Source organism: Vidua chalybeata, chromosome 4, assembly GCF_026979565.1.
Source record: "Vidua chalybeata isolate OUT-0048 chromosome 4, bVidCha1 merged haplotype, whole genome shotgun sequence".
NCBI classification, from domain to species: Eukaryota; Metazoa; Chordata; class Aves; order Passeriformes; family Viduidae; genus Vidua; species Vidua chalybeata.
The window spans coordinates 42,969,441-43,041,529 of NC_071533.1; the positions used below are offsets into that span (position 1 = coordinate 42,969,441).

Genomic DNA, 72,089 nt, shown 5'->3' on the forward strand with positions numbered 1-72,089 from the left:
TGATAGCAATTAAATGCTTCGAAATCCATTAACTATATTGCCTAGTTTATCACTACAGTTAAACTAAGGTTGTAAGGAGAATATGTTTCTTATTTTTATAATACAGTGATTGCCTATTTGAAATATTTTAAATGTGTTAAATATTCATACATATTTATTCCACAATACAAAAGATTACAGAGAATGTTCCCCAAGGATTGGGTTTGTATTTGTATATTTTATGGTCATCTTACACAGCAAAGAATGGGTTGAGTTATTCAGGTATTTTTGAACATATGAAAAATATCCCTCTAAATCCAAGAAAACTGGTCAAGGGAAAAAATAATAAAAAACAAAAGCACATGTAATAAACAGAGCTATTTCAGCTCCTGAAAACTGACCAAGTTCCAAATTATAGATTTAGATTTCCTTTAATCCTATTTTCCATGTTTTTCTCAGACACATTTTTGCTCTTTTATTCAATCAATTCAAAAACACACTAAACAAGCTTTCATGAATATGTACATTCCGACTTTGCACAGGAACTTCTTCACTTCTAGTGCTCTGCAGACTCAGAGAAAGGTATCTTTCAGCAGTAAAACACCAACTTGATCCATTATCTCTCCTCTTGCACAGTTACTTGTTGACAGCATAGCAGGCTGCTCAACTGAAAGTTCAGGCACAAACATTTGGATGCAATGTCACAAGCTGATCACAGAGCTGATGTGAATGAGAAGAAAAAAAAAAAAAAAAAAACAAAAAACAAGACCACCCAAAAAAATACAACCAATACCCCTCACTATTTATTTTCAGAAGGGTATATTTAAGTCACATCAGTTACAAAACACAGTTGATAACACAGACAGATGGGAATGATCAGCACTGTGAGGAAATCCCTTAAGCTGCCAAAAACTTCAGCTTTGTGAAACTATTCTCAGCATTCATGGAAAGTATTCAAGGCTCTCTAACTCTTAATCCCAGTTCATATTTCAATATGCACTCAACATGCAGTGCAGCAACACCAGGTAAGAGAACAGACACGCAAGTGTGAAAGTTTATGAAGACCTTGCAGTATGTTTTAGAAATAAAATTTCACCTTTGATTAAAATACCCTGAGGCATAATATTCTCTGACATTGCTTATACTAAAAATTTATCATTATAAACCTATCATTGGAAAAATTATATTTCTGTTGATTTTGAGTCTATCATCAAGTGATTTTGCTCTACAGCATAAGTTTTCTTTAAAATAACTGCATAGGGAAAGGGGAGAGGAAAACCAACATACAATGTTGCATTAGAACATCAGTGCTCCACACTACTGCTAATTGTTGTGAACTTTTAACTAGATCAGTTTGCTCCTAGAGAATAAAAAGCTTCACCAATCAAGCATCTGCTCTAGATTGTCTAAAGAGAATGAGTTTTGCAATGACTGATACAGCATTTTTCTATCAGATAAGGTCACATTGCCTAAACAGCGATACTAACTTATCATCATTAAATAAGCCATAGGATGCTCCGGGGAAGGAATATCACAGTTTTGGAAAAACTTCTTTTCCCCATTTGGGTCACTCAAGTTAGAAGTGTTTTAACCACGATCCTTCTATTGACTGCTCATCTGGTATAGGTGACAAGAGTGCATCATCCCCAGTATCCTACAAAGACCACAACACAGCTCTCTACCACACAGAAATCTGCCTACAGATCACAGAAGCAAAATACATTATCATTGCATCATTTTTGCAGATATAATATTTTTCCTGAGGAAGCATAATTTGCTGTCTGAGGATTAGAAGTTATTTTCACTATACAGATTTTAAAAATATCTTAAAAAGAAAATCTGAACAGAAAATACATGTGGCAAAAAGTGTTTGCAAAGATAACGGCAAATAATTAGCAAATAAATAATTTTAAGGTAGAATATATTACAACTGCAACTGTTTGCAATGATGCTTAACTTGTCAAAACAAGTAGCTGATAGAAAAAGCTGTTTCAAGCCCTGTTCACTAGTGATTAGTAAAGAATTTTAAGCACATGTAATACAAAATAACTAAATAATTTCCACAATTAGTAGTTTCTAATATATTTTGATCATCGTACTTTCCCCTTTCTCCAGAAAAATTAACCTTTGCAAGACAATAATGCACTGCTCAAACTTCAGTTTGTCCATATCCTTAATTTTAGCTTTTTAGTACTATGGAAGTTGCTGGAAGAAGTATATTAATTGAACAACTTGGGATTTTCAATTTTATAGCACTAAATAGAGATGATATTGAATTGCACACACAGAGAAAGAGCTTCTTCTAACACTTGCTGCACTCCCCAGATGCATTCAATGATAAGTCTCTGTAACATGAATCAAGTATACTAGGACTTCTCATTTTTGCCATGACATCAATAAACAAGTCATTCCTCTTGTTCCTGCCACAAACTTTATCAAATATCACAGAGAATAAAGATCTTACTCAACATAAAAGCATCTTTGACTTCAAGGCAAAGAGGAAAAATAAGAGATAATTCAAAATATTTGATCACAGTGACTTAAAGCAGACAGAAATATTAATTTTTACTTCTTTGACAACGTTATAAAGATTTCCACAAGATGGTGCTGTAGTCCTACTTTAAGACTAATTGCTCAAACATTTAGAAGGAAACCTAATTTCATTTCGTTGTTAGAATAATGAACAGTGATTTGCAAGGCCTATTTTCAATTAAGGAGCAAAATACATTCCTACAATCCACTCTTCATAGGTTCTTTTATTTTTAAACAACTGAAAAAGTAAATCCATTCACAGAAGTCTAAAAAACCCAGAACTACTTAATATAACATATTACCATAAGCTCTTCTGTTTTTGTGTAAAATAAAGTCCATTTATATTCCATATGGTTATAGAAAAAAAATCATAGTTATTGTTAAAACATAGAAATTACTTTTTACAGCATGCCAAACATCTGCTTTTGCCTTCATCTGCAAACTCTGCCCCCCAGAAAATTCTGACTGGTCTATTAAACTCCAAAAATCTTTTAAAGTGAAGTATTAAAACACAAAGGAACCTTGATATGATAGACTACCAATTTACAAAAAGCAATAAACAATTAAATAAATCTAATCAAGCCTCACACATCTTTGGTTTGATCATATGTTTATGGAAGTCTTACATCTACTTATGTCTCTAAACAGAAATCTCAATATGGCTTCAAATAATGAAAATGTTGTGTTTCTTTGTATACTGACTGGTCTCCATCTGTGCTGCTGGTCTTAAAATGTGTTGGGTAAGAGCACTAAAACACTCAACACATCCCTTGCAGTCAAAGTCTGTGGACTTACTTGCACATTTTTGTGTTTAGGATCAAACTGACCCTCACTTTGTCAGTGTTAATGGAAGCCATAAAGTGTTGGTGCTCTCCAGCTCAGCATGAAAACTTATATTTAAAAATAAAAAACAGCAAAAAAGGTACATATTTGAAACTGTATGAAAGTTTTTTATTAAGACTTATTCAACAGTACAGATGGTAAGATGGTATGTAAGAATGCCTCTTGGGTGTAATATGCAAGTTCCAGCTGGAATGTTTCCAACAGGATGTAAACCACAGTCCTCAAGCCCACACTTTAAAAAACATATTACTTAGCACACTGCTAACAAATGTCAACACAAGAATACACTGCTGTAATGACTTCAATTTACAAAAGTGCAAGGAGAGGGGAAGAAGCTATTTGAACAGTCTTTAAAACCAAAAATTGTGGTCGTGGGGAGGGAAATCAATACAAAGATGCATGAGTAAAATATTTATTCAAAGCAATAAAAGCACTGGTGATCATTACAAATTTGATATATTAAAAATTTAACACTGTACAAAGATACAGATTATTTCTGGTATCCGTAAGTGTGCAGAGAACAGGTCTGAAGATCTGTGCTTGCAGGTATTCCCAGAGGTGGGCTTGGTGTTTTGAACAAGTTGAAGGTTTCTTCAATTCTGAAAATAAATTTTGTTTACATACATTCAATAAAATAAGGTACAAAATAACTGACTTGCTTTTGATTTCCTAATTATCCAAAATACTAATAAGCAGCATGACCCCATACATTTTCTCTCATCCCACACTTTTCCTCTGCAATTGGTTTATATTTTAAATGCCTACCATGTATCACTAAACCTCAAGTAGACAAAAAAGAAGTAACCCACACAATAAAATTAAAATCACAGAAAAGGCTAGAGCTTTTTATAGGCCACACACTTAGAGAAATCTCTTGCTAGAGAAATATTGTAAAACAGCACATTTCTCTTCAAGCATAATAAAAATATAACAGAAAAATTTATTATAGATCTCAGAACATTATAGATCGTAACATCTTAATACAGTTATTATAATGCTCAGGCTGAAATTAGTTTTACTTTTCCTTAAATAATAAAAAACAGTGAAGATAACAGGTATTTTTCAGGAAGAGAAATTGCAAGCTCCAGGGAATTTCAATCAGGAAATAAATAATATTCCTATTTCTTATCAAGCAAATTCTAAACACTCTTTAATCTCTAGTTAATACTATTAAGAGTGCTTTCTATTGCTTTTTAGAAACCAAAACAGTGACTCATCCCACAAATACAAAACTGTAAGTGGATTTACTATCCAGTAGAGCCATAAGGAAATGCCACACCTGACGTACAGACCTTTGAGGTTTGGAACACATATGTACATTCTCTGTGTGCCTTAGTCCAGTACAACTCCCTCCTGGGAAATAAATTCCTGCTGCCCTTTCCTATTACTTACATTTTACTTATCTTTTCCATTCTTTGTCTGATTGTCTCCTACAATTTAAAAGCAACATAGTTAGTGAACTCTTCAAAGCTTACATTCTTCAGATGGATTTTCAATTTAAATTCAGAGAAAATGTGACTTTAAGCACTGTTTACATATGAAAAGTGTTTTTATGAGACAGACCTAGATGTAGTTTTGCATAGTTTTCTTGTTTTTCTATCAGTATATACAACTAAAACCAATGCTTACTTGTTCTCTTGACCTCAAAGGAAATCAACTGAGCATTCACCAGCTTTACTTACCTTTGAAATGTCTGTCAGATCATGAGAATTAATGGTCATGTCTCTGGGAGATTGGTCTGTGGATAACAGTGAACTGCATCCAGACGACTGAAGATGACTCTCTGGCATCTCCTCATTCCTCTCTGTATCTATAGAGAAATGCTCAGTTTTATGTCACCTTTGCCTTTTTGCTCTCTTTGCAAGGTCAGCTATCAAATAACTTGATTTACAGTAGGCAATAACAGAAGAGAATGCATTGTTTAGAGAGGGAAAAGAAAAAGCCACTATGAGAGTCCAAAACAGGCTTCTCATTTTTTTAAAACAAGTGCAATATGACACTATGTATACTATAAAAAAGTATACAGTAAATTCCAAAGATTACTAATAAGATTATTTTCTCCTGATTAGAGTAAAACCAAAACTTATGAACATCTGATTACAGTGCCAAGCATTTAATAGTAATTTCATATAGTTTACATTATTTTTATTGTAAACTGCCTGTTCAGACATGTCTTTAATTTGTGCTAAGTAAGCTGTCTTATAAGTAGCAGAATTTTTTTTTTTTTTTTTTTTTTTCATTTGGAAGGCTGTGATATTCTTTGCAATTTTAGATTACTATTATCAGGGAAGAGAACTTAGTATCTTGGAAAAAACACATGTTCCCATACCCATTTTTTAGTAATGTCACCATGTATACATCATACCTTTGGAATATACTTAGCTACACTATTTTGTATCTAAAATTCATATTAAACTGTTTTTAAATACCTAAAATTAAAAATTGTTTATTTGGTACAGCTGTGATTTCTGAAGAGTGCAACCAAAAAGAGCCTGAAAGGATTCCAAGTACTATACTCTCAGATAGGAGTTAAGACTGTCCCCGTAACTTTTATGCCTAAAATTTCCTGAATTTTAGAAAAGCAGGAATAACAAATTCAGAAGAATTTGGGAAGTCTGAAAATATGAAAATTCAAAAACCATCATCCTGTTTACTTACTAGAAAGTCCTCAAGTGTCAGTAAGACACCACTAAATTTATCACAGGAAGTAAACATGTTGCAGGCTTTCTGTGTCCTGTAAAATGAAGGTCCCATTTCTGCGACTCCACAATAAAAACAAGCTTTGACATAACCAAGAACCGCCTTCCTAATTTCCATGGAAACTGGATTACTGAGACTGCCTTTTAATTACAATTCAAAAGCCCAACACTGGAGAAAAAAAGCCTAATATGTGAAAATGGAAAATAGAATATCCTCCTAAGCACTGGTGGTAGGAATAACAGCTGCCACAAGGGAAACAGGCCAAGTCAAGGAAGAGAACAGAGGGAGCTAATAGAGCTAAGGGCTAAAGAGCTAGCATTGAAGAAGACAGAAGAATTACTCATGGCCTCAGCAGTGCTTTTAACTTCTTTCCCACTCAAGTCTGCTTCGTTTACTTCTTGTATGTTATCAAAATTAAGCAGAAGTTGGAAAGGGAAGAAAAAGATTTTGACTTTCTCTTCAAAACAAGAAAGTTTATCAAAATGCCAGTTGGATAGCTGCTAACTGCTTCAGAGATGAAATACAGAAAACATTGAGTAGTTGAAAACCAACAAAGATTATGAATCATGATTTGTCTGAGCCCCATTAAAAAATAAGAAAACAGCAACCTAAAAGATATTAGTAGCAGCAAAAATAACTCCATTTGTGCTTGAGAACAGCGCATTTTTAAAACATGATGATAACTGCTTTAAAGTCCAAATGACAGTACTATTTTTCACAGCTTTAGTAACAGAACCTTAATTAAATTTGCATCTTTGATATTTTTAGTAGCTATTTTTAACTAGTACTAGCTATACTAGTACTTAACTATAGCAACTAAATAATCTGAAAAATAAGTTAGAAACATGAAATAATGAGGAGGTTAACTTCTCATCTGCAGTATGGTTTTAAATTCAGAGGTCACTAAATTGCACTTACCTACTTTAAAATTGCTTTATTTTTGTGAAGGTCAGCAAGAAGTGTTTAGCACATTTACATTAATTAAAAGGAAAATCATTAATACTCACCAAGAGAAACTGGAATGCTACTAGAAGTTCTTTTTTGATTTATATTGCTGAACTCTTTAGGTAAGTCTCTCTGAAATACAAGTTTACTGCATTTTAGCCACACACCCTGTTCCGACTGAACAAAACTATATTTAGGTACTAGGCATGTATGTATTTCCTTGCTACATCATCCAGATATGTTGGCACTGCACAAACATCTTCAAAGAACTAAAAGTTTAAGATTTCCATAAATGCACTTCATCAAAAAACTAGTCTATTTAATGGGTCTTTTTTTTTAATATCAATATTGCTGTTCAAGAAGAGGTTGAAACCAGGCCAAAATACAGTGCATATAACATAGTTATGAGTAGAATGGACAAGCTCTTAGCCTGCACGAATCATTTCGTCTCAACATTGGTTGCCATTAGCTTAAACTAAGTGTGCCTTCTTCTACTGCTGGTTGATATTCAAAAATACAGTCCTCAGTCCTAAAAAAAATAGCCTATAGGTTAACAGAAATTCATTCCACCTAAACGCTTAGAACCCAGAAGGCTATTTTAAGCTGGTTTCCCAGGCTCCTAAATGAGAGAGAGCTCTTTTAAGAAACATTCTCAGTTTAACTTGATCTAACTTTAAAAAGGTTGTTCATAAGCAAGGAAACAATAGTATTTTTGAGTTCAACTTTCTAATTTCAAAGTAAAAAATGCAACACTCAAACAACATTTAAGACTTTTTTTTACCAAGTTATCATTATGATTTGACATCTCAGCCTTTAAAATATGTCACTTTATATACTGGAGTAACTACATCAGCTAACAGGGGAATACTACACCCAAATAAATGAATGTAGGTATTGTATGGGAAAATGCTGGGAAAAACTGTAATAATGTCTGTCTCTTAAAAAAATACAAAAATAGAATCTGCACAGACTATGCCTGTTCAATTCCTTTCATTGAAATGGATTTGGTAGCTTTCAGACTTTCCCAGAGCTTAAATGCACAGCTGCTGCTACTTTGGCAACAGCAAAAGACAGTGTTCCTGCTATGTTGGCTAGATGCCAAAAATTCCCTGTAAAGTGCAAGAGTAAGAGAGGAGTAATTCTGAATTGTTTCTGTATGTGTGAAGCACGACTTGGATGCAATTTCTTTAAACAAAAAAGCAGCAATTCCGTGGCCCAAAGGATTATTTCTTAGCAGTTTTCAAATGCCTATTGCCAAACAGTTAGCTTTGAAGTCCTATATATCTGTATATACAGTGCCACACAGAAACTATAATTGAACTTGTTTCTGCAGGTGAATTCTTTCAGTAACATGCAGTACAGAAATATAATTTATCCCTGGAAATTTCTGAGGGATATTTTTTAGAGTATTTTCCAAATACTATTCCAACCATATGAACAACTGCAATAAACATGTTGCTGAAGCAGTAATAAACCAAATTTACAAAAACAAAAGAACAAGTTTAGCCTGAAACATGAGCCTTCCCATGTGCTATGGTAATTTCGTGAAAATAATACATTTGAAACAGGAGAAAAACTGTCTGTGGCTGTTCACCTGAAGTCCTCTTGAGACTGCTGCCAGAAAATAAAACCATTATCATTGGTGGTATTATTTGGACACGTGTCTACTAATCCATAAGAATCTGATTGGTAAGATGGTAAAATCACATGAGCTACTACTGACCTAAAACTTTTTTTTTAAAGTGATTGAGACTATCCATCCTTACTAATTGAGCTACAGCTTTTAGAAATAACCTAGTGATCAGTCTGAACACCTGTCTATTTCAAGACCTTGCATAAACACCACACTTGCAAGGCAGACAGTAAAACACATCTTGTATACAAGTATTAGCAATATTTTCAAATTTGTGGGGTCAGCAACATGCACAGAGCTCCTGGTTATGAATAAATTCAACAGTTTTACAACTGCAAAATAAAATGCAACACCGATCAACTATTTCCCACAAGGATTTTCAACTTCTGGAAAGCATCTGAGAGTATCTGAAGGACACATGAGATGCATGAGAGAATAAACTTTTTGGATCACATGATTAATTTCAAAGTGATGCTATGGTTCACTGCAACTCAAAATATTTACATGTGTACATATATCAAATTACATAATGTGCACACAAGGACCTTTCAACAGCATGAAAAATAACCCAGTCTTAATTCAACAAGAGGCTTTATTTGCTATGCCAAATGTAGCCACATCACAACTGTAGTGCTTTTACACATTCAAAAATATAATGAACTTCACTGATAAGATATAGGAAGTGGGGGAAGAGAGTGACAATTAGAAATTTCAAGGACCCATAAATTACATATAGGACTAAAATAAGAAATAACTTTTCGATTAACCCTTTATTTTCCACTGTGCATGCCATCCATTTTTGTCACTATCTGTTGTGGAAAATGAAGACTCCATGTTCAAAAACTTTCTTCTATAACTTTAGTAGTAAAAAAAAATGACACTATCATTACTATTGAGTAAATCATTACTATTAAGAACAGATGGAGAGCTTTGGTTCATAGAGTCTCAGAGAATAGAATTTAACAGCTAAGAAAAAAATACCATCAACTTCATAAACAGCACTTGCATTCAGATGGTACCTTTAAAACCACTGAAAAAAAAAACAAATCAGGAGGCAGGAAGGGCAGAAACAGACCAACAAGATTGTGTTTGGGCAATTTTTGTTATAGAATTAAAAGAGAAGTTAACACACCTTTCTGGATTGTAACAACAGTTCTGTTTCAAGAAGCAAAACTCGATTCAATAAGTTATTCCAGTCCTTCTCATCTATGATCACCTTTCCTTGCAGTTTCTCTTCTAAAACTTGTAGTTTGTCTTCCATCCAATCTAGCTTATGAAGCTTTTCCTGGAAATCTGCAAGCTGATTCTTTAAAAACTCAATTTGTGAATTTTCTTCTATGACCTGAAAATATGGATAAGAACTTGTCCTCTAATTTCAAAACAGAAACAATTCATCATTCGATCAAACTAATTAAGTGCAATCTGCAAGTTCAGTAACCACATCCTGTTACATTAGAAAATTATTTTTCTTCCAGAATTACCAAAATATGCCTAGTCAGGGAACACAGCTGTTAAAAGAAGTTGTTGACAGAACTGTATCTTGAAAGAGACAGTACAATTTAACTGACTTTTCCTTTTTCCAACTTTTTCAAAGTATTTATTAAATATCAGCTGCATGTGCCTGAAGTATAACTATAATGTAAAAACCTTTATCCCTTTAGAAAAATCCTGTAAAAAAATAAAGCAACTTAAAAGAGAAGTTCTTACTTGTTCACATTTAACTTCCACAATACCATGATCTGGGCACAATTCTTCCTCAGTCCCTCCCTGTGCTGGAAGGGGCAGTGGATGAAGATCACCACTAACTTCACTTCCTGAGTGCCGTTCGACTAGAGGCTTCTTTTGAGTATGTTAAAAAACAAACAAACAAACAAACCCAACAAACTGCTGGTGTTATTTGTTACAAGAATATTTCAATTCATTAGCCAAGTAATAACACCTAAGACTTACTATTTCAATGTTTATTTAAATCTAACTATCTTATTCCAACTGGTTACAAAATACAGAAAGCAACAGCAGGCAGTTTAATTTTTTAAAAAAATCACACAGAATTGAAGGAACTGTAAAACAAATATGCACACACTTTACCATATATACTATGCACCTTGCTTTCTTTCCATAAACAGTAATGAAGACGTGAATGTCCTCCCTTAATTTAAAGGTTGTTAGATTTCTAAGTGTGGACTGGAAAATACATTATTACATACAACAAAATTCGTATGTATAGACAGTTTCAACAGCAAAACCATGACTAAAACATTAAGAACAAAACAGGTTTAACTAAGAAGATTAGAATTCTTCCTTTTTTCTTGACAACTGTCAGCAAAATAGCCCTATGAGCTACACATTAGTTTCCTTTGAAGGCTTCCCTTAGAGAAAACAAAAAGAAATCTTGCAATTCTTTCTAGATTGATTAGAAAACAAAACAAAATACTTAATGATTAAGAATGCACAATTACTAGTTCTGTGCAGCATCTTAACATGTACAGATTCCTTGGTGTTTTAGTTAAGCTGAAACTCTCCTCTACTAGGAGAGTTACAGTGCTACTATTAAACAACTAGAAGAGACAGAGAAGCCATCCAAAAACTTTCTTTGCGAAATTTTCCTTGATAAAAGCAGTATTTTCCTTACAAGTAGAAACCACCAGCTATTAACAGGCAGTCATAGTCCTAAACGTTTTCTACAATTTTACTTTGCACCTTTTAGCAGAAAATATTAGGAAAGCAGCCTCCTTCACATGCCAAGAGTGGCATAATGTATAATCATTTTTACTCAATGCATAATCATTTGACCTTTGTAAAACCAAAACCAAAAGGAAAGCTACATTATGAAAACTTGCTGAACAGATTCAGACAAAAGACCAGTGTTTTGAAAGCTGTGTTGAAAACATGCTAGGCCAAGCACACTTCACTCTTCAAACACTATACAACTTCTTTGTCCCATTGTATCTTCTTCCATTGCTCTCCCTTACATTTGATATAATTCAAATATAGCACAAACAGCACTAGGTCATTACCAGCAAGACACTGAGATCAACTACTCAGTAAGAGAGGCAACATCCTCTCTATTTCAGCTATTATTTCAGCCAACCACACTTCAGGAAAAACAAACAAACAAAACACCAGGCCACCTCAAAACTGGTTTGACTAAATATTAAAACCTAAATGAAAGCAAAAAATTTCAGCAAGAGCCTGACTTGCTACAAACGAGATTAACCTTTAGATATAAAACATAGAAATTATTTTCATACCTGTTTAGAATTCAGAGAACTGCGACTTGGATCAGCAAGACCTTTACCACAATTTGACCATACTTCAAATTTAAAAGGTCTGATTTTTTTTCTTGTTTGGGATTTAACCTCCAAAGTGAACAGAAGAAAATAACACAGGAGAATTTTCAGGATTCCATACCCCACTTTCTAACTACCATCACTGACAGTCAGGAATATTTCATGGTGCACACACACAAACACACTTAAACCTCTGTAGTACAATAATGTCTAAAAAAAAATTAAATATGACCCAAATTTATAGAGAACACAGATCCAGAAGTAAATGCCATACTTTAACACTCATTAATACCTATGCTAGGATGCATCAATAGATGGTTATAAAGAGAAAAGACAACTTGCACCAGAGTCAAAAGTAAAACAAATACCAAAAAAATGCAGTTATGTCTTCAAAAGTGACAAATTAAGTATGCAGAAGTCCTGAAGACTTGTTAAAAACTTAAAGGAAACAAAATAAAATATAAAGACTGGAAATTCCTTTCATTAAAGCAGAGATTCATACACAACACATACTGATAAAAAATAATGCCATTACAAGTATTGTTGATGAAAATAATTGTATTTGAGAAAGAAGTATCATTTTTAAATTGTTATAGAAATTCAACATATGAGATGATTTCATTTTGCCTTTAAATTTATCTGAGAAGTTTATTAATTCACATGTTCACTGTATCAAGAAGTGTAAAAGAAAATATATCACTTACTGTAAAAACAACAATTAGATTTATCTCCATTCTATTTTTTTTTATACTACAAAGTACTGGCAGCTTCCTGTCTTGAATGAAAGCATTCAAGCATCTCCCAATGGAACTTCATACTAACTTTCCATTATTTGGTCCATGAGTAATGTTTCATCTTCAAATAGAAGCTGAAGACCAGTTTATCTGCAGCATCAAACATGTCAAAACAAACTTATAATAAAGATAACCATTTGATCAGTACCTTACTAGAGTTACTCAACTCCTTATGTTTCTTCACCACACAGTTGATAATGTCACAAACAATTTGCATTTTTCTTTCCGCAAAGCCAACCTGAAGAAACTGCTCTTTTGTTAAAATTGGTTTATATTGAAATTGATCTCGAAGAAACTGCAACAAAATAAGAGTTTACTTCACTTTCAAATTCACCTCACAATTTGCTGTAGAAATGGCATGCCCATATTCTTATTTTATTACAATCTTGTCTTTCATTCTGCACTTCAGCAGCTAAGCCTTTTCTCATTTGATTATTTATATATATATCAATAAATATATAGCTGTTTCTTTTAACTAGGCCTTAAACATATCTCCTCTTTCATTCACATCACTCTTGTAAACTTCAACTTACAGTCTTAAAATTCAAGAAATAACTGACTATAGAAATTAATACTAAAAAAACTTAAAACTAAGAGCTTTTAAACTGAACTTACAATAAAAAGCTGCATTTATATCAGCAAATACATCAGAGGGCTACATAAGGCTCCCACAGAAGCCTGTGAAGCAGTCTCTCAGATGGAAAACTAATCCAAATAAGCCACTATTTCTTAATTCATCAATCCACCTTTCATAAGAACATACTTTTGTATATTTTAAGGATACTTCAAAGTTATTTTCAATCAGTTAAGAATTTGATTACGATTGATAAAAGGTTAATATTCAACTTCACGTATTAAAATGGCATAGTGTTTCAAAACAGCTGTATTTCCAAACTGTGCTTAAATTACAATTTTTTGAGTTCCTTGTGATTTTTTTTTTTGGTGGTTAAGATTTTTGCCAAGATCACTTCTATAAATCTTATTGTCCAATAATCATTTCTGTGTTCTTCAAAATTAACATCTAACAATATTACTGTTTATGCAAATGTCTCAAAACTGAGATTTGGCTACCACCACCAATGCTTATTTTCATTAAAATCTAAAAACTTGCACGCAATGACTTACTACTCATCTTAAATCCTAACAGAACTAAAATTCATGTTCATTGTCAAAAACTTTCACTTTCTAGTAAAGCTCATAGTAATGTTTAATTTCTGTGAAGCTGTACTCAAACCCATGTTTCTCCAGCAAAGAACATGAAGAGATACCTTATAAACAGCTTCGATAAAACGCAAGTCACTCTTGGCTGTCAGTTCCACATCACACTTCACCAAAAGCTCTGCTATGCAAGTTGAAAAAGATGTAAAACAATAGCTGATGATAGGTAAAAATGCAGCTGGATCACCCTTTACTAACCTATAAAGAAACAAAAAGTATTTTACACAGCAGAAGGTAAAAAAATCCTTTCATTACATGAATCCCAACATTCAACTTGGAAGGAATGTTCTAGTTCACAGCATGTTCTCTCCAAATATCTTTCATCTTAAGGTTTCTTTGTCCAGGCATCTCTCATTCAGCTGTTTTTGCTGTTATCTTTAAAATGCTCAAAAAAAAAGTTTTTGTGATCTTCATATAATTTAAACATTGTCAAATCTAAAGCCCACCAGAATTTCCAGCTGAACATTCAGACCTTTCTTTTTGTTTCTAATCTTTATGGGATGAAATTTCCTGAAGGAAGCTTTGCAAGCACTTCCAAAGAAATCCAAAAGGTGAGATTAACCAAAACAAAGACAAGAACAGCAGAAGAGGAGCAAGACAGTAATACAGCTCAGGACTGTTCTAAGGATTGCTCAGAAGAGAAAAAACTGCATATTTTTATATTCCAGTTCACATAGACCACACCCCAACTTCCCACTTATGCTCTGCTTACTTATCACTGGGGGCAATGCTAGTACTTATACATATCTTGTTTACACATCTTGCTGTCATCATGTGTTAGCATAAGTTTTCACACTGCCACTTACACTGTATAATCCACATCTCTTGGATAATTTAACAAGCGAAGTCCTTGTTCAATCTTTCTTAAACTTCCATTTAGGTCTCCTGTTGCCATTATTCCAAATGCTATTCTTCTTTCAGATTATGAAATAAATGTAAAAAAGTACATCTGTTCAAAAAAAGTATGTACGCAAAAATTACAAAATGCAATAATCACTTAAATTCAACTTTCTGCTAGAACCTGGGAGATAATTACCTGCCACTATCTTCACTAAATTTCTTTTCTTAAAAGAAAACAAGTATTTTGAAGCCTACCAACCCAAGCAGTGAAGAGGCATGGTCACACAGCCTATAAATTATGTGATGGTCTCAAGAAACAGTTAAAGCTTCCATTTACAGTGGGCTGGGTTTGTTGTGGGTGTTTTTTTTTCTTGTGTTTCATCAGCAGTCCTCAAGATTAAGCTCTTTCCAAGTGTTCTGCCCTTGTTAAAAGGATTTTCTTCCTACTTAATCATCAGGTTCCTTTAATTTAATCATTAGGTTCTGGGTTATTAGTTGCACTAAACAGAAGTACACTATACTTACTTTTCAAAGCTTGGAAGAATTTAACCAATTATTTGGAAATTGAAGCACCCATTCTTCCTGAATTCTGTTACAATGTGATCCATTTTATGGTTTTGCAAATTTAAATAGCTATTAAGACAAATCTCAGAGAATCTGACATAAAACTGAAGCTCTAATCTGCAATGCAAATATTCACAAAAGACACTCTCACAGGATTTTGTCTAATCTTATATAGGCTGTGTCCCAAAAGTATCAACAATCCTTTCTTTTTACACCAGACCTCTGGATGTAAAAACTGGTAACTACTGTCACTACAAAATAGCTTAAGAGATCACAAAAGTAACAGTCAACTTGGCAGCAAATCTTGGGAAGGTGAACCCAGTAAAATGGGATACACAGCTTTTGTCTGTAGAAATCCGTAGAAGTTACAGAGCTCTGGCTATCAAGAATAAAATCGAGTATAACAAAGTTTCAAGCTACGATGATATAGCACTTCAAGGAAGCGGCTCAAAGAACAACTCTGAAAACTGCATATGCTATTCAAAGGATCAATGTAAAACGAAACAAAAATACCAAAACAAACAAAAAAAAACTTAAAAAAGCTACCCCCTGCAGATTACCAAGTATGTTAACACTGTAAACGCTGTCTTTGAAATGCCCAACAACTAGGCTTTTGATTTCTTCCAACAGAATCTAGACTCCCCTGTTGCACAGGGCGGGGAGCTGGGGGAAATCGCACCATTACGCCGAGATGCACAAACGCCACCGACAAATACGGGACTTCGCCGCCGTGCCAGCTGCGACACCCTTCGCGCAGGGGCCGCTTGCACACCAGCGAACGGCACAAGGGACTGCGCGTCCTCGGCTGGTTGCCCTGGACACCAGCGGGAAAAAAGCGTGTCCCAGCCAGGACATGGCAAGGCGGCCTGCGGTCCCGGAACCAGCGCGCTGCGGCAAACTCGCCGGCGTGGGACCGGGGCCGGCTCTCCACCCGCCCTTCCTCGCCCCTCCAACAGCCGGAGACCGAGCCCTCCCCAGAGCTCGCCGTCTCCGAGGAGAGTGAAAGGCCCAGGCTAGGATCCGGCCCGCGCGGCCGGCCCGCCCGGCGGGGACAGACCCCCGCCCCGGGAGCGATGCTGACGCTCACCCGCGCAGCGGGAGCACCGCCGTTCCCTGGCAGCGCGGCGGGAGCACCGCCGTTCCCTGGCAGCGCAGCGGGCCCCGCGGCCGCTCCCGGACGCGGCGGGCACAGACCGAATCTGCCGCCGCCGAACCCGAGGGGCACTTCCTCTCCCCGCGCGTCCCTCCCCGCGGACGTCACTTCCAGCAACAACAGCAGACGTCAGAGCTGCCCGGGCAGGAGTCGGGGCGGCGGCGGCGGGCTCGGCCTCCCTGCCGAGGCTCCTTCCCTGGCTGGGCCTGTCCGCCTGTCCCCGCCGCCAGGCCCGCGCAGCTCCTCCCGCCCGGCGCGGCCCTCGCACGCAGGCGGGCCGGGCTCGTCGCGGCGGCGGTTGGAGCCGAGCTGGCACAGGTAGGGCCCGCGGGTGCCCCTCCGTGGCGCGGACGGACGGACGGCACGGCCAATGGGCAGCCGGGGCTCCGGGAGCGGCCCAATGGGGCCGGGGGGCGGCACCCGCGGGCCGCGGTCGCCGGTGCCCCGGGAGCGGGGCGGCCGTGCCCGGGCCGGGTCTCGGTGCCGCTCTGCTCGGGGAGGAGCGGCTCGGGGGCGGCACGGCTGCGGAGCTCTCGGGACGCGGTGCGGCCTTCGGCGGCTTCGGCCCTCGGCTCCCTGAGGCAGCTCAGGTCCTGCGGGACGGGCTGTGCCTCCACCCTCCAGCCTGGTTGCCCGGAGTCGCTACTGAAGGGTTTTCACATTACGGGGGGAGACCAGCACGCCTCGGTTGCAATGCAGCTGTTATGAACGAAGCTTCAGCTTCGATAGGCTTGCATCGAAGGAAGAAACGTTCTCCTGTTGGGATAATCGTGGCTGCAAATCAGCAGCTCAGTTACTATAAAGTGGAGAGTGTTTGTATCTAGAGTGCATGTTGGTTTTTATTTAATGAAGTAGAATGCAGTACTAATGCAGCATTAATCTGGATTACTTTTAGCATCCTATCATGCTTGTCAACACTGCAAAATAATTTATTATGTAGTAGCAAAGTAACATACGGAAGACACAATTAGAATTTAAATCTGACTTTGATAGATAGCAGACAGAGCTAGAGAAGATCAGCGATTTATAAACAAACTCGATGTTATTTTTACTGTGGTAGTTACTCCAGCAAAGCTATCAAGAGGTTTCAATTACTAGATAAAATAATATTATTAGAAGTGTGAAAGCATGCATTTGAATGGCATACTGAATCTGAAGATAGAAAATATAGGTTCAATGTAAACGAAAAATACCATTTTTGATGCCATTATTTAAAAGGCTTTATAACAATGGGTTTATTCATCTTTTGTTATGATGGGCTCTGAAAGCATTCATCCTGGATTATTACAAAGCTGAAAGTAATTACATGATTGGGAAAATTATATATGTTCTAACAAATGGCATGTAAGCTGCTGAATAGCTACACAAGTAGCAGAGCTTGTGGATTTTCAGCAGCTGGTCCTAACTGGTTTAAATTCTCTCATTTTGTTTCTTCAGTTGGTCCTTTAAATAGCAAATATATTTTTCTTTTTTTTTTTACATTACAAAAAGGCCTTTTATACTATTTCTCCAGTGATATCCTCTGTATAAGTCTGTGAGTACCTTATTATTAAGGCTTTATGTGATGCTACTAGGTAAGAAAGCTCGAAAAGATACTTACTCTCTTGTTTCTGAACATGCAAAATCCTTACTGCATTATCACTGAAGTTGTTAAACTTTGTTTCAGTGTCAGTCACTGTGCTACCTAATACATTTTTGTTTTTCCTTACGTTTTATAGTACTTCGTTGACTCTAAATAAGGTTTTTTAATTAAATTTTGGAGGAAGACTGAAGATTCCAAATGTTCTGAAGCCTAAGGTTTCTTAACTTGCATGGGCTATAGACAATATTTGGTGCTCTTTGAAGAAGCTTATTGTTAATTTTGTAGCTCCTCAAGCATGGAAACTTTTGAAAAAAAATCTACATTTTTTTAATGGGTTTTGTTTTCAGTATTTTTTCAGTTGCCCCATGAAGGCTGATTACCTGGCCAACATAACTTTACCAGAACTCACTTTCTACTTATTCAGATAGGTCCTAAAATTTTACTTATGTGCTGAGTCTGTCTTACAAATGTTTACAAATAGCCGTCAACATCTAATTTGGATTTTATGTCCAGCAGGCTCGCAGATGGGTCAGGGACTCTGGAGAATTGCTAGAAACCAGCAATTGCAACAGCAAGGGTACAGTGGACAAGGCTATCTTACCAGAGAGCATGGTAGGAGGATACCTGCTAACAGTGTTTCCAATACAAGCCATCGCAAACAAGCTCAAGGAGGCATTGACATCTACCACCTGCTGAAGACAAGAAAATCTAAAGAACAAGAAGGATTCATTAACCTGGAAATGTTGCCACCAGAGCTCAGTTTTACCATTTTGTCGTACCTGAATGCAACTGATCTCTGTCTAGCATCATGTGTCTGGCAGGATCTTGCTAATGATGAGCTCCTCTGGCAAGGGTAAGCACAAAAAAAAGAAGTATCACCTGGGCATAGTAAAAAGTATTAGATTTTAAATTTGCCTCAGTAAGTGCTTTTTGTCTTTCTAACCTAGCAAAGGTTTCCTAAGTTAAATGAGATTTATATAGAGGAAACATATATGTTTAAAAATGTGTTATTCTGGATTTCTAATTACTATGGGGTATTACTGGAGATTACTACATACACAAGTGTGCTTGGCACGAGTATACATGGGTATTATTAAGCACCTGGTATTTGAGATAGCATGGGGTAAAAACAGGAACTTGTCTTCACTTTTGTGTTAGCTCAGAGCATATCTCAGGTGTTTGTATCATTACTTCTCTGAACTTTGAACAGTTGTCTAGCTTAAGTAAGCAAACCGATTCAGCCAAGCTTCCAAAGGAAGAGAAGTGAGAACTCATCTACTGCACTTGAAGCAAATTACGTGTATCTTTTTTGGAAGATGGTTATGGAGGGAGGAAAGGTCGTTTTTTCTCAAGTGAAATTTCTTCAGCCTAACACTTGAAACACATTTATTTATAACATATGCAGAATTTGTGTGTCTGGGAAATAAATAAAGGAACATTTTTAAGATAAAATAGTGTAATATCAAAATGGAATGAACATATTCTTTGGTATTTTATGTTTTACAGCACTAGGAAAGACTCATGAAATCATACTTATCTTTAGAGTAGATGGTCAGCAGAACTTATAACTTCTTTCACAACATTTTCTTCTCCCTTAACAGACAGTATTACTACTGTAGCAGTTGGGTTGCTGTTCAGGTTGTTTATTTACCTTTCGTTATGCTCTACATCTCTTCCTCCCCTCATCTGTTTCCTTCCCTTGCTGCATTTGAATTAAGCAGCTTCCATTCCTATCATGCTTTTGAACCTAGCAAAAGGATAATGCAACATAACTTCTTAGTCACAATTGTTCTGCTGTTGGGGACCGTTCTATTGACAGGAAACAGGAATTCTAGTGAAGGATACGAGAAGGCTTACAAGTTTATCAATATGCATTGTACTGTGCTCAGTTCTTGGTATCAAACCTGACCTAAATACAAATAAATTCCCTAGACCAAAGCTTGAAGATAGTAGAGCTTCTTAATTACCTGCAGTATATATTCTTAGCATGTGGGGTGGAAATACATCTTTTCCTTGAAGTTCATTCTGGGAAACCGTTCAACCATTTTTCATGAAATCTTTCCAAATAATACTCACATTCATACCACATTTCTTTTGGTAATGAAAATGCATCCTGATTTAGCAATAAATAAAAATCTCAATTTGCATAATCTCTGTAAAAATCTTCACTATTCCACACGTATAAGGGCATGTTTAAGCTTTGGCAGGTACTGTGGTTGCAGTTCCAAACTCAGTCCAAATGAGACCCAGGTTCCAGAATTGAAAACAGAATCTTTGCCATGTCTCCAGTGACTACCTGCTGGGTCCTAAACATTGTTCCTAATTAGTTACAGGGCAGGTGTGTTGAAGCAGAATTACCAGTTCAATAAGGAATCTCGAGTGTGTAGAAAGGGAATTGCAGATGGTATCATCAAAGAAACTGAGATGAGGTACAGAAACTGATGGAACTGATATGGAGTCAGGGTGGAATAAAAAGGAAAGAAGCTTAAAAGTTATAGAAGATAGAGAGGGATGGGACTGGATCTAGTCATAAGGACTGGCCAGTTAGGACAAGAGGAAGAAGAGTTGGGTGACGAAGGACAGATGGGGAAAGTGCTGAATTAATGGCATAATTGTGTGCAGATACGGTGTCCAATTCACTGCACAACTGGGGCACATGAAAAGAAACAGAATGTTTTAATCTGTCACAGTACCCCAGGAGAACAACTTGTTGCTGTTCTCCAGTGTTCAGGTTCTAGGAGTGCCAGAGGTCTCTGCTGTGTGGTTGTCATTATGATGCCACCTGCTGAGATATGTTTTGATGTTGCACTCAAATGCACCAAAACCTCTATAAGAAGAAAACATTAATCATATAATTGAAGATTTTAGGAAAACATGGCAAAAAGACTTAATAACTGTTACAGCAACCTACTTCTAACTTTTCCTATAGTTTGAGTATTTAGCTTTGCAGTGTTGATTGCATTTTGCTTCTGTAAAATCCATGACCTTCGGAAAGGAATTTTTATAATAGATTAATTCTATTTTCATAGGTTGTGCAAATCCACTTGGGGTCACTGTTCTATATACAATAAGAATCCGCCTCTAGGATTTTCTTTTAGAAAATTGTATATGCAGCTAGATGAGGGCAGTCTCACCTTTAATGCCAACCCTGATGAGGTAAGTGAACTGCTGCTGACAGTAATAAACAGTTACAATAATTGTGATTGTTTTTTTATAATTACAGCCATATAAAAACAAAGTTTTAATCAATGTTTGTTTTACTGTACAGATGGTTAATACTGAGCTGCAGGGGTATTCTGGTCTTTTTTTGAGTATTGTACCTGTGTACATCATTTACATGACTTGCCTGTTAAGTGCTCTGTACACTTCTGTGGATGCCAGAAATTCATAACCACCTATTAACTTAGGAACGAGGCAGATACCCTAACTGAAGAGACAGTGGTCAATTGTAAGAGCATAACAATGAGCTTACATAAATAAAAATGTTAAAATGCAGAGTATGTTTGGTTCACTTTAGGCAAAGCAGGATGAGGTATAAAGTCTGTTTACTTCTATCACAATCACATTTTCCTGTAGGGGATTTTCACCTATTTCCACTATCAAGGAGCAAATCTTGAAATACGAAAAAGATCTACTGCTGAACTATCCTGAAGATCAGTTTGGTTTAATTTCTGTAGATGTTTGTTGTGCATAATCTTTTCTTAGAGAACAGCATAAAGTTATCTTCAAAATAAAAACATCCCTTGTCAGACTGAGAGGTTTCCATTTATAAATTCATGTAACTAACTGGAAAAGTCAGTTTCTGCTTTCACTCTGTCACCTTTCAAAGAAGAAAACAGTTTGAGAGTAGACAGCTTTTGCCTGGGAGATAGACAGTTAATGCCCAAGTGACAGAGACAGTCTTTTGTGTATAAAACAAGACTCCTGCTTCATGTTTCCTAGGAAAAGAGTGTACACAGTACTGAACAAAAATGCTGTTAACTTCCTGCATATAGTTACACATATACATGGAAGTGATAATTGAATAAATCTCAAGTAGAAAAAGGATTGAGATATGAAAAGAAACACTTCTAGAAGCAAATTTCACTCAGCTGAAATTATACAGAAAGTGTGAACTTGTGACCATGGGGTAAAATAAATAAAGCAGTTCTATGAACCATTGCAATAATGTAATTTTGTTTAAGTTCTTGCTTTATCTCATATTCTGCTTGATTAAGAGACCATTACTTTTATCAGTCACAAATAGAGTATTTTGTAATTTCTCTGGTAGAACTCTGCCTTGAACTCTGATACACAGCATCAAGACATCAGCACCTGGCCACTTGAGTGATTAGTATTGTTTTTCTGCAGAATTTTCACAAATTTGGTAATAAATGTGAAAGTTTTCAAACTAGATGCAATATATAGGTAATGTACATGTTTTCAGTAATATATCAAGTATATTGCTAGCAGCATTGTCCGTCCAAATTTTTCTTTGTATTTCAATTTTTTTAACACAATTTTTCACTCAACTATCTCAGTTTATAATGTACCATTCATTATGTTTCAACTTTATTTATAGTAATCTTGGTATTTTTAAAGCATTTGGAGCCTTCAGAAAAGGTACTTAATAGAAGATTCATTATTTTTAAAAGCAATTAAGATCTGCAAATTAGAGCTAACTTATGGCATACCTAAATTAGGTATTAACTTTATTATGCTACTCTTGCTTCTTCACTATGGTTATATTTTACAATAGAAGTACAAACTCTGCTTCAATGAGAGATGAGAACCTCGTAGGGTATCTCCTAAGGGCTCTGTTCCTCTCTCCCTGTGGAGCACCGTAGCCTGGTAGGAATCATTCAGGGCCTGAGTTTCAGGAGAATTCACAAATACTGTTGCTTTTACTGTTTACAATTGTGATATTGGCAGAATTACTATTATAAGGACACTGTGACTGGAACGTATGATATGACATTCCACTATTACAAATTGTGTCTCCGAATTTCCTGCCAAACTCTGCTTTACATTTGATAACAGACCTGATCAAATTACAAAAAATAGGAATACTTACAGCCACAGGAGCAAGATTCTCCAAAGGACACCGCCCATGTCATGAAAATGGGTAACCAGGCTCCACAGCAACAGCTCCAGAGCTAGCGGTGGCTCACGGGGTAGGGAAGAGCATCTGCACACTTTGTGGTAGGATTCTCCGGTTAGCCATTGTTGTGTGCATGGTGTTGTGATATCTGCTGTAATTTAACGTGTTGATTGTGTGCATGAGCTTGCATAATTCATAGCAGGTGCTCACATTCTGCTAAAAGGATGTGCCTAAACACATGACATGTAATCTGAAAAAAAAACCTCCAGTGCATGTTTGGGTTGGGGTTTTTGTTTTGGTTTTTTTTGTTGTTTTGTTTTGTTTTTTGTTTTGTTTTTTTAATTGGTTGGTTGGTTTTGTTGGGTTTTTTTCATATGGCACTACCATTGTAGACAAGATTTTGGAACCTAGTTGTTGTTGTTTCTTTGGAGAGAGGGGATAGTTTAGTGTTAGTATTAGCACTTGAATATAAATATCATGTTGTTTAATCTGCCTGCCTGGTTTCTGCCGTATTTTATTTTTAAAGAGTGTATGGCGTATGTGAAATGTTTCTCATGCAGTGCTCATTTCATCTTCTGTGCTTATGACTCAGAATTTGTAAGCAACCAGAAGTTATTTCCCATTGTTTTGTATCCAGTTTCTAACTCCCTACAAAATATTTTGTCAAGTTTATTATATGGATCAATGCTATGTAGCTAAAATTGAAACTAAAGGTACAAACAAGAATCTTCTGGTCAGGAAATAAAATCTTTTTGGTTTTTTTCATTCTTAATGGTTCTAACTGATCTATCTAATAGCATTTATTTTTATGGACCTTGTGGAATCTGTACCAAAATTGTCTGTCCTTAGTGAGGTCAGGATTTCCTTTGCGTAGCATAATAATAAAATACAGTAAGACAGTGCTTATACTAAACCTGTCTTTCCAGTCTTCTGATTGTCTCATTCTCCAAGTTGCCCTTAGTTTTTGATGGGGAGGCTAGGTTTTTCAGACCTTTTCCTGGTTATAAATTGTTAGCCACTTGTGTAAAGCTATCTTACCTGACTTTTAATTGTAGATAGTCTATGATGGATTGTTTACTGTGTTGTATTCTAAGCAAATTCTGAAACTTACCCTATTTCATAGTAATCTAAGCAAGCCAGTTTTGAGATGCTTTGATTTATCAGACTGAAGAATATTATAAGTATGTGTATGTTGTAGAGGAAAGAAATTCTTTTGTGTGATTTATCAAAAAAAGTTGGAAAGGAGCATTGAGCTGAAGCCTTTTGATATTTCTACATTAAAATCAGAGTGGTTTAATCTTGTAAATCATTAGTTATGGATTCTGTGTAACATAAAATATTTCCGCATTTAATTTGCAATTTCTGCTATCCTGTTTGAATCACTGAGACTGTATTTTAAAGGCATACAGTGAAAGAGACACTGTTTGAAATGTATGTTACATGTTGTGTCCACATTTGTCACCAAATTATTTGTAACTTAGTAAAACAATCATGAAAATTTGTATTGTACAATATCTCATCAATACTCTGCTTTGTTCCAGAAGATGCAGCAGATATATTAAGATGCAGATATATTAAGACAGTGTACTTCCCTAGAAAAATGGGAACAATGATACCATATGTGTCTAATTTTTATTTACTAATAATGTTAGTGTTACCTAGAATCACCAACAGAAGTTGAAACCCTGCTATATTAGATACTGATTCCAAAATTTCTGTGCCATTAACTTAGGATATATCTGGTTTGTTTTGTATGCATATCTAAACAGAGGTGTCAAAGGCAACTACAAAAGTTTAAATATTGACTGCTGTACTTAAGTGCTCTGAAAGTACTCTTAGCAAAGAAGATAGCCAATGCAGAAGTGGAATCAACACCGAAAAAGAAAAGTTTTCCATTTTAGAGATCCTGTATGGTTATAAACAAATCTAAAGACTATTAGAAGCAGGTAGAAAACAAGCAAGGAGTGTCAGTGCTGTAATAGAATATGCTGGCAAAATAAGCATTGTGTGCCGGGAAAAAAAAACAAATGTAAAAAATAACATACTGAAATACAACAAACGGCTTTTGTTCTTACTGTTAGTCTATATTTTAAATTGTTGTTTGCATGTATAATTTAAATCAACACTTCCATACATTAATATTTTATCCAGGGCTGTCTGAAATTCAGAGATAACATGCTCGCCACAGAGGCAAGGTTTATGGCATCTTTCCTAATTCTCTGATGCTAAGAACATTACATTGCTCTGAATCAGAATTTTAAAAATACTGTATGTGCTCATTCTGCAATGTTTCCCAAGTGTTAAAAAGGCCTCTTCAGAGCTGATAGATCATGGCACAGAACAGTCTACCTGACTTGCAGTCAAATGTTTCCTAAGACAATCACTAGCTGACTGATAAGTAATCTTAGCATAGGTTTTAATAGTGTGTAGGGCTGCTTACTTCAGATAGTATATGTGCCACAAGCGACCATTTTAGCTACCAAAAGTGATTTATTTGAAGCAAGGGTTCTGAGAGGTTTTCAAGGTAGTATTTACGGTGTTATGAAAAACAGATTCAATGACATGCTGTAAATCTTGTAAATAAATGTCATTTGCTGTGAGACAAAATTTCAGAACTTAAAAGAGAAATCAGGCTTCTATTGTTGCAAAGTATTTTTGATAGCTTATGATTAAATAAAAAGCAACTAGAAGCAATGGTATGTGGTGAAGTGTACTTTATTTATACCCTGTTTACTTGTGAAGGAGATGAGAAAAATGCATTCAGAGGGAAAAAATATTGTCAAGCATTGTGTGTGGTAGGGGAGAAACTAATTAGAGATAGAGAATAATAATGCAAAGACTTTGTAGCCTGTCAGACAGAGATCCTACATTGTGTTGTGAGCTAGGGCATGAGAAAAAACGGCAGCATTTACTGTCACAGAGAAACCAACCCACTATCTTAAAGAAGGTGTTATTTTCATCCTGCCTCTGCTATGTCATACTAGGTATTTTCTGGATGTGTTGCAGAAGTATTTGTTAATTGGAGCAGGAATGCTATTCAAGACTTCCTTGCAAGGCTTCAGTTTGTATTACCTTAAGCAAATACTTCTTACTGAAGCAAACACATAAATCTCATTAACTCAGGATATATGTAAAGCAGATATTCTGCTGCTCATCTTACATAAATTGCCAAAATCCTTGTTATCTCCCATTTTTAATTTTTTATTTAGCTCTGGTTCAAGGAAGTACGTAATATGTTGTCCATACATGTTGTATTATGGACAAACTTAAATATGATCTAATTTGGACTGAAATGCAAGGTGATAGAGCAATACATGTTACATTGTCATCCTAAATATAGATTTTTCTTAAAATTGGGGCATAACACTGCTAGATTTTTTGGTTTACCTATCTAAAAACCTTTATGTTTTTATTTATTTTAAACAAAATAAATGTATCTTGATTAACTGCTATTTTCTATAAATTTATAAGCAAAAACTATGGACTCATAAAAATATCTAATTAATACTACACATGTTTCTTGGCTTTTAATTTATGTTCTTAAACATATATTCTAACTGTTTTCCTGCTTGATGCAACTAAGACTTTGCTTTACTAAGACACTTCATAAAATGTTCCAAACCTGCACTCAGTCCTTTATTTCTTTTTCACAAAAAATTCAAGAGCACTGGGAAGTTTAGTTTATACACTGAATGACAGGTTGTCCCTACATCTTTGTAGCTGTAATGTAAACTAAAAGGGCAGACATACAAAATATTGTAAAGTTTGATATCAGAAGATTTATGAAAGAATATTTCAGAAGTATTTTAAAGGTGATTTAGGTTGTGGCCTTGGTGCTTTATTATATGCAGAAATGCACTGTCCTATTCATCTTGTATTTCAACCTTATGCTATAGTCAAGATCTGTTGTGCATAAGTATTGAAACACTTTTTGGTAACAAATGCTGAGAACTGCTCCCAGCCCCTGCCGAATTGAATCGGAAGAACTTAGTTATTCTCAGGTTTAGATTTTTGCTGTTGAAAAGTGTGAACATTTTTTAAATCCATTAGTTGGGTTTTGATTTCTGAGATTGTAAGGAAAATAGGTTTATGCTTCGGGATATTTAAATGACCAGAAAGAATCCAGAATATCACTGAGATACTTTAAATTACCATGTTTTTCTATAAGAAATGTGTGTTTGGTCAATATGTAAAATTCTGAAAATCATAATATGAGTATAAATATTATGCAATTCTGTATTTTTAAACTATTTTTATGTTAGACATAGTGTTCTTATTTACGTGTATGCATATTTATATATGTTGATAATTACCTATGCTTTGAAATCAGCGTGCTTGTGTTTATTTGCATTATTACACATTTAAACAAATGCATTTAATGCATCTATTTGAATGTGATACATTGTATACATGTGAGAACATTACTGTTTTAATGAAAGATTTTGAAGACTAAACACATTATGGCTAAGATTTTCTTATTTGCAAAAATTATTAAATTACCAGATATGGTCCCTGCAACATTTTAAATACTATTGCAAAAGTATGAAAAGCAAAATACTGATATACACTGTAAAGAAATTATTAAAGAACCATCATGCTCATTATGAGGTTCATAATTTAAAATTTTCTACTATGACTGTATGTAAAATCTCAACCATAACACTAAATTGTTTCTTTGCATTTGATTTATAATTTTAGAGTGTATTCTGCATGTTGAAATATGATTTAGAGGAGGAGGAATCATTCTTAAAAACAAACCAGTTAATTCGTAGGATTACATTCCTACATCATAAAGTACAATACTTGTTCTTAAATACATTGTGAAGATTAAACATATTTATATGTACATGTATTTTATCTTAGGGAGTCAACTATTTTATGTCCAAAGGCATACTAGATGATTCACCGAAAGAAATAGCTAAGTTTATCTTTTGCACAAGAACACTGAATTGGAAGAAGCTGAGAATCTACCTTGATGAAAGGTAATTCCAATTTCTCTTAAGATATTTTCTATTAATTTCCAGTGTTCATCCCCATTTAACAATATTTTGAATGCAGAGATGCCACTTCAAGGATGTAAAAAGGTAAGAAAATGCAGCTAGGTAATAGTTCTAAATCTGGGCAGTTACTCAGTTCAAGTATTTATGTGACTGTAACACTTAATAAGAATCCTCAAAAATATCACCTATAAGTGACAAATCTCACATCCTCACAAAATCTTACATAGATATTTTGCTGCTTTTTTTGACTTGATGGGTTTTTTTCTCTTTCTTGTGGGTCTTATTCAAAAAAAGCAATTATCACTTTACTAAGAGATGATAGCTTTTTAACTAATGTTGAATCATCTAACCATTACTTGGTTGTCTGATATTTCTTGACTGGAAATTGCACACACCTCCTGAAATGGAAGGGAGCATCCTCTTGGAGACATCAGGAGCTGCAGAAGGGAACTCTCTCCCTGCTGTAGCATGCCGTTCTGTCTCCACAGTACTTTCTCATGCCATCACGTTGGGGTAGGGCAATATGATGAAGAAAGAGAACAGTAACTGTACCTGAATAGGAAGAACAGAGGGCCAACAGCACTTCAACAGGAATCCTTTCCTGCTTCTCATCCTCTGCAGCCTGTACTACTAAAGGAATAAAAAGTCTGTAATGTTATCACCACTGGCAGTCCTGTGCAGTAAAACTTCAGATTTATAAATCATTTAGACAATAATAAAAATACAAAACCATTTAATGGATGAGATTGCAAGTTAATGTTAGCGACTCCTACTGCCATTTATCTTCCCTTCAGAAACAGAGTATGATCAGGCACTAAAAATAAAAACTACTTTTTTAAGTGCTGAAACTTGCAAGCAAGGTAAAAATCAGGATAAACATAGGAAAATATTCTTAGGTTCACTTCAAATTTGCTTCCAAATTTTCTTCTACTGTCTTTTGCACATCTGGTAATACAGGTGTGGTCTGAATCTTTTATATGTGTCTGTTTCAGTGCAAAACACTTGAGAACTGATGGACTTCCATGAGCAAATTTTGCCTAGCTGAACCCTGGTTTTAAGACAATCCTGTAACAGCTTCTACTTAGACATCAAAATGTGTGGCATACATCAGTCTATTCCCTTTACAGCCTTTTTTAGTGGTTTTGTCGCAGATTAAAGGAATCAAAGCCTCTGTGTAGACCTTGATTGAATATGCATACAAACTTTGAGTTCTGATTTGTGTATGCTTTTATAGTATTTGGCTACAAATAGGCAAAGAACATGTGTTTATATTATCTTTGTGCTGTTAGTGATAATTTTGCCTTTTAGCAAAAACAAAAGCTCATACGATTCTAAAGCTTTAATTTTTGTTTTTAACATCTACACATTTTAATATTTAAACAGTTAAAAGAAACTTTTCTAATGATTTTTTGTTCTGCCAGGAGAGATGTTTTGGATGACCTTGTGACGCTGCACAACTTCAGAAATCAGTTCTTGCCAAATGCACTGAGAGAGTTCTTCAGACACATTCACGCTCCTGAGGAGCGTGGGGAGTACCTTGAAACTCTCATAACAAAGTTTTCTCACAGATTCTGTGCTTGCAATCCTGATTTGATGAGAGAGCTTGGCCTTAGCCCTGGTAAGCAAAAATGAGCAGTGGATCAGTCTTTATACTTCTGGATGATGGTGCTGTTTCTGATAGCTTTAAAATCAGTGCCTGAACATGTATATCTGAAAGTACAAAATGGTTCAGTATAGAGTCATCATCCCACTTGGGTTGAAAAAAAACCAAAAAAACATACAGATTCTTTTTTTAGCTGATTACTTGAGTTTATTTCCATGTTATCTTTCCTTCATTTTTGTATGTACTTTGAGCTTTTTTCTTTTCTGAAGTTCCTCTTGCAGAGTCTTACTTAACATTTTACCTTGTGGATAGTCTCACAGAAATGAAAGGGAATATCGGGCCACATTCAAGTTAACAAGCATTTGTAATTGGCTGGAGGAGGCAGTTTTCAGCAGTGGAACTGCTTACATATTTAAAAGATAATCTTTTGCAGGATGTTGACTTTAGTTTACACAATCTTCAAGAATCTGTTTAAATAAAAATGTATAAAGCCCTTAGTGGCTTTTGGATTATGTAGAAATATTAAGAGATTTGTAAATTCTCATTTGGCAGTGTGCTGACATTATTACTTTGAAAGTTGCTATATTAAATTTTATTTCTATGGATACTTTTCTGAGTAGTTATATGTATATGTGTATGTGCATATATATAAAATTATAAGCCTAGATGATAAAGACCATAAGGTTCTTAGACAGGGAAAAATACTTTTAATGATCACAGTTTCTTTTTTAAACGTTTTTTATTTATTCTTTCTTGTCTAGATGCAGTTTATGTACTGTGTTACTCTTTGATTCTACTTTCAATTGATCTAACAAGCCCTCATGTGAAGAACAAAATGTCAAAGAGGGAATTCATCCGAAACACACGACGAGCTGCACAGAATATTAGTGAAGATTTTGTAGGGCACCTTTATGACAACATCTACCTTATTGGCCACGTGGCTGCCTAAAAGCACAATTTGTTAGCACTTAAAATTTGTAATTTTCAAAAACTACATCAATTCAAGATATTAATTATTTTGTAGAGATGGGGGTTATTTTAGTGCTGGTCATTCTAACCTCTGTATGCAATCAAAGTTTGTGTGTGTAAGTGTGTGTATGTGTAAACTACCTTTTCTATCTATTTACTGTGGGAACAGAAGGATTTTTTTTCATATTTTTTTTTATTTTTGCACAAAACGATGCCATTAGTCTGACACAGCCATTTATGAATGTTAAACTGACATTACAGTCTAAGATGAAAAAGTGGTGAATTTGTGCATTAGATCTGCTTGAAACTTTAATAAGTTAACTCTTTTTAGAATACCATGTAATGTGTATATATTTAACTAAAGAGATTTATAATCATAATTATTTTATTGTAAAGTATTTTAACTAAAATTTCTCTTTTATCTCTTAAATTAGTGTTTGACTTTCGTTTGCATTTTTTTACAATGCTGACTACCTCAGATACTTAAGTTAGAGGAACATTGATCTGGATACTACAATAAAGTTTATTCTAGGAGAGTTAGAACACTTGTAAAATATCTAAGCTGGTGTTTTATACTATATTTATTAACTTGAATTAGCATGTTGCCAATCAAATATTCACTCAATTTTAAAGATTACAGGTTCTATTTTAGGTGAGCCCTGATGCCATATAGGGTTAGCCAGGGGAAATCATGCAGTGTACAGAGAGGTTTATGTTACTGACATACATAACCTATTTTGCAGATACTGGTTTTTGGGAAACAGGGCAACTACGATCACTTGTTCAGTGCAGTAAGCAAGAAAAAATCTGAACAAGGAAAGTGGTAGGAGTGAGTAACATGTTGCTGCTTTCAGCTGGTTCCCTCAGTCTAGAAGTGTCAATGATGGAAATGCCTCGGCAAATGTATACCAGATGACTTTTGCTAAAGCTGTTAAAAACTGACAGTGCAAGATTAGAGCAGTGACTGTGCAGGATTGGAGAGCCATTTCAGAGTCAGATGCTGAATTACTAAGTCGGTCATGTAGCTGGATTTTAAACAACTCTAAATTCATGGAAATACTGCAAAAATTACTTGGTCAGGTTGTGTCTTGACATTTTCTGAAGTGTGGAGAATATTAACAGTGGAACTGCTGTGCGTGTGCAGGAATTGACTAAGGATTTGCCTAGTTTTTGTTCAGACAACTGACTGAGCAGTTGATGTAGCGTAGTTGAAGTAGGAGCTGTTCTTGATTATGTTTGTTTACTTAATATTCAGCTATCAGTAGCATCTGGATACATCATGGTAACAAGTATATTTCTTCTTTTTCCCTACCATACCATGAGGTGATGTGGGAAGGTATTCTTAATCTGTAAAACAGAACTAATCTGAGTTTTTATGTAGAAAGCCTATTGCAGAGCCAAGAATTTAATTCAGGAATGACCCCTCACAGCCATGCCCTTTGCCTATGCTGCTGCTTTCTGTTTAGCACCTAGAGAGTGTTACGTTTGTTTTAGATGTGAGAAAGACAGTCCATACAAAGGTTATGTAAATGACAGGAAGAAAAAGTTGTAGCTATTACTGCTGTTTCAAGTGTTTATAGCTCTGCTCCACAAACCGAAATGCTTGCAAAAAAAGTACTTTTTTATTACATTACCTTTGATCAAATGTAAATGCCGTTGCATTTATGTAGCATACACAGCCAAAGCCAGGAGCCAGCAGTATTGCGGCCGCGTTCCAGACAGGTTTACAGTATCACCTACCTTGCTCAGGGTAACTACTCCTCACCCAGTGTTGTTTCATGTGTTGCAGAAAGTCCAAGGATGCGTTCTGCAGTGGTCAGTTAATCTCAAACACAAATTAAGAGTGTATGGTACAGTGGGGAGCTTTGTTTAAGGCACAGGTGTCTGCTCCTGTACTACAGAAAAAAACATTGAAAGCTTTTCATGTAATTTGTAAAACCAGTTATAAAGGACAAGTGTCTCTGGGCTCTTTTAAGTGGTCTGGAGACAGCAGAATATAGTTTTCTAAGAAACACTCCTCAAAGGTTACACATTTTAAAAGAAGAATTTAGTGAATTTTGAAATTAGAACTTTTCTTGGTAGAAATTACTTTCTTCTCAAATCACAGTTGCAGAGCAAAGTTTAATTCTCTTCTGACATATGCTTAGGTTGACATTAGTGATACTGGTTTTGATTTTGCACTAATAAGAGTATGAATTGTTAATCTGCGTTTCTCCTAATTCCGGGTTACCCTGATGCAGTACAAAACCTTCAGGCAGACAGAACGTGTTTTTTCTGGAATAGATGAGTACACCTATTAGCAAGGTCTAGAAAACTTCTAGGCCAGTGTAGCAGCCAAGAAGATAAATTAGAAACAGGATGATACAATTCAAGTTTCCATAAGACAAGGCCAGGGTAAAAGAAAACGAAACCCTAATGACATACAGATAACATCTGATCTTCACAACAGGATTTGGAACAGTGTTAGAGGATTAGCACCCAACTCATGCTGTACATTATGTTACTAACTCAGAGTGGAACAGAAAACAGCAAACACAACATGCCACGTGTGAATTCCCTCAGAGGCAATCACGAAGCAACTAATTAATACAGACGTTTCTTCTGTCCTTTTTCCAGTTTGAGTCTAGCTCTAAAGTACCTGAAAAGTAGTTTTTTGCATTTAGACTTTACATGAAGTTAATTTTCTGTCTTAAAAGAAGAAAAAAAGTCTTAATAAGATGTAATAATATTCTTAAAAAGTGACAAAAATTGTCTTGGTTGTCCTCCAAAAACTCTTTAAAAAAGAAAGTTTTATGCAATGTTTTCTTCAATGCACTTGGTGTCTCCACGCACATTTTAAAATAATGATACTTCATTGATCCACATGTCACTAAATGATGTGATGTGGAAATAGCTACTTGATCAAGCACTTCAGAAGACTTAGGCAGAGGATCTCTAACCAAATTACATGAGCAAGATCATGCTTATAACTGTGAAGTGATTCTCAAGCTATTGTGACTCCACCAGTGCATGTCCTTTGAACTTTGGCCATGTGGTGTTGCCTTAACTGTATGCACTGTACACAGCACTGAAGGAAGAAGAGACCCTGCAGCCCATCCCACTGCAAAAACTCACTGTTCTGTCCTAAAAGACACTGGAATTGTTCTGAATGGCCATTTCTGAAAGTTTGGTAACTTCAGTATACACAGATGTGACAGAAGGAAAACTTTTCTGTTTATGTTGAAAAAATGTGTGTACCTGTGTCCATGTAAAGTGTCACACAAATGCAGCTTATGTTTGCTTTTATAAAGTCTGAGGGTCTGATGGCATTTATTGAAGGAATATGGCATATATTAGATATTCACATGGCTTAGCATCTGATATTATCTGTTTTCTCAAACTCTGTTTCTGTCTAGAATACTTTGCATTCAAACTTTAGGCAACACATTTATACAGCTTTGACTTTTTAAAATAAATCAAAGCTGCTGCAACATACAGAAACAAACACAAGTTTGTTCAACAAATACAAATTTGAGATATGATTGTCAATTTTGAAGCAAGTGAGAAATTTGCATTCAGGCAAAAAAATTCAATTTGTTCTCTTTAACCTTTCCCTTCCACCCTCCCCCCCCCCAACACTGGAAAAAGAAAAAATGTAAACAGTTTCAAAATACAGCTTTAAGAAAATAAACTGACTAGCTAGACAAACAAATGTTACTATTTCTTCTTCAGTATTCTGCAGTTTATTAATGTTCTTAACATAAGCAAGTTTATCAACAGGAATTGCTCTTTTTCAAAGTGGTAATACTTTTGTTCTTTGTGTAAGGATGTCATTGTGCAATCTGATACTGTTTGCAGCTCTGTTTTTAGAAAACAAGTATTATTTTAATCACTTAAACAAAAATTAGGTATACCTCCTTGATCATGTTAAAATGTCAAAATTATAATAAGCATTTGGGAAAGTCAGATTTACTTGCCCTTTATTGAATTAGGATTTTTTTTTCTTTTAAAATATTTAATGGATGTATTAAAACTAATAAACATTAAGGCTGATGACTGGTTCTCTGCCATTGTAAAATCTCCCACTCTAAGCTCAAAAGCACTATTAAGGTGGGCAAAGAACACATTCCTGTGTCTCACATCAGCATATTATGGTTTCATTTTGCCTTGAAAGAGAAATACAATCTTTTATAATCTGCATGTAATAGCAATTTTAGTAAGATAAAATTTTATGTGATAATCTAATATTATTTATGAAATCTTTAAAGTTCAGGCTTGACATGTGTAATTAAATCATAGATAGCTAGGAGTAGTTACAGAAGTGTGTCTGTAAAAAACCTAAAGGAGATCACATTGCTCCTTCATCACCTCAGTGTTTTTACTAATATTAATGTTAGTAAATTTGCAGTTTTCCTCTCTTATTCATATAAATATGCTTAGAGAAAATATTTAAATTGAATACTTCCATTTCCTATGTGAATTTTACTTGCATTAAAAACAAACTTTCTGTACTTAAAATATTAGAAAAAAACTTCAATTCATTGAAAGAAAAAAGAGGCTCTTAATTTTCAGTTGTGACTCACTCCTAGACCCTAATAGAGAAAACAAGCAGAAAGCACTTTTCAAATTCCCAGCAATCAAAAAAAATGCATTTTTTTAAGCTTAAGAATAGTGTATGTGTACCTAACAGAAATCAAGCATGTTTTTGTGAGAGCAATATGGTCAGGATACCAGTTATTTACAGGGAGAGTATTCATTTGTAAAAGTTAGCTTTCTTCTTGGCAGTGTTGGAGTGGAATGTTGGATTTAATTTAAAATGATTAATGAGATTTTGTCAGACTCCCTGCCTTTACCACCACTGCAGTTTGTCAGCACAACAACCTGGGAAACCCGGACGCCACTCTGTCGCCCAGAACTGCTTTCCAGGAAAAAATAAACCCGAGTAACTAGTGCCAGGTACGTGTCGATAGTATTGTCTTTCAGCTGTTGAAAGTTGAACTCTAAGCTGGGACATTTACACATTCTGAGGAAGTGAACCTCATTTGTTATTTCAATAGTCTGATTTTGACAGTGGGTACCAGTGTAAACTTAAATTTTTAGAGCAAGCATAGCCATTTTTTTAGCCTTGTGGAAAATCCTATAATCCATGCAGAAGAGAAAGACTTTAAAAGGTAAAAATATGTTTCACAACTTATTTAGCTAAGTTTTTTCTGGAGAATGACCATCTATTCAATCTGTATACTGTATTCTGTTAGGAGGAACTCATCCTTTGAGCACTATGCATGCCAGTAGCTTGCTGAGTGGCAAGGAATGTTCTGTTGGACTTGAGACAGATGCATCAGTGTGTATGCCAAGAGCCAAAATCCGACAAGTTTGCAATACTTCTCATATATGACCATAATACAAGCAAATGAGTAATTCTTTTGAAATGTAAGGTTGACATTGAAAGTTACTTAGAATTTGTCTTCTTTGCTTTCCTTGTGGAAATTTGTTCTGTTGATCTACAGTTTGAGCATTGTGTTTTCTTATGCATGAGATACTCAGAATATTTCAATTTCAAAAGCAGCCTTCCCCTTCTGAGAAAACATGCCTGCCTGTGCTGTGCAAGTCCTACAGTCACATAATGCTGTATCAAAAAACTGACCTTGAATTCACTCCTTTGAACACCTTTATATACCAGTTCTATCCATTAACTCAGCAGGCAAAATATCCTGCAGGCTTTACAGAGATGTAGGTGGTGAAAAAGAGTTTGTACTGCTCTGCTGCACCAGACAGGACATGCCCCTTTGAGGGGCATAATGGCACATGTATTCTTTGCATTAATTTTATCTTGGCTGCTTTTTATATGTTAAAAAAATAATATTTTCACAACTGCAGTTTCCCTGTCTTCAGATCCAGAATTCAGGCTAATTGTCATAATTTCATGTAACACAACAGAACTGAAACATATTTTTATAGCTGGAGAACTTCTTGAGTTTACTTGCTTTCTGCAGTATTGATCACCTGCATGACAAAACAAACAAGGAAATCACAGAACTTCTTTACAAGTTCTAAAGAAGTGCATCTCTCAGCGTGCTTCTTAGTAACAATCAAGATGCTGTATTTTTTCACATTAAATGTAACTTCTTATTTCTATATTCTACTTAGGAATTTATATCAATAAAAGTATTTATTACTGTTCCACATGGTCTGAAGTCTGACAGCACCATTTCTGATTTGTATTAGCAAAAGTTGACTTTTTTGGGTTTTTTTTCCCATGGAATAGCAGAAAAAATTAAATATTCAACATTCATCTAGAATGCTTGAATTTTTTTTCCATATAAATAAGGTTTAGATATGGAATAAAATACAGAAGTAATACAGAAGCTGATTAGTAATCAGCTTTTGTTAAATTATTTTTCATCTTTTTAAAAGTAAAATATGATCTCCCTTTCTTGGTATTAAGTCTTCACGATGTGAGTAGTGCTGCACAACATATACTGAAAATCACAGCACTTAAAGGGTTAATTGGAAGAGCTAAATGGAATATAGATATTATTCTGGCTTCCTATGTAAGATAGATTTTATTTAAAATCATAAACACTCTGAAATGTATTGAAAATTCTTTTCAATTAGTGATATTTAATAATAAGTTAAATTGTCAGTCATAAATCAAGATGTATAGCCTGAGTCTAAAGATTCAAATTAGTAAAACAGAAAAAAAGCAAAGGAAATTTTCTGACAAGACTTTATTAAAGCTAAACTTTTGTTGGTTTTAATGTAGATCGAGACAGAAGTTTTGAAGAAATGAGATTGGTGGTCTCTGTAAGAGGATACCAGGTCCCAGACATATTCATACCTCATCCTCCCTCTTTCCTGCAGTAACATAACAGCTTTTCTGCCCTGCCTGACACATCTGCACCCTTCCTACAGCTGTCCACAGGGAAACAGTGAAGTCTTTCTTTGCAAACTACATCTCTTCCCCCAAATTAGTAAATAGTGTGTAATCGTGTTACTTTTAAAATACAAAGTGTTCTCTGTAATTTCTTCACAGTGATTAAATAACAGAAAAAAGAGAAATTAGCAGTTAAGAAGTACTCTCAGTGAGTATCAGTATTTTCTAAGTACAGACAGTTCTATTATAGAAAAGCAACAGAAAAGGAAGCCTATGTTGCAAAGTGTACAGTGTTATGTCAATAACTTTTAGATAAAATATTTAATTTTGCTCTCTGAGCATCATTGCCCAGGCTTTCCCCAATCCATTCCAAAGCCATCCGCAGATTAATTTCATGCTAATTAATGATCTTTAGTCTGTTTTAGAAGTTGTTCACCACAAATTTGAACTAAGAAGAATTTTACACAGAATATGAGATAATACTTGGAGAAGCTTATCTGTGTTTTCCTTGCCACACACCCAAGTTACACCCTAGTAAAGCTGTTGCCCTACCTCTGTCAAAAGCAAATTGGTAACTCGAGGAGATTCGGGATGTCATTGCATTGGGAGAAATAAAGGTTTAGAAGTCTCTTTAATGACTCACCTCCTAACAGAGCCATGGTCAACACACTGTTTAAGGTAATAGATGTCACTGTGTTATCAACTGAAAGAAAGCAGTATTTTCACATCTTCTTGGATAATGTATTCTCAATAAAGAAGAGGAACCAAAAGGAAATTTTGAAGGCTTTATGCTTAATGCAAGTAGTGCTAGTAATGCTGTTACTTCATACAAGTAGTGCCAAAAAGCATTTAATCTCAGAGCAAAGAGAAATAGTAAAATTCAATGATTGTGATGGAAAGGAGATCTGTAAAATAAATAGCAGAGTCCCACCTGTACAGGTGCAGCAGTATATTGGTGTAAAGGAAAGGATGTCTCAGTTTTAGTATGTAACTACATATATAAGACTATAATTTTCTCTAGCAGTGATTAAAGCACCCATTTGGCTTCACCCCCTTGGTAGCCAGGCCTCAGTATACAGGTGTACCACATAATGGAGCACAGGAGAATTTGTGTGTTAGTAGGCTGATGAGGTAACCTGTCTGCTGTGGCAGGCACTTCTCACAAACAGCCTTTGGTGAATCAGCAGCATTGTAAAGCCTTCTGCAAAGACGTTTGTCACTTGCCATATTACAAAGTTTAGAAGGAATACTCAAAGGCAGAATGAAGCGAGATTATGGGGTGGACAGGGTGGGATTATTGATACTTTCAATATGTATGGTATATTTCTACCCCCCTTTCTTCCTTTTTCATTTTCTTCATTTCCAGAAAAGAATCTTTATATTAGTCTTAAAAATCATTTAGCCCAGGATACAAAAAAGCCCCAACAATACAAACTGAATCTTTGAGGGTAACAAAAAGTGTGTGAGCTTTCACAGTTTTCCCATAATATTAAAATAACATCAAAATTATTTATTTACAGAGTCTTCAGATAGTATTTTAATTGTTATTTATTTCATGTGCTATTTTAACTGGAAATTGTCAGTTAATATATTTATCACTCATTGTGTCAGTCTTACATACCACAAATCAAGCAAGTTTCAGTGAAAGAACTCCATAATGTATTGCTATGAAAAATAATACATTGGATCCTCAAGAATAAAGCTGTGACTGATTAAGCATTCACTTATGTGGTGACAAGCATAAATTGTTATATAAAAATGAAACTGCCTTTAAACAAGTGATCCAATCCATTTTAAACACAAGTCCTTAAAAGGGGAAGGTCTTAGATGTAAACCCAATCCCTATTCTGCTGACCATACACATCTTTGAACATATTCAGTTTCTGAGAAGGCAGTGACACAGTTTTCTTACTGTTTATGTCTCTAAAACACAGTCAACTTGGAAGGTCATCATCAAAACCCACTCTCCTGACATGAGTAGTTTTTGTCTTGGGCTCCTTATCGGATTTGTTTTGACAGATAACCACCGAATGAAATGACCAAATATCAAGTTTATTCTTGATATGAAAACTTACACAACAAATGCAGTAATTTCAAAAAATAAAATTATTCCTGACAATAGCTACATGGAGGCAATGTAGTCACAAGGTCTTTCCTGAGCAAAACCAACACTCTGGTCCTCAGTTTTACAAGCTTGTTTGGCAGGTTTTACCAGCTGGGAAAAGCTCCTCTTGATGCTTTCTCCTAGAGCACAGCTTCTGCTCTCTGAGCTTCATTGTCCAGGCTTTCCTCAATGCTCACTGTGCAGAAGAAGGAGCCACTGTTTTGGATCATAGCAGCATGAGAACAAGACTCAGTTTCTGCAGTACCAACCAGTAATCTGTTTCAGTGGAACTCCTAATTTACACCAGCACAGAATATGTCCTCCTCTTGTAAGTCTGGAACCTCAATTATCTTTCTCTCCTACCTTGATATGCAACTATTCTTTCTGCAATACTGGGATGTTCAAATCTGTTGCACCCTTCATTTTTTTGATTCCTTGTTCACACATGTCCTTTTGCAAGAAAAGGACTCAGTGTCAGAAAAAAAGAGGACAAACTCCATGCTGTGCAGAGCTCTTATCAAAAGATCATTAAAAAAAAAACAGAACAAAACAACACAATGCATTTGCAAGGACCTATCCCTAGATACAAAATATGTTTCAAATTAAGACTAGAAATGACTGCAACATAAAGAATACTTTGCTGACTAGAAAATCTGGTAAACTCATGTCTTTTACAGATATATCTATTGCATTCTATTTTAAAGTGGCCAGGTTTCATGTTTTCAGCCACATATTCTTGAAATTGTCTCTCTGACTGTAAGCATAATATTTTATGGTTTTTATAAATCTTCACTTGCTTGGACATTTTTTCTTTCTCTTTTCCAGTATTTCTCTTGCTGGTATTAAAACACACAATGTAACATAACTTGTTAACAATACCTTCTACTTTTCCACTGTGATTTCCTGACTTGTCAGAATCTTTCTAGATACGGTTTCCCTTAGGCTTATAGAAAAAAAAAACTGTAACGATTCCAAAATTGACAGGGTTTATATGTATATATTTATGCCTTGTATATATCCTAGGCTCCTGGTCTGTTTGCTTGCCAGCATGATTGATTGACTGTGTCCTGAAAGTTGTTTATGAAAACCGGCAGGCCCCGTATTCGTAGAGATCTGCAAACGCCCGAAGAAAACCCAGAGCCTGGCAATCTCAGTGTTGGCTCTATTCCTGCAGCCGCAGATAGGAGTACTATTACGGCGGGGCTTATAACTAATGCCGGCGGCGAGCCGCCCTTCCTCCTCCTCCTCCTCGCCCTCGGGCTGCAGCTGAGCCCCCGCAGCCGGAGGGATTTGCCCGGTCGCCGGCCGCGGATGGCGGCCAAGCGGAGCGGCCCTCGGGGATCGCCAGGGCGACCCGGGAAAATTAATCAGCTTGTCCTTGCCTAGGCTCCGAGGAGGCGGGGGAGGGGAGGGGATGACGAAGGGGGGGAATGAGACGGGTTTTGTTTTTTCTTCTCCTGTTTCAGGAGGGTCCCCTGTTCCCCCAGAGTGACAACCGGGTCACTTCACAGCCACGTCACCTGGAGCAAAAATAAAATGATGAAAGGTAAATTGCCCGCGGATTGAAAAAGTTTCGTCCAATGCTTTATTTATGTTAGAGCCCCGCCCCGCCCCGCCCGTCTCCACCTGCCAGGCCCAGGGCCGGGAGGATCCCTGCCCTACCCCCCCATCCGGGGGTCTTTTCCATGTGGATCCCATTATCATCATTTGCTCCTAGCATAAGGGGGATTAAGGCGATTAGAATGAAAATAATTAAATGATTTTTCAATTCACTCCTTCATGCAAGGGGAAAGAGAGGGAGAGACAGAGAAGGGAATATATCTGGAGAAACAGAGATAGGGGCTGTGATTCCCTTTTGAAAGAGAAAACTTTTAAAGGAACGGAAGGAAAGGGGGGAGCCCTCGCAACTGACAAGTGTTTTCCAAACACCAGATTAATGCTGGCCAGACCTTTGTTGCAACGTGGCCCCACTGTTTTCAAATAGGTTTCCCAACCTGTAATTGTTAAGTTCTTGCACTGAATAATGAAATCAAAATAAAAACAAAAAATTCTCGGACGCTTTGGGGTTTTGTTATTTTGGAGGTGGGAAGATGAAAAAATCTCTTGGGGATGGAGCAGTTTATTTCTTTGTTTTGTTGTTTGTTTTTTGGTTTTGGTTTGGGTTTTGTTGGTTTTTTTTTTTGTTTTTTTTTGTTTTTTTTGTTTTTTTTCCTGTTACAAGCAAAATTCCTCTATTTCATCATTTGGAATGCAGCCATATTCCTGATGAAAGTATTTAAACATTTAAAAACAACAAACAGCTTTTAATCTGATAAAGGGATAATCGTTCTGTCAGCTTCTTTTTCAATGAAAGTGCTCTAACAAAACTGCTTATATCCATATGTACACAGTCGCGCTTTGTGTTCATTTAGGTATCTTTATAAATCCGTACCTCAGTACGGAAAACAGTATTAACTGTTTTCGTTTGCACGGATAAAATTTAGAGATTAAATCTGTGTCCGAGAAAAGGCAAAAATTCAAAGGTGAATTAGTTACAAGTACCTTTGCTTTCTTCTCTTCCTCTTCCCCCCTCTCCTCCCCCAAGGTAACTTTAAAATTCCAGAGCATATTAAAATACAGTTGTCCACCTGGGGAAATTCGCGTGAGATATTTTCAAAGACAAAAGGAGATCTTCCCAAGGACAGTGGAAGTTGCTCTGATGGTCGCTCCATCTGATTTTGCCAGCTGTGCCTCGATGCTTGCCAGCCCTGCCTCGGGGTTGGCCGGGAGGCAGGACAGGGCTGCCGGCAGCGCTGCCTCGCCACGAAACTCCCCTCTGCCTTTGCCCGGAGAGGTAAAGTCACTGCAACCAGCCTATTAACTTCAGATGGGCAGAGACGGTGACATAACACATCCCATAACACACAGCTTACAAGGAACAAAACTAAAATTTAAGCCTCCTGAAAGGACCGCTGCTGATGGAGGTGGAAGGCGAGCCGGAGATATGCAGAAAATGCAAAGTTTACAGCCCTAATGCCTCTGGTACCTGAAGGCACAGCGCAGGAGTGGGTAATTCCTTTTACTCATTACTTGACAACAAGCAGATCAAAAAGAAAATCTTGTAGGAAGGACTTCAGGATCTGCAGGAGAGAATAATATTCCTGTGCTCCTTTCATACCCGAAAATCCTAACATAAACATGCTCATAAGATGCTCTGCTCTCACCGGCTTTAAACACGTCTGCCCACAGGCAACGCTGCGGTTTGCTTTTAAAGGTTCTTCTACATCTGGAAAATTGCCCGGAGGGGTGCTGTTATTTTTAAAATAATCGATCTTTTAGGGTGAAATTTAAGTATAGACGTTTCTTTGAATCAACGAGGAGAAGTCCCGCTTGTTGTCAGAAGTTAATTTTCAGCTATTAGAGACGTTTGTAACTTAAAATATTTTTCTTTCCTCTATAAACGTTATTGGCCTGCTTTCATAGTTACTAAAAAATTTATCCGGGAGATCGAAGGCTGAAACCCGGCATTCATTTGGCGCTAACTCCTTTAGTAAATACTTGTTCCTACCGCGTAGCGCCCTTTGCCCGCTAGGTCTCGCCGCCAGCCCGGCAGTGTAATTCCTACCCGCCGAAGCGGTCATTAATGCCAAACCTGCGGCTGCGAGGCTCTTCTCAGTTACCAATAAAACCTTTACTGCGACTCGCCTCGAAGCGTCTTTAGAGAGCGCGCTTGTAGGCGCCCGGTGCCTGAGCGCTGTTCTGCCTAATGCCTCCCTTCCTGATCGCATTACCGGCCGCTCCCCCGGTACTTTTTATGGGCAATAAAAGCTCCCGCAGGCCCCGGGCTCTTCTCCGGTCAGGACTCAGAGCAGGTGACCGAACTCGCGGTTTTTCTTTTTCTCCACTTCAATACCTTTACTTTCCTCCCCTTAATTTCTTCATGAAGTCACGCACGGAGCTTCGGAGGGGACGCGGAGTGCCCGCGGTGGCCGGCAGCAAAGGGACCGCGGGGCCAGGCAGAGCGAGGAGAAGGAGGACAGGAGGCGGAGGGGCCGCGGCGGGGGCGGGCAGCGCCGCACACTCCGCGTCCCGGCGCGGCCCCGCGGGGACAGCTGGCGGGGACAGGGCGGCGGCGCTCCCCTGGATGCCAATGGCCGCCTCCCCATGGCAGGTCCGTGCGTTCAGAAAACGACAAGGAGGGAAAAAGAGGGAGTATTTTAATATAAATATTTTTTAAAATCACAAACACACGCAGAAAAACTCCCACAACAAAACAAACCACCAGTCCAAACAAAAAATTCCAAACAACAAAAACAACAACAATACAGCCCCAACAGAAACCAATTCTCATTTACCTTTCGTGGCCGTGAAGGTTTCTATGGTCCTCCCTTCTGGCGGGATGGGGTCGCCTCGGAGATGCCCGTCTCGTCCGCTCCGTGTGTCCCCTAGAACGACAGAAAACGCGTGTACCCCGCGGCGGCCCCCGCACACGCTCCCCGGGCTGGGGCTCGGCCTCGCAGCCGGGCCGGGCCCCCCGCCCCCGCCATATAAGGCGCTCCGGGAAAGCCCCGCAGGACCCGCCGGTGCCAAGCGCTGTCCCGACACTTCGGGTCACCCAACCCCGCCTCAGCTCCCTAAACACGGGGAAACCCTCCTTCTCCAGCCCTGGTGGGTTTGGTGTGTTTTCTGTTGTTGGGGTTTTTTTGTTGGTGGCTTTTCCTCCTACGGGTACGTACTGAGGCTGAGCTCCGCCAGCCCCTCCCAGCCAGCTGGGGCTCCTCGGGCACCCCCAGAGCCGCGGGAGCCCCTGCACTGCCGAGGCGAGGGTCAGGCGCTCGGCTGGAGCGGCGGGGTGGCCGAGACGCGTCTGTCTGCTGGGTGTAGGAGTCAGGCTCGATGGAGTCCTCCCTTACACGGACATTTGATTTAAATCTGCCTCCGGGAAAATGAAAAAAAAAAAAAAAAATTCATAGGGAGGAAGGAGGGGGGGGTGGAAATCAAAAGAACACCCAATTCCAAAGCTGACAGGAGCTACAGACACCAAATACGTGTAGGAATGGGAGAAAGAGTAAAAGTAAATAAATCTCCGTTACCTAATTGAAAGGCAGCAGCGAGCCCTTTGTGTACACAGGGCTTCAGGGAGAGGAAAGCCAGAGCACGGGGAAAGCGGGGGGAGCTCAGGGGCTCCCCTTGGTCCTGCCCGCGGGAGATTTCCTTTCGCCCGGCCGTCTCTCCCATCCAAAGAGAGACAGACAGAAAGAGGAACAAAGTGTTAGGAGAAGCGCAGTAACTGGGGCGAAGGGCTGAGCGGCGCGGAGAGCTGTCCCGCTGCGGGAAGGGAGCCAGACTTCGCCGCGCCGCTGGGGAGGAGCGGGAGCGGGACGCTCCTGCAGCACCAGTGGCAAACGGGCAACGAAACTGGAAAAGTGCAAACAAACCTGGTGAAAAGAAATAGCACTTATGGAGTTTTTTCTTTTTAAATGAGTTGCCATGGCAAGTGTATTTGCACACGTTTCTCTGCATAGAAGCCAAAGGATAAAACTGTGCCTTTGTCATTCCAATCTAATATGATAATTGACTAAAAAAAATCTCAGGTCTTTTTAGTGTCTAATGTACAACCACAAGTTTTCTCCCTGCATTGAAAATCAATGCCCAATAATTCCCCAAATTTAGAGGATAATGAATATGATCAAACCTTTTCCTTGGAACTGTGAATTTATTCACAGTGCACTTGTTTGAAGAATTTAGCTCTTTAACTTCAGGAAGTTTATAATACCAAAGGATCCTCTGGGCACATGCTTTCGTGTAAACACATGCAAATCAAACTTATTCCTTATGTTAATCCTTCGTTCACCCACAGTAATAGCAACTGTGTTGAACAGCTCCAGTTTTATATATCTTAGTGTTCTCAACATAAAAATATACTGATAACCTGCAGTTTGCAGTTTTCAGTGTTACTACAACATGCAGAGCAACTCTCAAACATTTCCTTTCCCAAACACGACCTTTCAGGTACCCCTCTCCTTAGTACCAAGGGGAGCCTTTCCCTATGAGTCCCAAACTTGTTTGCAAAAATTCAACCTCTTCACAAGTCAGCCTCTTCCTGGACACTGCTTCCAGCATCACTTCCATAAAAACATCAGGCTGATAACTCCAAAGACAGTATAACCTGTTCCATTAATCTGCTTCGATTAGGAAAGAAAAGCTGTCTGTTAACAGATCCTGAAACTAAATGTACACATATGCGTATTTCTAACAAATATCACTTCTTTTTCTGATACCTCCCTTGTACATTGTGGATGCAGTCAGAAGTGTCTTTCACAACTGGTGTGGAATATTCTTGATGTGCAGGTGCATATCTGGGTTGAAAAGGGCCTGTTTAGTGTCATCAGTGCTATCTAGAGCCATGCATACACTGCTAATCAGATGGTGCAACTGCAGTAAAGCAATGGCCTCTCAGCTTACTCTAGGCCATTACAACTGTGACTGTAGAAAGTCTTCAGAAAAATAACTGTCACTTTAATCTACTGTCATAATTTCCTATCATCTTCATTTTCCAGCTACCAGAAATAGTCTTTTGAAAATGCAGTTTTCATGTAGAAATACGAAGCTGATGAGATAATAATTTAAAAAGGTAATTTAGTTTTAAAAAATTTTAGTTTTAAAAAATATGTCCCCACTCTCACGAGATGTGGAACCAAAAATATTTGACTGTTTAAAATTTTTTTAAAATATTCTTCTTACTCAATTTCTCATATTCCCACTTTTAAAATTAAAGCATGGATTTAATTTTTAGTTAATTTATAAGGTTTAGTTATGGAAATGTTTTCAGACTATTTGATGCACAGACAGCTATAGCCTACAAGAGATCCCACTGGTGACTTCCAGTCCTCCTCAGGGAGCACAGCAGCAGTTTTTCAGTAGTTAGCAACATTAATCAGTAGTCTACATCCCACAGTTTAAAGCAGTGAATAGGTAAGGTAAACACATATAAATCCTCATGTCTTAGAGAGAAATCTTGCATTAGTCTGTCATATGAAAGGGCAAGAAAAAAAAAAGGTGAAGAAGGCAAAGAAGGCCTTTTGAGGCTCTATTATCAATATGGAAAGTTTCCACACTAGTCCTGGCACTAGGTGAGAGAGTGGCTGAAGAACTGGCTGCTGTGGGTGAGGATAAGCTCCTTGGGCAACTGAAAAGGGCAAGGTCAACAGAGCACTCACAGCAGAAATTTTATGCCTAAGAAGAAGTAGAGGGAGAAGTGGCTACTTGTAGGTAATTGTAGTGTCAGTCTGGCTACCCCAAATCCTTACATTTCTCTCCTATTTTTCTGGGAGGCCAATCAGATTGTCCTTGAGTCCCCATCAATGGCCCTGAGCGGTCCCTTACTGCTCTGTGTGGTGCAATGACAACTCTGGCACAGGACACTGCAGGAGCTTTCCTGAAAAGTCAGGAGTGGGTTTTACTGCTGATTTCTCAAAGTAATCTGATCTGGTGCTTCACCTTCTAAGTTGATACCATTTGATTTCTCTTCTTGAATCTGCACAACTGAATATGCAGGGGAAAAGGGATTTGAGAATTATCGTGAAAGCCATTTTAATGGCTGGACACTCATTTTTCTCATCTTCCTGAAGTCAGAAAACCTCTTGATTTGATACAGCACATACTACCTAGATACTGGAGAGCCGATTCCTAAAATGGTTACATAGGACTTTGCAAAATAAAAAGACACAGCCCTGCCCACCGTGTTTACACTGGCCAGAGGGTTGTGTTTTATCATCTAACTTCATCCCCACTCTGGACATTTGCTTTCTACTCTGAGGGGCAGGCACTGACATTTCTTAGCCAAACTAAGATTCCAGCTCATTGCCTGATGTTATGTTGCTGACAAACCCAGGGGCAGCTACTTCATCTTGCGGCATGCAAACCAGAAAAAGCAGAGCAAAAGTGAGGCTGTGTATGCCAGAGAAAGACTGAGGTGCTCTGTGAGTGTGGAGCTGGGTGAAAACTTGGGCAGCACCAACAGAAGCCGGACAAGTACTTGTGGCCTTACTTTTGGAAAGAGAAGGCAGAGTACCAGATGGCAGTCAGCCAGAAGAACTGAGATCTAAACAAAAATCTTAAACCAAACAAACAAAACCAAACCAAACAAAACCATATATAGGCAAGAAGCCTTTTGGAGTAACATAGATTTCATTAAGAGGTATTAAAAAAAAAGAAGTTGCCTATGGTGTCTCTTGCTTTTCCAAAGGGCACATTTTACCAGATACCTGCAACAAAAAATACCATAAAACATTACCTAGCTTATTCAGAAGGCCACTAAGGGATAGTGGCCAGATACCTGCAACAAAAAATACCATAAAACATTACCTAGCTTATTCAGAAGGCCACTAAGGGGGGGGGGGAAGCTTTCTTCAAGGGGAGTTTGATGTGCTGTTTAGCCTGCTCTGTCATTTTTCTTGTCTCTCTTCATAATCTCTATGCAACCCAGAAACAGCCAGTAAAAAAGAGAGACCCTCTGCTTGTTTAATTACTTCCTGAAAATTTGACAACTACTACTTCGGTCTCATTGGATAATCTACTTTTAAATTACCTAGTCTTTCAAAGACAGCATAATTTGAGTACATTTACTTCCCTAGCTATACATCATGCCTATCAAAATTAAATGCTTCCAACATACCAATGCAGGGTTTTAACATTTTGCTTCTGTAATACCTTTAACAGTAAATTTAACTTTTGAACAGATTTTCATACCTTTAGCAGTAAAGCACAGCTAGAAGGGGATTATATTTTTTTCCTGATGACAAAGTAAAATTATGTAAAAAAATTTATATAATTTTATAGCAGTTTATAAAATGCAAAACTTGGTGTCAAATTTTGTGGTAATTAAAAGGTTTTTCTTTATTCCTTCTTAAGACAAAACCTATTTTATTAGTACAACTAATTTCTGAACAAAATTTTTGTCTACATATAATCAAAACTATAAATGTTATCTCAAAAGAATTAATACAATTTCCACTGAATTTTTTTAAGACTAAACTATTCAATGTTCTCCTTTAGCAGACTATTCAACTGCCATTTTAACTGGTGAATATGTAATTTTTTTAGAAATTCTGTTTTTCTGCGATCTGTATGATTATTTCTCCTTCTTTATCAGAAAACCAAAAATGATCTTAGCAACACGCATTGATTATCACCAAAATATGCAATAAGCACGTATTCAGGGTGTGGTCTCTGCAGGGTGTGTGTGTTTTTCAAAGCTGAAAGACTACCCCACACAGTACCAAGATTCCTCCTGTAGAGAAACGGGAAGTGAAAAGCAGTCACAAAACCAGACCTCTCCCCCAGATATTAGCATCGCTTTTGAGCATTCCTCTCTCAGGAAACGCTGAATTTGAGGTTGTTTTTTTCTTTTCTTTTGTTTGTCTGTAGTGACACATGTCAATAAGCCCTATTTTTAAATGAGAGCAGTTTTAATTGCAGGAGTGCATGCAGATCTTGTGGTGGATCCTCTAGGCATAGGCACCACATATGTGTGTATGCATGCAAGCCAGAAGACTGTCTACAGCACATGTGCAGGTCAATCCAACATGAGCAAAACCAAAAGCAAAGGAGGTAAAGAAACAGCACGTAAAAAAAAGGAAAAAGAAAGAACCCCCCCTTGCTTCTAAATCATCACAAAGACTGCAATATCCTGTTATCTGTTGTAGTAAATTCATATACAAAAATAAAGAAACAAATGTTGTCCTTCTGTGAAGGGAGATAATAAAAGATTGATTCTTCAAAAAGGAAAAAAAAAAAAAATCCAGACAGAGGAGAGAAGAAATATGTTGTTTTAAGCTATACTCAAGAAAAGCACAGACTGACTGACATAACATTTAAGCAGCCCAAACCTCTTGATATTGTCTGTTGAAATTGTCTTATGGAGTAAACACTATAGACATCACATGAAAGGCAAGTAAAAGGTTACCACTAACCTGTTTCTAAACCATGCCACTGACCTAGTGAACATAAGATTTCTATGCTGATCCTAATTTTTTTTTTTCCTACTACAGAGCTGAAAGGGACTAAAAAATACCAAATGAATATACACTTTTTTGTGGAGTCCATAACAAATGCATTTTATCTTAAAGAAAGATTACTGCTCACCAAGGATTAGTCTTGATTTAAAATATTTATCCTGAGTGCCTCCTTAATTCTGTTATTATGGTTGCATAATTGTAATTAGATAGATATAAGAAAGGCAAAAGCATCAAGTTATAACATTAAATGATGATAAAACAGTGACACCACTTCAGACCCCAATATTTTTTAGTTTAATGTCAAGGAATTAAAATCAGTTACCTACCTGTTTCTACAATTCTGGTTTCTGATTTCATTGATTTATCAGCTGAAGTTCCCTCCTCTCTCATACTCTAAACACATTTACATGTTCAGGAAATATTAAAAAATTACAAATCTTATTAAAACTCATGAAACTTTCACTGAAATACCATATAAAATAAGAAATAGTATGCACAAATAAGTCTTCCTCTACTCCAGGATCACAGCAAAACGTAAAAAGTGAAAACTGATGCACAAGAAAATTTTTAGGCACTATTTACAGAACTCACAAGAATAATCTTTGGAAACTTTGGAATATTTGGAAAGAATGACTGTGAATAGATAAAGAAACTTTAAAAGTTAAGGCTGCTGAACAAAATCATTAGAGGTTTATGCCTGTAGTTGAACTCTCGGGATCTTATTTAGCCCCCTGTTGAAGTCTGGCCAACAGCTCTCAGTAATGTTAGTGGAAAGTGCCCTGCAGATTTGAAAACTACAATACTTATTGAACTGCCTAGCTAAAGTGTTTGGTCAGGCAGAGGGCACATTAAAGGCAGGGAGTAGCCCTCCATATCCTAACATTTGCACACGTGATTTCAGTGTAGTTGGTCTGCTCCCGTGCATGGTTGATGCTATTTTTTTCTGTGGGTAGCGCAGTAACAGTTTTTACTGTTATATGTCATTCAATGGCACAAAGAGATTGGCTCTGCTTCCAAACATTTTATTATTTTTTGTTTTATTTTAACATGTTGATCAACCTGAGTTGGTACATTAAAAACCACAAACCAAAACGTGGTCGTTTATTTGAATGTAGTGGATTTTGTAGTTGGTTGATTTTGCATAACCACTGTCAAATTTAGAAAATAAACTTCAAATTTCTGTGAAAATATAAATTATGCTATTTATTTATTTAGAAAAGTATTTTACTTACTATCCCAAGTTTGCATAATATTTAAGGTCAGAACAGTCACAATAGAATTAAATCACTCTTCTGAATGAAGCCATGCTCATCCAATGATTTATAAAAACGGATTTGATCTTAAAAATCAATCATTATAAATGAAAGAATTCCAGGCAACATCCCACCTGGAATTAATATCTAATTAAGTCCTACAATCTCTAAAGGAAAAAATAAAACTTCTTAGTGACTTATGCACTGTACCTGGCATTTTCAACTTTTCTTATATAGAAGCTCTTATATGGTAACTGTCACTCAGGATCTATACTTTTGCTTCAGTAACAGCTTTCAAATTCATGTTACACTGGGTATCCCTTTAAAATAATAACTAGCCATTCCTAAACTTCTGATCCATCTTAAGAAGCTTGTACTAACATTGGTTTTCCTGTAGAAGTTTAATCCAGAATTTCTTAAAAATACCTGAAAAGATAAGTTGTTCTGATAGTGGTTTACAGTATAAATAAATAAAAGTATAAGAAGTGGACATTTCCTTTCTTGCTTTTTGTATGATCTTGATTTTTTTCTTGTAGTGTGAGAATGCTATTTGCTATCCTCTCCTTAAACCACATTTCTCTAATGGGATATTGCAGGGCTGCTGCACAACAGCCATGTTCCCAACATAAAAGCAATTTTCTCCATTTGAAATCTCTCCTTGTTTCGTGCGCACTCCTCGGGGCAAGGCCCAGGTGTGAAATCTTGCTTTAGTGAAATACATTTCCCAGTGATCATTGGTAGAGATCACTAATATTGGGTGATTTTTTGATAATCTGCAATAAAAAGCCCATTGGGTGAGGTTCCTCTTCCCCTTAAGGAATTTCTTTTAACTTATTTATTTTTTGACTTTGAAAAAGGGTAAGAATTATTTTTTTAAACAACTGGCTGCAGATTAAAATTAACACTGTACATTTCAATTATTATCAATTCATCAGGGAGCCAAAAGAATTGGTATATTTTTAATTAAAATATTTTTATCAGATAACCTAAACCTCTAAGGCCATATATTTGATTTTAATTAAAAAAAATTCTGCTTGTGATCATTGTTCAGAATTAATATACCAAATAAAATATGGGAAGAAAGGAGGTAAAGGGAGGTTATATAGTGTTACCTGATAAAAGGAGACAGTAATATTTAAAATGAGGTAAGTGTTGCACCGATTTATGATGTATTTTATCTTCTAGAGAAACCCTAGTTTATCGTAGTGTCGTTCAGTTCGAAACGTCAGCTGTATATCTTTCTGCTTTTGAATGTAACTCTAGGTTGAAAGGAAAAGGTTTGCAGTGATGTGATGTATAAGCAGATCAAAAGCTTGGCATTTTTTCTGGGATAATTCGCTTTGATATTGAAACATTTTTGTTGTCATAAATACATAAATATTATAAATATCTTATAAATATCTTGAAAGAATATTAATTAATAACACTTAACATGCCTCTCATCTTCATGGTGCTGTACAAACACCTATTAATCAGAAAGGATGAAAACGTTCCTTTTGTTTTAGTCCCCACTCAAATTATCCTGTAAACATCCTCATCGCTAACCCAGTAAGCACCAGAATGTGTATTTTTTTCTTTGTTTCAAAACCAAAACAAAATATCTTCATTCATACTCTGCTTTCCTTTGTATCCATAACATAGCTGTGTCAGGAGCCTAGCCAGTCAAAAAAAAAAAAGTCTAACTTGTAAGATAACAGGGCCAAGCAAATCAGCCTCTAAATCCCACACTTAATCTAATCACTGAAAAGCAAGGTAGCAGCCCAGCACCAGGCTAAGCTGGGTGTTACAGCTGGGGAACACAGTGGGGAAAGCAGAGGTGGCACTTGGCATCAGCTCCATGCTGTGCACAAAATGAAAATGCTTTGGCTTTTAAGGGCATTAGTGAATGTTGCACTACTAAATTTTTTAAACTAAAATGATGTGCTAACCAGGATTCAAGAGCTGTTGCGACTGAAGAAGGAAAGATGTCACTAACCTGCAGATGAGCAGGATTTAGCTTTTTTCAAGGTAGCAGTTCCTGTCTTCCATTGGCTTCCAAATACCAAAGAAGCAATGACATGTCACTTGGTAAATGATCGCTATTGGTTCTCATCTCCTAGGATTATACCAGTTGATCATTTGCCATTCAAAATCACAAAAATAATTGATTTCTGGTCCTAATGCTTGAAGGCATTTATCCACCCCATTTCTCTGTACATACCCATATATCCAATGGGGACTACATTTCATTTTTTTTCATAGATTTAGTAGTATAGACACACTTTGAAGAAATTAACTGAAGGAAAAAAGATGATCTTCACTTGTACTGTAAGTGAGTTCCTTTGCTTTTTGTAAGCTAAGCCAGTCCCCCTGAGGACCATTGTTTATTTCCATTTACAGAAATTTGTAGGAGTATGTACAGTGTAGTCTAAGGATTATAGGAGCCTGACACAATTGTCAGCACAATTTATTAAAAAGTGCCAGCCTGAAGTCTCATGATCTTCCACTTTTCATCTTTAGAAAACAACTTTTGGTCTTGTTTAGAGTATATTTATTCATTATACTGTTAATTTTTTAGCTTTCATAGCTTGTTCCCAGAGTAAATGAGATAATAGCTATTTTAATCTATAAGCCATTAACATATTTGCCTCATGAGACTCCAGGGTCTGGGCTGTACATTTTAGTGTTAACATCTCAGATGTAACTACAAGAAAATAAATAATTGTTAAACCAGAAGGATTTGGTTTATTTTCACTCTTAAAAAAACAAAACCAAAATCAACCAAACAAAAAAGTCAAACACACAAAAAGAATCCACAAAAACACCACCACCAACAAAAAATTCCCACAACAAATTTTTCCAACTAAGGAAAAGAAGAAACTTGCATAAATCTGCCAGGGACTCAGCTCACAATTTAAGCTCATCCTGGTGGATAAGGAATTAATAAATAACTGTTGAGCACTCATATACATTCTGGGGATTTAAATTAACATAATTTTGACAGCAGGGTTTTATTTATGCATATGCAATCCCTTAGCTTCTCATTACATCAACTTGTTGGATCCATTGGGCCCATTCCAAACCAATCAAATGAAAAAGGAGGGTCTCCTATCAGATTAGGGTCTTTTGGGTTTGGCCTGTTGAAGACACAGGTCTTGAAGACATTTTCAGACTTTCTCTTGGACAGGCTCAGATACCTTGGAAGTTTGGAACAAATGTATAGACACCACTTTAGGTTTTAATTTTTGTCTATTAGTCTTCCACTGAATGGCTTTCAGGTTATCATCTGAACCATTTATGCACACACCCAGGCAGATGCATATACATGGATACACACAAACATGTAGAGTGTGAAGACTTATGTAGAAAATTAAGCATTTGCTTTTCTGATTCCATGTCATGGTTCTGAAAAGGAAAAAAAGATCTACTTTCTTTCAAAGCTTCCCAGGACAAAAAAGATTCTTGAAAGATCCAAATCAGAGCAGTGACCAAGTTCATTACTGATCTGACAATGAAACAGAAAGCATCCCTTGAATCTCTCTTCAGTGGTCTGTGTTAGAGAAGCATCTCTTTGTCTTCTGTTCAGTAAGTTTCTATTAAGCTAAAAATATATATAGAAATTGGCAATACTCAGTGTTTCACTAGCAACAATTTACAGTTTATTAAAATATTTAAAAACAATGAAACAATAAAATATGTTTGTACAGGTGCCAAATTACTGTATCTTTCCCTTTCTTTTCCTCTTTCAGAAAAAAACATTATGCTTTTCTGAAACACTCTGCTACCCTGGTGAAAAAAAGAGAGCAAATACCTTAACAGGATCTCACTTTTCCCTTGTTCACTCTCTTAAGCAAATTGACCCTGGAGTTTTGGCAGCTGAGGTATATGGAAAGGAAGTTTGCAGACAAACCCCTCTTTTGCCACCAGGAGTTGGGTGGAAGACAAATTTGCAGGCCAAATTGGTCCTTCATAATTGACTGGGGTGTACAAATTATAAAGGATTCCAACATGCACATCAAAAGACACCATGAATCACCAGGGACAAGGATAATTTACCACTGCACAATTCCGAAAGGAGAGTTTTGACTGACTTTTACATTTTACCATAACACACTCTTTCCCTTGTGTTTTTTACTATTCATTTATTCATAGCATCCTCCAAACCAAAAAACTCACAAGCCTCAGACATTTGGCACTACAGTAGCTGTCGTCAGCCCCAACACTTTATCACCTGTGCTTTACAGAAGGTGAACCTGGAGCACAGAGTCTGCCATTTACCACAGTCAAACGAGCAAGTAAGAGATCTAAAAATAAAGCTTCCTCTCAAACCTCCTATAGCCAGCTGCCAGGGGTCTAGATGCAGATCTATATTTTTCCAGTCACAGAGTGTGCCCTTAGAATCAGAGGGCAGCAAAGAGCCTTTCTCATTTAAATCCATTGCGATTCCAAGAAAGAGAATCTTTGACTTGTTTGCTATGCTTCCCTTGACATACTGCCTCCAGGGCAATGTTCAAAATGACCTTACATAACAGTTTACATTCATAATCCATCACTGCAGAGGGAAATCAAAACAACAGACTCTTTCCTGCTTCATTATGAAGGGCTGCTCTTGTTCTATGTTGTGTCCTTGGGAAAGAACCAGTGATGAAGTCAGATTGGAACTACGAAAAACACAGAAGACCTCCACCCCCCAAAAATAACCCTTGTACAATGTGCATTTGCAAATTAACTACACCTTGGCAACGTGCATTTACAAAGTAGTTGCAAAAATCAAGTGGCTCAAAAATTAATAAAGCAACTTTTCTTCAAAACTTAAAGGCCTCTTAATACTTATCAGGTGACAAATCTTACTGAAATACCTCAAGTATCACTTTTAGAAGATTCTAAATAATAATGTATGCACACATTATGCTTTTTTTGTATGTAAAAATTACATTTTTTTAACAAAGACTGCATTTAATACAGATTTCCCTTCCAAATTCTTTCTTCACCTCTCAATATAATATTTCAGAATCTTGCAAAACAATGTTGTTGCTTACCAGAACAGAAGAAATCTCACCATCTCTTAACTTGAGGCTGACAATGAAAGCCCCCTACATTTTACTTGGCAGTCCAATTAAAAAAAACATTTTTACCTCAAAAAGTGAGTGAATAAACAAACATGACACAGCAAGTTTAGAGATAAGAACTCAATGAATTGATAAAAACCTTGAATTCTGTAGTATTTTTACCATCACCAGATCTAAAACAGTTTTGCTAAACAGCTCCCCTTTGGTAAGGGAAACAAGGATGGAAGCTGTACAATAACTTTCAGTGCTTCTTGATAAATAGCAAAATAGCTCAGTGGAAATGTTCAACTTCTCTATGATTAAAAAACAAACCTTTAATGTAGTTTTTGTTTACTGTGTCATAAGTGCAGTGTTGGAAGTTGTTGCCAAAGAATCATTGGAACAGGCATCACTAAGGCAGTGTCAGCCAGCCAGCTCTTTGAAAATGATTCAGTTCCCCTAGTCTTATGACTAAAATAATATGCAGTGGCTCCAGCCCGAAGCCTGGTTAATACATCTGTCCAGAACACATAATTACTTGGTCATAACATTCCCCCGGCCACCAGCCAACAAACCAATCAGCATTTCTTCTTAACTCACTAGAATTTTTGCTGTGTCAAACTGTTTGATCTCTAGGTAGTAAAAATGCAAAAAATGGAAGGACACTGCACTGGAAGGTTTTAATTTAACATAGTTTCTCATGGAAATTAAATCTGAAGAGAAACATGTTTTTGTTGACATTGCTAGAGTTGAGATTTTTTTAACTCTGCTTCAGGAATGATATTGACATATTTATCTTGCAGCTTTTTTCTTATCTCTTCACCAGCTAAGATTCTGAAATGTAATCTCCTTTTCATTAGTTACTTTCACAAAAAAACTTCATGTTTATGAGAAAGTTAAATGATACCAGCAAACTTAACAGGCCACTATGTGTGCAACTATCAAGTTATCAGCTATGCTTGATTGTGTACACTGTGCATGGAAATGAAACTGAAAGATGTGAAAAAGTCTGTATTTACACAGATACTACTATCCACAATTCTTTAAACTCTATTTGTAAGTGCATATGTTTGATTTTCTGAAGCTTGATTTTGTAAACTCTGATTATTTTGTAAACTCCTGAGGCACTTTGTACCTAGAAAAGCTTTATATTTACTTCACCAGGACACAGGATCAGAAGAACACTAGTGTTATACTTGCTTCCTATATCATGTGCCAAAACCACACTCAGGAAAGCACTCTATGTACATTTCAGAGTGATTCAATCTTTTCTCTATGCAGATATGGTATTTCTAAAGCAACGAAATAAATTGCTACATTTCCTACTGTGAACAACTTAGGCATTATACTCAAACATGCAACCTTAAAGAAACTGCAAAATTTCCGAGTTCATACTATATTTATTGGCTTAAGTGCTGTAGTTTCACACAATATCCTTTTTCTATCAGTGTCTCTAGACAAAGAAACATTAGCTCGTGGCCAATACTGAGACTTAAAGGCACTACAAGAATACAAATAAAGAACTTAATAAATTTCTGTAATAGGTTTTCTCTCCCTAGGTCACAGAAGGAGGAAGGACTGGGAGAATCCCTCCTTCAAAAAGAACTAGGGTGTGGTTGGAGTTGATTTTCAGAGAAACTCAGTTGATTTCCTGTCACAGGCTTTGCAGTTTATTTCCTATTAGTATCAAATCTCAGATTCAGCACCTTGTATGTGCAAAAGGGGAATTTAAAACAGCCAAAGAGCATATTCTGAATTCTTGGCGTAGTACAAGACAGGGATAGTTAAATATTTCAAGGGTCTATACATATGTTCTATGAGTGTTAATAATAGTATAATCCATTTCAACATTAACAAAGATTGTATGTATTTAGAGGAAGAGAATCTGTGGCAGAACTGAAAAATGTTTAATTATAACCAAAGGATGCCAAGGAATTGGTGTGGTTCTTACCATGTGTATCAGCTTCTACTTGAAATCACCGTTACTTTCCTGAGTCTAAACTTTCAAACTATCATGGGTAAGAGCAAAGCTAACTCTTCACAACATTTTGAGCAAATTGAGAAAACATTTTATAACTTTATTTTTATAACTTTCATTCTCCAGAGGATACTTAGAAAATATAAAGGCTGGTGTCTTAAGTTTAGAAATGCCACAATAACATTGCCTAAATTCATGTGACCTACCCACATCAGTTGCCTCTTCACGCAAATGCATTTTTATCTAGCTTTAATTCTGTGATCCTGCATTAGATTTTCAAGAGGATTCCTGTGTTATTTGGTGAAATCATGATACTGCATTTTTATGTCTTCTGCATTTATTGTATCTTTAACCATTACACAGAGGCATGTTGTCCAGCCTTGCTTTAAATACAAAGCTATGAACTCCACCCACTTCCACCTTCCTCCCTCACACCCAGCTTAACAGAGTATTTTGCAGATTTATTTTCATGCTACCTTACTATTAAGAACCAAGAAATGACTGGGTATTTTTATTCTCACAGAGAAACAAAAAAATTCATCAGGAGAAGTCATAAATTTGTAAGACAATCTTCACATACATAGTAGTGTGAAAAATTTGACTATGTACATAGGTTCACAATGTCAGCTCTGAACAGTTTCAGCAGTAGTATTGAAGGTCCTGGAAAACTGGCCACAGGTCTTTAATATTAGTTAAAATAAGAAATTATGAAAATAAAGTAAATATCTGAATGAGAATACTAGCATTTGTATGCTTTGCTGTTGCTCTCATCTACAGAAGTGAAAACACCCAAAATTCTTGTGTGTCCCCTAAATGTGTCTTGGGTACATTTATACAGAAAATGTATAGATATAATTTTTTTCCTGAATGTTTGTTGCTCCTCACAACATCATAAAATTTCAATAAATCCCACCTTGCCAAAACACCAACTAACCACAGGCACTGAGATATCCGTTACCCTCTCCACTAGCAGTGAGGAGAGGCACCTGGAATACAAATTCCCCTCTGGAGATGCCTTTCTATCAGTTGTGGAGTTCAAAGCTAACATAACTGACATAAGGTGAAGGTAATGTTGTCTCAGCTAAGTTTACTTCAAATGAAAGAGTTAATTTCCATCCTTATGGGGTGGTGGGGTGCATGCTGACCCTCTCACAGGATGCTTTGTTGAAGCATGACAACCACAGCAATCTCCCATCTCTCTCTTTCCTCTGCTGCCACTCTTGGCAAAGGCAATATTTATCCTTCTACTCAGAAATGAAAATGAAAGCTGGTGCGTGGCAATAGGTACAGTATGATGCAAAGCATTTCATGTCATAGCAAAACCAGCTTAAAGCCAGCATGCCAGTGATGATATCATTCACAGACAACAGTTAATTTGGAAAGTGGAAGGGAGAAGCCAATATCTCTAGTGTGATGTGATTTTGTACTGAAAAGCCCTCACATAAATGCACACGTGCACAGGAATGGAATTGAAAGCACTTAGTTTGGGGACTGAACACTAGAAAATGTACAGCTGGAAACCACTTTCCATTGGTTGGTAGATAATTAGCTTTATTCTTTGTTATTGAACATCTAATAACATTTCCTGATTTTTGCAGTCTTAAGCAGCAAGCTCAATACTAAGAGTGCTTCTTATCCTTCTGGAATATGCATCTTTTCCAAAACATTTATCATAGTTTGCTCTGGTTAAAAAGAAAAATCTTAAATTACTATTGAATACACCTTTGACTGAATCCAGGCTACAATGTAATAAGTAACTATGTATTCTGGATGAACTCTAAAGGGCTTCTTACAGTTATATATTCCTCCCTTCATCAAGACAATCCACTGTACTTCAGGCAGTATACATATATTGCAGTCTGTGTATATAGATGCTGTATATATTACTGCTTCCTTAAAATAACAAGCAGAGTCATGAGAAAATATAAAGAATAAAGATGAAAGACGTAACTGCTTAGTTTGGAAATTAAACATAAATTAAGGTGGAAGAAATTCTCATTATTTACTTAGGGCCTGATCCAAAGCTCTTTAAAGTCAGTGGAAAGAACATCAACCGCACGAGGATTTAAAATGTGACACTACAGTTGAATGCTTTGAGAAAATGTCTGGGAAAGCAGCACCAAAAAAAAAAAAGCCTACTTAGAAGTGGGGAGGGAAAGGGCTTCCTGGATTATCTTACACCATTTTTACCTGTGGGACAGTCTTGATCTCAGCTTACAAGGACATGCATTGCTTTATTCCATCTGTGCAAGAATGAAGCATGTTAAAACTTCATGGCACTGGATCAAGTGTAAGAAAGGGCTAGAGCAGGAAATAAAATACCTTGGGTAATAGTCACATGAGCACTGCAACTAGGGCAGCATACCTCAAAGCAGCTATGTCTGTGACCTCTAGTGAGGTAGAAGCACAGTATCCTGCAGCTCAGGGCAGTAATCCGTGCACCACAGGTTTGGGAGCACCACTGGCACACTGCGTGTGTCAGGAGGCCCACGCTGCTGAAACCGGTGGAGATCAGAGAAATTAGCAACCAAAGAAAAGGCACTGCTTCTCAGGATTTCCAGCATCCCCTCCATTACTAGCTACCATTTCCGCTGACACTAAACAGTGTATCCAAGTACAGGATGAGACTTTTGAGTTTGGATGAAAGGAAATGAAGGAAATTTGGTTTTCCAGCTCTTTTGCTTTTCTGTCTCATTGCTCATATGTTTGTCCTTTGAAAATTTTAATTAAAGGATGAGTTCTCTCCACTAACCAGTCCATCCATGATTCTGACTGGATATTAAGTTAGAATTAAATTTAGCACACCACATGACTGATGTTCAGATATTATTTTTTGAGCACAGACCCCATGGAGCACCCACACAGAACACTCCTATAGACATTTTAATGTGTTGGAAAGTATAGAGCATTCCATTTGTATTCCAGGACAGAGAAAATCTGCCTTGAATGTATGTAACACACTTGAAAGTAAGTCTCCAAGAATGCACAAAATTATAGGATGAGGACAGGTTTTCACATACTTTTTCCAATTCCACATCTACAAAAGTGTGAAAGTCAGTGCTGAATAGCCCTTGAAAAAATTCCCTCAAAGCTTTCTTCTCATTCACTATTATATTATTTGCTCCATGACCCTTGCAGTCCATAGCAATCAAACTAATATAACTTACAGTTCAGTGAGACCTTGTATAGTATGTAGCCTTGGTCCCGTAATTCCATCAACAGAAAGTATGACAAAATTAGTAGTAGAGAGACCATTGATTGAAAAAGACTGGTTCTGGGTAGTTGTCAGAGAATCACAGAATTAAATAATTAATAAAATTTACTTTATTTTATAAAATTCTGATACTACACTTTTCGTGCTCTGTTTTTGTTGTAAGTCATCCAAGGAAAGAATAAAGAAGGAATTTAGTGTTTGCTTGTAAAATCACTGGAAACAGAAACCTGAGCCAACTGAAGTTTAACAGTAAAGAAATTTACTCACCACCACATTGCTACTGTTTAATTGTTTATTACTTTGAAAATGTACTCCCAATAGTAACATTAAAATCTGGTTCTAGGCCAACCCAGGCACATAAGGTAGAGCTGGAAAAGATCCAGTTAGTTTACAGCATCACATTTTGCAATGTCAAAGCAGCAAAAATTTCCTTTAGATTCAAGGACATCATAATACCTTGTTTAAATTAAATGCTGAAAATATAAACAGTCTTAGATAATTTTTTTCTTTTTTCTTTTTGACTCATCATAGTGGAAACAGTTTCCAGTATATGGATAAAACTAAACAGACACAGCAATATTATTCTGGGAAAACAAACTCTCACCTTCAAGATCCTGTGCCCACCTTGCTGAGTCAGTTGAGAAGTTCAGCTGATTAAACTTCAGCAAACAAATTTAAAGAAAAACTTCCAGAAAAATGTTAGCAATGCAAAACAGGTGTGGGGAAACCAACATTCACATAAAGAGCAATTTTCACAGGAAATGTAGGCTGTTTGACTGCCAATTCTATTTATGGCATCTTCAGGTTTCTCCCTGTTCCATTCATACTAGAGTACCAAGATTAGTGTTTGGTTGCCCAAATCAACTCCATGCCTTTTTGGAATGTTGTAAAGCAGTCTCCTAGGAGACAGCTGTGACATTTCCCTCAGCACTTGATCTCATAATTCTAGTTACAAACAGAGACTAAGACAATATTCTTTGACTCTGGTAACAATTTCTTCCCCAAAATGCTGGTATTATGAGCTCCACCATTTTCACTACAGTGCATCAGAGCATGGTGGCTTGTACACTGTGTGAAGAAAGCAAGGCATTCTTTGAACATCCATTTTGCTCCCAAGTTAAGAAACGTGTTCAGGAGTTCTCAGTGTAATATCATGTTCTGCAGTGTAGTTCTTTCAACATATAGTCTGGCAGACATTCCTCATTGAGATATGGCTTCAGTTATTCTCAAAGAGCTTCTCTATTCAGCCTCTAAATCTTCCCGTCCGCCCTAGAAAAAAAATCCCAACACAATACCGAAATAAACCCACAATCACTCTGCAAGGATTATCACTCTCTTTCCTGAGCCATTGGCACACAGCTGAGAGGTTGGCCAGTGCACTCCTGGGAGGGGGCAGTGCTATCCCTCAGAGGTGAGCCTGCATTGAAAGCTGGGCCAGAGGAGCTCACCCGCAGTCCCAGAGCACTGCACACGGAGGAGGAACACGAGCAGTGCTGCCAACAGCCATACTCTGCCCCACAGCATGGTCACCACTTGCATCTCACCCAGCACCATGAGGACCTGAGGCAAGCAAGGACTCCTACCTGGTTTCTGTGTCTCTTAACGTGGCATTATATAGCCTTATCCTAAGCAGTGAGACTGTTTCTATTCTACGGCTTCAATTGGATACTGCACTCCTCTTCTCTGTTTGTTAGCCTGTGTCCTAGCATGCCGTCTGAGAGGAGAAAGAAACTGCTTCCTTTTGTGGAGGGCTAGCACTTTTTTACAATAATTGCTAAACTACAAGACAATGTTCTATTTATTTTTAGGCTTTCTTTTTGTGAAAGAACTTGAGCTTTTTCTTAACGGCATTACTAGACACATGGCAGTACATGAATGGAATGTAAATACATGCAATTATTTTACCCATTTTTTAAACCATAATATTCTGAATGACCTCAAAATGCTTTCCAAACTGATCTATAAAAAACATGGCTTAGCTGCTAAAACCACAGAAGAAACTCCTGTGCCACAGAATGGACTAGCACAGCTTTCTTTTCCTGGTAAAGTGTGTTTGTTCTGTACTATCAACAAAATACTGTATTTCACAATACCACACTCTTAAGACTACATTAGCAAAGACACAATCTCTGTCTTCCAGCCAAAAAGCCCTTCAAGGCATTTAGAAGGTAGTATTGTATTTTCCCTTGGTTAATACAGTATTTAGGGAGAGTATTATTCAAAATGTATCAAGCAGGAACAAATGTCTCTGTCTTCAAGTCCCAGGAGATTGTGATGGCATTAAGAGAAATTTAACATTTCAAACTGTTCCATTAAAATCAATGTATTTAGGATTATAAGTATGGAGAAACCATTCAGAACAGAACTCAGAAAAGGAATGATAAAAGGAGTCTTCACAGCATCTGCTGACTTTACAGAAAACCAAGCTGAAGATTCAGGAATAAAAAAGGGCAAAAGAATCACAGCTGGGTGCTAGGTGTTGTCACTTTAAAGCAAAAATTATTTCATTTTGATTTGACTGGATAAAGCAACTATCTTTGCAGAGATGTACCCTCATTTTTTATTCATACTTCAAACACACAGATTAAAGATCACAGTCATACTGCTCGTGCACAGAGTTTGGTAAAACTACCCTAGAAGGTTACACAGACTGATTAACAAACAAATCCCACAGCTGCCTTTGGCTGTCCCAAATGGCTTCTGTCCTGCTGCAAATGAAGACGTTTAAATCTGTGCTATAGGGGGCCAAGGAATCACCCAGTGCTGATGTGGAGTCCTAAAATTCTTGTTTTCTTTCCTACCTTGCATAAGCATAGAGGTCAGAGGCTGAATTGACCTGCAACATAGGGGTTTGGGACTTTCTTTTAGCACACCATCAGATAATTCGGAGTAAAAAAAAAAAAAAAAAGAAGAAAAGTACAATTTCAGCTGCTCTTATAATAATCTCATTTTCTGGTTGACAGGTACTGAAAAAATCCCCCAAAATCAGATTCTATACTACTGCTGTGTCATGAAGAATGGTCCATATCAGAATACAATCCTGTAAAGAGCAAAAATCAAAAATAGCAACTTTCTTTGGATTCAGTGTGGAAAGCCACCACACTTTATAGATCCCAAAAAAGCAAAATGTTGAAGCAGAGTGCCTACCTACAAGCATGTAATGTTACAGGTCTGGTGGCATGCTCAAAGGTCAGTGCATGCTTGTGCACTTCCTTGCATCAGCCTTTGAGATTGCTATGCATATGATAACTGGCACAAAAGAGATTTCAAAATTGTGATGAATTTTATTTTTATTTATATATGATCCCCATATTTTCCTGTTGATCTTATTTAGAAGATACAGCTCTGTTGCTTCTGTGTGCATAGCATAAATCTAAGATGCTGAATGGAGGCTGAAATGACACAACTGAGTGCTGAGACATGAAAAATGCATTCTAATAGTTAGTCCTGTAAGATTTTGTTCCATCCAGTTTCATCCACAAAGCAACCAATGTCATAAGTTTAGGAAGTAATTGAAGTTACACGTGAGCTCAGGGCAATTGTGGTCTAAGGGGAAACGGAATTTTCTGACACCACATCCCTTGTGTAGAAGTCACATTTATCATCTGCTTTCCCCTTGAGATGTACTGTGTCTTTGAAAACAGAGGAAAGTAAATTTATTATTGTTGCTGTAAATAACCTCAGCTATTCTCTTTGCTGTTCCTTAGCAATGAATCCTATTTTGATACTAAATTTAAGCCAACTCTTTAAGGGAAAAAGAGCAGACTACAGCAGAAAAAGTAGGAAGTGCCAAGTTGGAGGAAAACAATTTGAAATTATCTTTCTAGCTTAACTCAGAAAATCAGAAACATAGTTTAAATCTGAATTTTCTTAACAATATTAAGCAAAGATAAAGAATTCCAAACAAAACCACAGAATATTAGAGACAGACTTTCTAAGATGCTTCCAAAGAAGCATTTGCTAAGCTCATACACACACTTCTTGCCTAAAAGCTCTCATGTTTACACAGATCATGACAGTGCACACTCCACACATAACAGGAGTTAATTTTTCATTTTAATCAGCCAACACACAAGACAGAACTCCAAAATGACAAGTTCATGCGAGGTTTTCAGTTGTTTTTTTGTTTGTTTTTTGGGTGGGTATTTTTTTGTTGTTTTCTTTGTTGTTGTGTTTTGAGTGGGGTTTTTTTTGTTTGTTTTGGGGGTTTTTGGGTTTTTTGTAAGAAAAGAAGACATCATTTAACCAAGTATTTCTCACATGAAGAAAAGAAAACCATAAGAAAGAGTTGGCCGGGGAGGTAAATAAGGTTTTTTTCAGCTTCATTAAAGTCAGGTGCAGTTCATCCAAGATCTTAATGCCAAAGTGGTGTTCTAGTATAAGCATGATGAACGAGACAACAGACAAACATGATTTCAAGGATTTAAATAGAAATTAAATCCTGAATATGCTATTTTATGAAAGAGCTCATCATGTTATTTGAAAGTTTTGTTCATAAATTGATTTTAGTATCAGAATTTACTATGGGAATTAGAATTATGATTGAAGAGTTTTGAAGGAAATGTGTTGTAATTCTATGAGGAAACAAACATAATATTTGCTTCATTTTCTTGCCTGCATGGGGGGTCTCAGGTATTTTTCAGTAAATATGCAGTTTGGCCAGTTGATCAAATAATTCTTTTTTTTTACTGTAAATAGAAACTTATCTCTAGTTAAGATAATCTCTCCTTTTTTTTTTTTTTTGTCCTCATTTTAATTCTTTTTTTAGTCCCCAAAGATTAGGACTGGTTTCAGTCCAATCTTCTGAGAATCCTTTCATGTTACTCATATTTGTATGCAGTAATTACATAAAGATTTTCTTAACCCTTACCCACTGATACCTAAGAAGAATTAAGAGCAGCTTTTCCATGAAGGAGTCCAGTCAGCTGTTCCTGCAGACCACTTTCTAATGTTTTTTAACCTTATGTCATTCAGACTTCCCTCTCCAAACAGATTCATTTCAGTAAGTGGCTCCTTAGCATCACACAGGAGAAGAAACCTTACTTTTTTTCCTTTTAAAACCACCATATCCTTAGCTATCTATCTCTGGTGTTTGTACTGATATTACAGCCACTTCAGTAAATTGAAGCTCTTCCACAGATCTCGACTCCAAATCAGCGCCAGCCTCAATTCTTTGGCCGAGGCAAATGCCAGACATTGTTTATACAGTGGTAATCAACATGGTAAATTTAGAATATACCAGAATAAATTATGATAAATTTGCTGCCTCAGGATAAAGATAACATACGGGTAGAGTCAGTGGTTATCTCTTAAAAAAAGGGGAAATTGATGAACAGACATTTTTTTTTTCCTTCCAGGCTATCAGAATAAATGGGTTTTTTCCCCCTCTGGGATTTGTAGAAAAAGAAGATGGGACATGTGGATCTCATGAACTCTGATGCTAAATACAGCTACAACTTTTGAAAGTCTCTCTTCTCTATATTTCAAGTTGAACTCCATGTTCGTTCCTTAGAATTAAGAGTTGCTTTCTTCCTTTCTTTTTTTATCCCTGTCATTTCTCCAGAGGTCAGGAAATGAACTCTGTGTCATCAGAGAGCAAAGCAGTACAGAACCCAGGGGGCCTGATAGCAATGGTGCTTTTTTTTCCCCACCTCAGCAGCTTGACTTGCTGTTCCCAGAACTGGTTTCAGAATCATCAACTAGTGAAAATTCAGTGGTGGTGTTGGTTTTGGGGGTTTTTGGTGAGAGGTATTTTTTTACCTCAGAAAATGTAATTTTAAAAAAACCATAACAGATTACTTCACTGAGTGTGGGATTTCACTTCACTTTCCTTCTAAAACTTAGTGCTTAAGAGTTTTTTTTAGCAAAGTTTATTTACCTGGAGATGAATTTCCAGAAAATAAATATTCCAAATGCAAACTGTCTTCAGAATAGACTGACATTTCTCTCTTTCTGTTAAATACTTGTAGGGAGCCCAAAATGTGTAGAAGCAAAATGACATTCTAGCATCTAGCATCTAACTTTGGCAAATCATCTGGGTAATGAAGGCAATTAGGATCCAACTAAATCCTAACCTACTTGCAAAGCATGGCAATCCTCTTACAGATATTAGCTGGCTGTATCAGGACATTTGTGTATGTAAGATACTGCAGCTAGAATCCACACACAGCGAGCTACAGTCAGCCTTTTGTTAAACCAGCAGGCAGAGTGGCATTTCTTCAGTTTCATTTTCCACTTCTGCCTTTCAGCTCCACCTCTGCCTTTCAACTTCACCAAACTTTAAGTATGTGTTTAAGTCCAACAGGCTTAAATAGGATTGAAACACATGCTTTGCCTCACTGCCTACTCACTTAGATTATGCACTTTGCTGGACGGAGACTTCATGTCCTTTTACATCAATACTGAGAGAAGGTGTGATGGTGGAGGCTTGAAGTCTGTTAACAATTTTTTGTCCATTTCCTGGCTCATAGTGAGGACAATGAGCAGATCTCAAGATGGAGAGGCAGCAGATCTTCATCTTCCTCTTGATATATCTTTTGAGCAGGGGCTACCCCAGGCAGAACCCAAATGAACTGCAGAAAGACTGTGCTCCCCAGACCTACCTAGGAGATAAACTACACACTGCCATTTGGTAGCGCAGGCATCTTAGAAGTTGCTGTAGTATTAATTTGAACTTCCAAAATTGTAGAAGAGAATCAAAATTCCATCATCATGTCTATTTTTGTTAAGTAAAATAGTCTTTCCTATTTGCTAGAATATCCTAAGCCATTAAGAAAATATTTGCAGCACACAGCATGGTATGATTACTATAGAAGGAGTGTCTGGTGAGGACCTGCAGAGGACCCAGTTATGTTGCTGTGCAGAGAGGCACAACTCCTAAACTTGCCTGAGCTCACCCCAGAGGGCTGTGGTGCTGAGTATCTATACCCATTGCAACCCAGAGACTCACAAAAACCCATCATCAATCACTAAGCCTGTTGGAGAACAACTAGAAGCACTTATTTCTCGGTATCTCAGACTTTTCAGTCTTTTCCCACATGCCTCATTCTCCTTTTTGCTCACTCGCTGCAGATGCACAAAACATCATTACTTTTCAGAAAGATATTTACAGTCTCAGGCGTCCAAGTGACCAGCGTTTCCCTGTGACCTTCTCACCCCATCAGTGAGCTGTCGAGCTTTTCTAGGTTATGTCCTCACAGAAATTTTTCTTAGGCTTCTGTGGCTTAAACAGAGCCATTCCAATGCTCCACATGGAAAGTTTACATTTGTCTGGAGTGTGACTGCTCTGTGGGAGCAGGATACCAGTTACCTGGCACAAGTGCCTAACCCTGTAAAGCACAGTTTAATCTGGCAGCACAGAGCACTTGGGAAACATAACACATGACTGAGCTGTAACAATAACTTCACATTTCCATTGATTCCTGTCTTTAACCGGGGAAATTCTTCAGTTGGCTGCCACCGCTCCTAAAACGAAAGTATTTTTACTTTCACTATATTGAAGCACAACAGATGAGTTTAAAGGCTTGAAAAAGGCTTTTTCTTGTGTTAATTGAGAAAAAATACCCTAGCATTTGGAACCTATGTTTCCCATTAAAAAAAAAATCAGAAACCCTCCCCAAAAAAACAGTCAAGCAACCAAACAAAGAACCCCAGAGTTTAAAGTTACTCAGAAAAATAACTGAAATATGATACAAACAAATCACTTAGAGTGTGCTTCAAAGATGGTTATTGCATTAGCATAAGCAGGACATTCAGGAGAAAAATCTCGCTAGACTGAATAAAAAAAAATGGTGCAATATGGAAAAATCTCATATTAAACGTATTTTCTTACTAAATCGTATTGGAGTGATGAACTTTGAAGCACTTGAAGAAATAATGCAAGAGAATGCTGAAAATTTTCCCTGTGAACTGGGAATTTTGACAACTGAATTCCTGATTCAAATGTTTATGTAAATACACATATATCTAGGTAGATAGATCAATTGTATTTAAGTAAGAAACCTGGAATTGCAATCCACTGATGGCTCTTACTGGCTGTACTTTCCCTCAGGAATTGCTGGAGATGCTACTGCTCCTAGGGACATCAGCTTAGCTCCTGTCCTGCAGCTACCAAGCAAGCATGGGTGCAGGATTGGCAGGTAGCCCTGGAATACTCCCTGAAGTGTACCATCTCTTCCTCCAGCTGTGTTCATTTTTTAGGGTAGAATCGTTGCAATTGCTCACTCTGCAGTTAGAAGGTTCAGTGTGAATAAGCCACACTCAGTTTGAAGAATGACCACTCACATTGGTTTCCTGTTCTATTTTACTGCTTGAAACGTGGCAGTGTCTCAAAGTCTAAACCCAGTACAGGGCCTCCTTGACTTAGCTGAGGTAGATCCTCTTGTGGGAGGACAGGCTGAACCTCTAAGAAGTTTCAGTCTTTCAGAGGGATTTGCAGAGACAAAAGCCAGGTAAGTGCTTTGCTCTTCCTAAATACCCCCCACAAACAAGCACAAGACAGGGAATACAGGTGCCACCGTGGAGCAGGCTATTTTATAGGTGGGCAACTGAGGCAGAAGAGAATTGTAAAAGTACCTCTTAAAGTGCTTTAAAGGTGTTGAAAATCTGAGCCTAAGTGAACTGGTCAAGGTTACAGAGGAAGGCTGTGCCTGAGTGTGAAAATTAATGCGTGTCTCCAAATTCCATGTCAGGCTCCTAGCAGTCCTGTTCCCAGCCAATTTGTGCATTAAAAATATTCAGAAAAGCCTCCATTTGCAGGAAGTCAAAGTTTGAGATGGGCAATTCTTGTGACTGGAAGACATACCAAGTCCAGGGGAATGAATCATTAGTCTGAAAAGAGAGAGTTAGCTGCATATTCATGGAGTAAAAATAGAATATATATCAAAGCCTTCACACTTTTTTCCATTCTGCAGTTTGCTCCATACTTTTAAAATGTGTTTAAACTGAGTGACCACGTATGCAAAGGAAAACTTTACAAGCAGATAAGTCTTCTAGGGCTGAGTGTCTGCCAAGGCAAAAGTGTGTGGTTTATTTTAAAAGGAGGAGTGGTTATCACTCAGAACACAGTATTTCTGTTGAAGCAGTGAAGGCAGAAATTAATCCCTACAATTTTTATTTGTCATTAAAATAGAACTTTCAAGAAGTAAAATCACATTTTTTTAGTCGATACGAAATAAAAAAAATTGCAGATTTTTATGGAGGAAAGTTTTTAATACAAGAGGAAGTATATTTTGAAAAACTGTTTCATGGAGAAGTGAAACTCTGATACAAGGAGCTCTTACATACAGGTGTTATGTATTATAATCTACATTACAGTACTGTACTATCCACATGAGACTAGGTACAATGAAAAGCTTCTGGACTTTATTCAGGTTTGTGGGTTTCAGTCTAATTTAATTTACAGTAAGTCTTACCTCCATAGACATGAGTACCTCCACTGGCTTCAGGGAAACCACAGACTTTATGGTGGCATAAGTATAAGGTATTAAGACTCTTACTCATTTCTATTTTAACTCTCAGATGTCAGCATGCAGGGGCAAAAACCCATACAATTTTTATATTTACCATTATCAACAAAAAGTAAAGAAAACTGTTTCTTACAGATTATCTCAACATACCCTGTCACGACCAACATGGAGTTCTATTTCTTTATAGAAGAGTATAAGTAGGTTTTTCTCCAGAGAGAAAAATGTATAAATTCAACAGAAATCAGCAAGGCATTCAGGAGATTAAAACTCAGTCAAGACAGAATGAAATCAAATCTATATAATCTGTTTCAAACAACAGCAACAACAAAAAGCACATTTGTATAAACTTCTCTTTTTCAAAGTAGTGTTCATTACTGAGTTACCATATGGTTTTTAATTCACATCAGCTGGGGGATACCTTAGTTACTCAAAGAATTTTTTCTTTTTTTTTTTTTTGTCCATATAATGAGGAAATTTAAATTCATGCTTTTCTTGTTATGCCTAAAAAGTTTAAAGAATTGCACCTCTCTCTCCTGTCAGTTAACAAAAGCATTTGCCCTGACAGCTGAGAAGATTTTGGGAGCCCGAGATAGTGCACACGGCAAGGGAAGGGCGTGGGAGCCACTAGGTGGCAATAGAAACCCCTCAAATAAACTACTCCTCACAGTGTTTGTGCTGTCCAAGAGCTATTAATTGCAACTAAGAAAGCGTTGAATCGAAAGGAAGCAAACAAAATTTCACACTGGTATTAAACCCCCTACGACTGCAGTACAATTTTCTGTGGGATTAATAGGAAAAAAGAGATTTATCCCTGTATTATGTTAATTTCTCCTACTTATCTTCGTATTTTCTCCAAAGATCATTTTTTAACATGTCATGCAGTAAAAGAAATATTTTAAATTATAACTTCAGCATTATTGAAAAGCTTGTGATAATTTCATTTGTGCTTCATAAATTTTTCACTCTCCCACCACTGTGGAAGTCAGATGGCTCAAATTATTATTTTCTCAGTTTGAAACACATTAACGGGATTAAACTACTATTGGCTTAGCTTCTGATTGTGTCATACACCTTTTTTTCTCAAGTTCTAAAATCTTGGTGATCCTCACAGGGGAATTAAAAAGAAATTTTTTCTTCAAATTACTTCTGAAGTTACATTTCAAAAAGTATCTTAAATTAAGATATCATTGTTTCAAATTCAGCACAAGTGTTTCTGTGCTGGAAAGTTCCTTGTTTGTATATGTGGACCTCACTAATATACTAAAAATTTCACACTAGTAATTTTCAAAACTTGTGAGTTAGCAAAACTTAAAGTCACATTTTAATGCTCAGGCACATTATAACAGAATTAGGATTGCAGAGCTCAGACTGCAAAAAAACATAAGTCCATGAATCTGGTGTTTCCATTTTCAAGCCTAGATTTTTCAATTTTAGTATCTCTTCAATGTTATTCTGGTGTATAATTTTCAA

The 72,089-nt window shown here is 36.9% G+C and overlaps 2 protein-coding genes and 1 long non-coding RNA gene across 12 annotated transcripts; 1 reads left to right on the top strand and 2 right to left on the bottom strand.

Moving 5' to 3' along the window:
* Positions 1 to 2,720: 2,720 nt before the first annotated feature.
* CEP44 (centrosomal protein 44) lies at positions 2,721 to 16,611 on the bottom strand. 7 transcript variants are annotated; one of them, XM_053941680.1, is made up of 11 exons: positions 16,426 to 16,611; positions 14,741 to 14,883; positions 13,985 to 14,132; positions 12,865 to 13,011; positions 11,884 to 11,991; positions 10,340 to 10,468; positions 9,765 to 9,974; positions 7,062 to 7,131; positions 5,037 to 5,164; positions 4,747 to 4,784; positions 2,721 to 3,953 (listed from the first exon to the last, which is right to left on the bottom strand). In XM_053941680.1, the coding sequence occupies exons 2-11, from the start codon at positions 14,827 to 14,829 to the stop codon at positions 3,845 to 3,847; spliced, it is 1,176 nt and encodes a 391-aa protein (XP_053797655.1). In that variant the 5' UTR covers positions 14,830 to 14,883; positions 16,426 to 16,611; the 3' UTR covers positions 2,721 to 3,844. The 7 variants fall into 7 exon arrangements, with proteins under 7 accessions (XP_053797655.1, XP_053797650.1, XP_053797654.1 ...); XM_053941675.1 differs by having other exon boundaries at positions 10,340 to 10,471; XM_053941679.1 differs by having other exon boundaries at positions 10,340 to 10,471; positions 16,533 to 16,551.
* FBXO8 (F-box protein 8) lies at positions 16,502 to 36,889 on the top strand. Of its 3 annotated transcripts, none has more exons than XM_053941685.1 (6): positions 16,502 to 16,809; positions 18,587 to 18,926; positions 21,103 to 21,229; positions 28,017 to 28,135; positions 29,575 to 29,771; positions 30,518 to 36,889. In XM_053941685.1, exons 2-6 carry the CDS (start codon positions 18,598 to 18,600, stop codon positions 30,703 to 30,705), a joined length of 960 nt encoding a protein of 319 aa, XP_053797660.1. In that variant the 5' UTR covers positions 16,502 to 16,809; positions 18,587 to 18,597; the 3' UTR covers positions 30,706 to 36,889. The 3 variants fall into 3 exon arrangements, with proteins under 3 accessions (XP_053797660.1, XP_053797659.1, XP_053797658.1); XM_053941684.1 differs by having other exon boundaries at positions 16,727 to 16,809; positions 18,590 to 18,926; XM_053941683.1 differs by lacking the exon at positions 16,502 to 16,809 and adding an exon at positions 17,098 to 17,303 and having other exon boundaries at positions 18,590 to 18,926.
* Positions 36,890 to 59,473: 22,584 nt separating this feature from the next.
* LOC128787236 (uncharacterized) lies at positions 59,474 to 62,011 on the bottom strand. 2 transcript variants are annotated; one of them, XR_008430633.1, is made up of 4 exons: positions 61,757 to 62,011; positions 60,304 to 60,430; positions 60,129 to 60,181; positions 59,474 to 59,620 (listed from the first exon to the last, which is right to left on the bottom strand). It is a non-coding gene; the product is annotated as an uncharacterized LOC128787236 (long non-coding RNA). The 2 variants fall into 2 exon arrangements; XR_008430632.1 differs by having other exon boundaries at positions 60,304 to 60,433.
* Between the last annotated feature and the right edge of the window lie 10,078 nt (positions 62,012 to 72,089).

Excerpts from the sequence above, each read along its gene's own strand:
- CEP44 (XM_053941675.1), bottom strand. The coding sequence starts at position 14,829 with ATGGCAACAGGAGACCTAAATGGAAGTTTAAGAAAGATTGAACAAGGA. Across the intron at positions 9,975-10,339 it reads TGGAAGTTAAATGTGAACAA|GTCATAGAAGAAAATTCACA; the intron begins GTAAGAACTTCT and ends CCATATTTTCAG. Across the intron at positions 5,165-7,061 it reads TAGCATTCCAGTTTCTCTTG|ATACAGAGAGGAATGAGGAG; the intron begins GTGAGTATTAAT and ends ATTTCTCTATAG.
- FBXO8 (XM_053941685.1), top strand. The coding sequence starts at position 18,598 with ATGGGTCAGGGACTCTGGAGAATTGCTAGAAACCAGCAATTGCAACAG. Across the intron at positions 28,136-29,574 it reads AGAATCTACCTTGATGAAAG|GAGAGATGTTTTGGATGACC; the intron begins GTAATTCCAATT and ends TTGTTCTGCCAG. Across the intron at positions 29,772-30,517 it reads AGAGCTTGGCCTTAGCCCTG|ATGCAGTTTATGTACTGTGT; the intron begins GTAAGCAAAAAT and ends TTTCTTGTCTAG.